At 38.9% G+C, this 71,482-nt stretch overlaps 4 protein-coding genes and 1 non-coding gene across 9 annotated transcripts in view; all 5 read right to left on the reverse strand.

Moving 5' to 3' along the window:
* Positions 1-1,416: 1,416 nt before the first annotated feature.
* On the reverse strand, positions 1,417-15,375 carry LOC106036374 (alpha-1-antitrypsin-like). Of its 4 annotated transcripts, none has more exons than XM_066998292.1 (6): positions 15,146-15,375; positions 7,410-7,456; positions 6,543-7,209; positions 4,882-5,152; positions 4,102-4,249; positions 1,417-3,298 (listed from the first exon to the last, which is right to left on the reverse strand). In XM_066998292.1, exons 3-6 carry the CDS (start codon positions 7,195-7,197, stop codon positions 3,107-3,109), a joined length of 1,266 nt encoding a protein of 421 aa, XP_066854393.1. In that variant the 5' UTR covers positions 7,198-7,209; positions 7,410-7,456; positions 15,146-15,375; the 3' UTR covers positions 1,417-3,106. The 4 variants fall into 4 exon arrangements, with proteins under 4 accessions (XP_066854393.1, XP_013037227.1, XP_013037254.1 ...); XM_013181773.3 differs by lacking the exon at positions 15,146-15,375 and adding an exon at positions 12,717-12,958; XM_013181800.3 differs by lacking the exon at positions 15,146-15,375 and adding an exon at positions 8,883-9,169.
* Positions 15,376-20,352: 4,977 nt separating this feature from the next.
* LOC106033756 (alpha-1-antitrypsin-like) lies at positions 20,353-34,935 on the reverse strand. 2 transcript variants are annotated; one of them, XM_013177473.3, is made up of 5 exons: positions 34,570-34,935; positions 33,122-33,810; positions 32,303-32,573; positions 31,434-31,581; positions 20,353-30,557 (listed from the first exon to the last, which is right to left on the reverse strand). In XM_013177473.3, the coding sequence occupies exons 2-5, from the start codon at positions 33,792-33,794 to the stop codon at positions 30,351-30,353; spliced, it is 1,299 nt and encodes a 432-aa protein (XP_013032927.2). In that variant the 5' UTR covers positions 33,795-33,810; positions 34,570-34,935; the 3' UTR covers positions 20,353-30,350. The 2 variants fall into 2 exon arrangements, with proteins under 2 accessions (XP_013032927.2, XP_066854392.1); XM_066998291.1 differs by having other exon boundaries at positions 33,122-34,935.
* On the reverse strand, positions 20,551-20,664 carry LOC125183553 (U5 spliceosomal RNA). The gene has a single exon (XR_007165768.1). It is a non-coding gene; the product is annotated as a U5 spliceosomal RNA (small nuclear RNA).
* An 8,474-nt stretch (positions 34,936-43,409) lies between the features above and the next one.
* LOC106036370 (alpha-1-antiproteinase-like) lies at positions 43,410-52,647 on the reverse strand. Its single transcript, XM_013181754.3, has 5 exons — positions 52,509-52,647; positions 49,020-49,682; positions 47,822-48,092; positions 47,009-47,156; positions 43,410-46,198 (listed from the first exon to the last, which is right to left on the reverse strand). The coding sequence occupies exons 2-5, from the start codon at positions 49,663-49,665 to the stop codon at positions 46,004-46,006; spliced, it is 1,260 nt and encodes a 419-aa protein (XP_013037208.1). The 5' UTR covers positions 49,666-49,682; positions 52,509-52,647; the 3' UTR covers positions 43,410-46,003.
* A 9,674-nt stretch (positions 52,648-62,321) lies between these two features.
* LOC106036355 (serpin A3-4-like) overlaps positions 62,322-71,482 on the reverse strand; it is a 14,724-nt gene continuing 5,563 nt past the window's right edge. Inside the window, exons 3-5 of the mRNA XM_013181725.3 lie at positions 68,762-69,032; positions 65,041-65,188; positions 62,322-63,888 (exon numbers count right to left, since the gene is read on the reverse strand). Coding sequence (XP_013037179.1) covers positions 63,700-63,888; positions 65,041-65,188; positions 68,762-69,032 — 608 coding nt within the window. The 3' untranslated portion in view covers positions 62,322-63,699. The remainder of the gene's footprint in view (positions 63,889-65,040; positions 65,189-68,761; positions 69,033-71,482) is intronic.

Here is a 71,482-nt window from a genome sequence, read left to right on the forward strand (position 1 = left end):
AGAAAGATTGAAAGACAGCCCTTCCGGTTCATAAAAAAGCTCTTTATTTTAAGATTTTTTTGGGGGGGGGAGGGGGGGGGGAGGGCAGGCAGTGGCTATGCATATTTTACACTGTATCTAAGTTCATCTACATTGCAACATAATAGAATTCAATTTACATATTTTCCACTTCATGAAAGTTTTTGCGTGCTCAGATGTGAGGTATTTCAGGTATTTGCGACTTCAAAGTATTGCTGTGTTATCTGAGGACCAGGACAAATCCTTGATGAGGAGCAGCCTTTTGAAAATATCCATGCACTTATTGTGACAGCAGACACAAAGCACCAGTCAGAAGAACCTCTCAAAACACATCCTTAGCAAATGCATGGGAGTCTCACTTGCTTTGGTTTTGAAGTGTTTCCTGAACTGCTTAGTTTGGTCCACAGAGGGGGAAGGATCTCTAGTTCCCTTGTATTTTGGGAAGTAGCTGGTGAAGGCCTTCCAGCATGACTAAGCAGCATTCAGAAAAGCTGTGCTAGAGCTTATAGAGCTGAATGACAGAGGGAGTTTCCCACTCCTGTTGATTATTCTGTCTCCATTTGTATTTTTATACTAGACAGCACCAGAGCACAGACCTTAAGCCTGCTATTACTCATTCTTGTATTTTTAGTACAGCTCCTGATACAGGTATTGTTCACGCCATCCTTCCAGACAAGTCTTATGCATGTTTTCAGGGTTAACCCAAGCCAGGAGTTATTTCCAATAGGCAGCCCTACTGTCTTGCAGGGTCAGAGTTAAGCAACATCAAAATGGGCTGTGATGAGACAGCTGAGCTCAGAACCAGAGAATAGACCTTGGAGTACTTTGTTAACAAGCACAGATGTAAACTCTGGAAATATAATTAATCTCAATACTTGTTTTACTACTTCCAGGTAATCATATCTTTCTGAACCATTACTTCTTGATGAAGCACAAGATTTAATCTATATTTAATCTATAATCTTGCAATGCAAGCACCTTTTGGGTGTCTGGACAACTAAACTATCCCCTAGGTCTGTTTTAGCCACTGCTTCCACATTAAGATGCTTGTGAAAGGTTTTTTACCTTAAAGGGGAACTTGAAGAAGACAACACAAAGTAGACAGCAGTGGACATTTATGCCATCAGCTATGAATGCTGTAAAGGAAGGAAGGCATGGGAAAGGACTCCTCCTTCCAAGGTCTGAAAGTGATTAACCCCCTCCATGATTTTAAGTGATGTCTCCCTTACCCTAGGAGCCCTTCCAATGTCACAAAATATCATTGCTTCATCCGTCACTCACTCACCACTCACTGGTGTGGTTTGCAGAGAGTTCATTAGGATTTATTTGCCAAATCCAACTTCAAACCATCCTCCACCCAGGGAGGAGTAGACATGGATTTCAATCTACCAGGAAAATATCTTTACCAGCACTCCAGGTCTAATGCTAACTCTCCTCTTGCAGGTTCAGCCTGACGAGGATGTTGGAGGTACGTGATTGTCTGCCTTCAGGAAAGGGAGGGGTGTGAACATGAGTATTCTTGAATACCCAGTATCTAAGGCAAACGCTCTAACTGCAAAGACTTGTCACTGGAGTGTATCCACCCCTCCCCCCCCCACACACACACGCTGTTGTTTTAGGAAGATTGGGCTCTACAAAAAAACTTGTTCACAGATACTAATTATAATTATCAAATCGACCTTATGACCTATTGACTAAAAGTTCTTAATTGTCCAGCCCAGTATATTTAAAGAAAATGAATGAGATACAGCACACTGAAAAGGGTCTATGCCATTCAGCACCTGACCAGTGCTAAATACATTCATCCTTCTTAAATAGTTACTGTTGAACCCAAGGGATGGAACAGTAAGTCAGGTTGATACCACAGAAGACCAGCTGTGTTTGTTAGCAGATCTCTCTTTTCTTGGTGCTGCAGACCCTCACCAGTGCCAAATCTTGACTCTGGATTTTAACACTACCTTGGATCAATAAGGCCACATTAAGAGATGTCAAACTGGCACAGACATCCTCAGAACGCTGAACAATCATTTTCTCATACAATGAAATTATTTTTTTCATTACTAGGCTGTAGAGGGAAGTGATTGTCCCCACTCTACTCTGTAGTGGTGCAGCCTCACCTCAAGTACTGTGTGCATTTTTGGATGCCACAATATAAGGGCATAAAAGTATTAAAGAGCATCCGAAGGATAGATACAAAGATGGTGAAGGGTCTAGAGAGAAAGATATATGAGAAGCATATATGAGAAACAGCTGAGGCCCATTGGTGGCCTGCAGCTCCCTCACAAGGGGAGTGGAGCAGCAGGTTCTGAGCTCTGCTCTCTGGGGACAGCAACAGGACCTGAGGGAAGGGCATGGAGCTGGGACAGGGGAGGGTCAGGCTGGGTGTTAAGGAAAAGTTCTTCACTCAGAGGTTGGTGGTGGAACAGGTTGCCTAGGGAAGTGGTCACAGCACCAAGCCTGCCAGAGTTCAAGAAGTAGTTGGACAGTGCACTCAGAGATATGGTTTAATTTTTGGATAGTCCAATGAGAAGACAGTAGTTTGACCCAATGATTGTTGTAGGTCTCTTCCAACTCATGATATTCTATGCTTCTATTCTATGTTTTTCCATCAAAGACATCCAGGTGGAAGAGAAAGCCTAAGACATCCCTAGGTGGACTGCATTTAAATGTTAATTTTTCACATCATCATCTCTCCAGGACCACACAAGAGCTGGAGGCAGCTGGAGAAAACATTAACATTTTCCTTGCTTCCTACTCACTATTCAGGAGCAGCCTGTTTTTTCATTCATTATTTACAGAAAAGGATTTAAACTATTTCTCTCAGATGGATACTTACCTTGTTTTTCAAAGATAGCATATATTGGCCATTAGAAGGCTAGTATATCATAATTCACTAATAAGTATATCTTGGTAGTTGCTTTCTACTGGAAAAGGGAGTAAGAGCTGCAGTTTTAAGACTGACCACATTATTGCCTCTATCATTTTTTGGAAAAAGAAAATGTTAGTAAGGGCTTTGATATGGTTTTAATTACAGACTACAAATGCATCAAGAATGCGATTGAAATCAATAAGACATGCCATGGACCAGTCATTTTTCATTAGGGTTTACAATTTTTCCTATGAAGAGGATGCTTTGAGTATATTGATCAACAATCAACAACAAAAATGGACGATTAAATTTTACAACAGGAGGAACAGAATGAGGAGCCAAGTCTGTGCCAGTGACTGCTGCAGCCTCTGTGCCATTTTCATGAATATTCAGCAGGGACTTGTGCGTAGCCTACAATAAAACACAGCAAGAATTAGCATACATACAGGATGGGTGTGGAATGAGTAAAATAAGCACTAAGTTAATTGAGCTACTGCCTTTCACAGAATTGCTGGTAGGTCATGAACAACACAACTGTAGCCCATGGAAGATGTTTAGTGTTTAACAATGTTGTCTTAATGAGCAAGTATTCTCCCATTCAGTATTCCTCACCACTGTTTCTACCACAGTAGAAAAATCAATCTTCATATCAAACTGTTGGTACTAAGCTTTGTTTCTCTAACCCCAAAATACTATGTTGTAATTACTGCTTTCATAATGGCTGTTATAATGTTAACATCTCTTCACATTATCTTTTTTCCCCCCAGGAAATGGGATGCTTTCCTCAAATCTGGTCCATCTTACGTGATTAGCACTTGTCATTGTCTTCTCTGGAAAAGGTTTTAAAATCCTTTAAATTACAGAATGCACATGTTATAAATAAGGGCTATTTTTCGTGCTAAATATGTTCATGCAAAATACCCCCAACAGGTATCCATGGAGGCTCCCTTCACATGCAGAAGCTAGGCTGTATTTTGTTCCTGGGACAAGAGATATACCCCTCCCAAGATTTGCCACAAGTCTCAGCCTGTCAGAAGGAAGACAGTAGCCTTATCTCCAGATCTTGTACAAGTCTGAGAGAATTTAAAGTTATTGTACTAGCTAAAGTGTTCTAGTTCACAAACTGCCAACCATTCCCAGTGATAAGAAATATTTCACAACATGACTTAAGGATAAATGGTTATCGAGACCATCATTTCTGTTGATAGACTTACTCTTGAAACCTTCAGATCAGGCTTTCCTGTGATTCCAGACAGATCAGCCCAGTCAGAAAACACATCTGTGACACCCAGATTCATGAACATTTTCTTTAAGTCATAGGTGCCAGAAATAGATAGCTTTGGAATATACACTTCTATCCTCCTGTTAATTCAAAAGAAAATTATGGTAGTTATTACAACCGAAGTATATCTTGAACTCTTCTCGACTTGCTGGTTATTCTTTTGTGCTAAAAAGCCAGTCTTCAGATTTATACAAGATAGCAACTAAAAGACATGAAGACAACAGTCTGGAGGATGGGAAAATGTGGTAGGAGAAATATGGGATTTTTTTTTAATCCCACAACCATCACTTGAATGGACAACAAGCAGCAGTGGTGCCAGCATATATGTGGATACATTTGCATTCATTTTCTAGCCCTGAACGTTTTTCTTTTGGAAATCACACCCCATTTCCCTGAGGGATCTTGTTGCTATGTTATAGCATTACTGCTATTAGCACATTGGATTTGAGAGAAAGGAAGTGGAGAAACTTAATATCAATTAAAAATGCATGAGAAGGTGAATTTCCCAGGTCACAGAGCTCTTCCTTCATCAAAAGGCTATGCTGATTCCAATTGTTGCTGAGAGTATCAAATCAAGTCATTTGACCTGTTCCTTTATACCTGTCCCATTACATAAGTCTTCAATGAGCACCAAAATTAATAACTGTAAAGCTTGATTATAGTATTTAGACTTCGGATTCTGACTACTGTGAGGCATCAAATTAGAACTTACCGTCTTTCAAGTAATTTTTCCCATTTAGACACAGTTTCTTTTGTCAAAGCATTCTCCAACCATTTCATTTTTCCTTCACTGGGCAGGACAAACAACGCTGCAACATCTCCCTTGTAAGGAATCTGCACCACCTTGCAAGACAGTGTCTTGTCAGAGTATGTTTTATAAAAGCTATCTCGAGTCATCATCTTCACTTCAACTGAGGTTTTTGCATTCACATAGAAATAATCCTTGCGAGTCCCCTTCACATTGAAAGGATTTTCCCAGTAGGCTTAAAACCAAGAAAGAAAGAATACAATTACATGCTTATTTTAAGTAGCATATATTAGTATAGTCCAGACTAACTTACAACAGATAAATCCATATATGAAGATTTACACTCATACTCAAAGATCAGAGGTATTCAAAATTCATTCAAGATCTTTGCTGTAATGTGTTCAAATAACAGTCAAATATCCCAAGTTAAAGTTCATATGGACTCACACAACATCTAAGTCAAATAAATTACATGTAGTAACTTCATCATATTATCTTACCTTTTATTTGAGAAAAGTGATGGCTGACCAGAAACTAATGAGTTTCTTTACAATAATTTTGTCTGTAAAGCAAGTTCCACAGCAGATGACTACCTTTTTCCTTTTTAAAAGGTAGTACATTAATCTCCTTCCATGTTTTTTCATCTGTTCTTCATCTTGTAGCACAAAGGAAAAGCTTACATGCAAGATGCAAGAACAACCTGAACTTTTGGGCCGGATCATAACTCCACTATAGTAAACAAAGTGAGTTTCCAGGACTTTAACCTTCAATGCAGGGATCACAATTTATCACAATTTGCCATTCTGTAGTTTTTTTTGTTTGCCTTTTTTTTTTTTTAAGTACTGAATAGAACTAAAATTCAAAAATAAGTAATAGAATGTAAATACTGCTATACTCTGGTTACTTTCTAAGTTTGATCTCTTGTCTGTCCCATCATAAAGAAAAACCTCAGACTGGTGCACTTGAGACTAGGGTACCTAGATTTAACAGAGTACTTGAAGTAAAATCCATTTTACTGAATGTTCTTTTATTTCCTAACATTGCCTTCTGGGTGGTAAATTCAATTTATGTCCTGCATGCTGCTACAAATTGATATAATGTTTAAGAGTAATTTAATCATTGACAAATCAGTACATTCTCAAGTATCTCTTGGTGTGTATGTGTATCTATAAATAAAATGGGATGACAAGCTGTCAAGCTGTAAAGCATTTAGATCCCAACTCCATAGGTATGTACCCATCAAACAGATATGGACTGTAAATTAAAGTGTTTAGCAATTTTTGATAATCTCCTCGGATTTTATTTTGCTACTTCATACAGCATGTAAAAATATTGCAGAATAGTTTTTGAAATAAGTAGAAAGTCTGATAGAAAAATTTACAATTGCGTAAATCTGTTGTCTTCTGGCAATTCCATAAGACTTGAAAATTGCAAAGTGAACTTGTGTCTGCAAGCTTAAAAAAACTAGGTTTAGAAAGAGTTTCAAAGAATAACTTTCAATGTTTCTTATAATAGCTTAATCTTAACACTGTCCTTTCTTTTAAAAAATAATTCAGAATTAATCTGGGATGTTTATTTCAGTCCAGGCCAAACTGAGATATTGCAATAACATCTGTATAACTTACCTTTGAAATAAATATAGTTAACAAGTACCATTAGAGAGTTTGGATCAAGGTCTGTAAGTATTTGATTTATCTTCCCATGGGTTTGGTTCTTTATGTGATCATTAATCACTTTTTTAGCTTCAGTTGAATTCTGGAAGTTACTAGAAATAATTTTTCCCTTGTACGTTTTTTGGATGTCCTTCAGAAACGTTTTTAGTGGCTTCAAGTGTTCATCCATGAACAGGGTGTTCCCCATGCTCAGTTGCACCTGGCTGCCAGGACGGTTCAGTAAGAAGAGGAGATGACGAAAGCCATCATGTATCTCCTCCTCCCGGGTGCTGGTGAGATTAAAGGCCAGCCCCTCCAGCACCTGAACCCGGCTTGCAGCTCTGGAGCCCAGGGCCAGCAGGGCAAAGGCAGCAGACACACTGACTGGGGAGAAGAAAATGTTCTTGCCAGGTGCCTGGGCAGATGCTTGCCTGTAAAACCTGAAGGCAAAGTCCGTGTTGCTGGGGACTATCCGTTGGCAGAACCCAAGAGGATCTCCCTCATGGGAATGCTGCTCCTGGAGGTGAGTTGCCTGGGGCTCGTCATCACGGTGGTCAGGCTGGACCACGCTGTGAACAGCAGGGTAAAGCACAGCAACCACCAAGGTGGTGAGGGTGGCCTTCATCATCCTTTGCAGTTACTGCAGGGACAAAGAAAGAAATGGTTTCAGGCCCTGTAGAACAGTCAGTCAACATCTCATCTTTTATTTCTCTCTGCTACTACCTTCAACAGCTATTTGGTAATCGTTGTTAATCTCCTGATCTTCGCCTTTTCTATGGCAGTGTTTTGAAATGCTGCCGCTTCTGACTGTAGATGTAATTCCTATCCAGTACTACCCACCTCAGTTCGGCTTTCCTCCAGCTGCAGGAGTCCTTTGTTACTGGAATCTTGTGGAGAGAAAAGCACGTGAGTATTAAAGAAAAATCAGAGGAAGAGAAATTAAAAGGTTGGTTGTTTTTTCATCTCCATTTTATGGTGAGGTACCACATTGGGAGCAACTCTTACTTCTTTTATGTTTACCTCAAGGAATTGACGATTATCATATTAGTGCCTGAATGATATTTATGTCAATCACCAAGCTATGTCAATGGAAAAAAAATACAAGATTGCCACAGCCAGAAGTCATGTGTCGTCTCTCCCCCACCCCCCAATCCTGCCTCACTTTAACATACAAAGTGAGTAATTACAAGGGAGCAAGTAACGTTTTTCTGCATCAATACCTGGTTACATCAGAATATGTTGCTTTATTTTAGTAATATTTTAAACCACTGCTTCACCGACGCATGCCTTTCAGATGGTTTCCTCTGTTTGTACAGCCCCAGCACAGCCAGAGGGTGAGGCCACTGCACTGGGATTGGCCCCTCCTGTCTCTCCAAACTTTGTATAGCAGGGAAGCCTGTTTCCATGAGGCACATAGTACCTCAGCTAGAGTCACTCGGGAAAGAGTCTGGGTTGTGGTATCTTTCTCATTTCTGAAAATTGTTTTCATTTTTTGTTTGCTGATGGCTTCTATTCTTACCTATTAGACTAAGAACCTGTAGGTATGCTTTGTAGTGTCCTTTGTAGTGTCTAGAATGCTGAACTTATCAAATAACAGGCGAGAGCTATTCCAGTTAAAATTTGTACTAAAGACTAGAAAAGCAACTCCAAACAGATTTCACCCAGTATCTTACTTAAAGTAGAATAGCTTTTGGGAAGAAGATTGCATGAGTTACCTGATCACCTTACAGCTGGTGGCTAAGGCATCCAGAGACACAGGCTCAGTAAAAGCAGGAGGGATTTTCCTTGGGATTTCAACTAACCTGCATCAGCATTCTGTCCACTCAGATTTGGGTGAAAAGAACACAGCTTGTCCTTCTGCAGATTTACTGTGAGATCTGAGTAAATCAGGACTTATGGGGAGCTTGGCATAGCAAAATTAGCTGTATGAATCCTGCCTGGACCACACTGGTGTAAATAAGACACCTCACGCACACCAGAGTTTTGGTTCATTGTAAGCTTTAAGGAGCCTCACTAAGGATAACAAACGAGACTGACAGTTGGGAAGAATATTTTCCCTCTTGTTAATGAAGCAGATTTATTCTAGATGTGAAAGAACTATTTTGGATAAATATTCAGAAAAGAGTTATACTTGTGGAACTTCTATAATATATCCCCACAAGTTGCTATTCAATATTTCTTGAAATTAAATTCTGCTGTTGAGTGCTTAGAAACCAGGTCTCACCCTTGAGAGCAGATGTGCTTCATGACTCACTAGCTAAATGCCATATAGCTGCATCAAAATATTTAAGATAAAGATATCTGGGTACTTACATTGTATTCAGAAGGGTCCTGCACTCATATGGGTTGTGCTGTTCCTGGCTGCTTTACTCATACTGCTGTTTTCCTCTGTTAAACATTACATGGCCTCAAATATAGATTATCTAGAAGGACAAAGCTGAATGCTGATGAAGCTAATTTTCTTGGCTATCATATTCATATGTCCACATCTCTACTCCAAACAGAGCAAAGACCATCAGACCAAGCCAGACAGTAAAGTGGAATGTTATGTCCCAAACAGTACGCAACACCTAAACAAATATTAATTAAAATGAGATTTGGTGCCAAAGACAGTCACTTTTTTCTATGTAGTACCTGAGACAGAAATTACCCTTCCTCTGGAGATGTCAATTCTGCCCAGCACTAAGCTCTGACAGGCAGGGGCAGGGCAAGGGAGCTTTGGGGAACACCTCTTGTTATCAGCCATGCTACCCAGCCTACTGGACTCTGCTTAAGGTAACTTCTTTGAGTATCTGATCATATAAACATCCTGTAAATGGCTCCTGGAACCACTGACAGTTGTCATGGGTCTCTCTCTTGAAGAACATTGTCCTTGTTTTCCCACCCTGTTACACATCCAACCCTTGATGTCGGCTGTTTAAGTTACAAGAAAAACTCTATTAGAATTAGGATATTTTCCTTTATGTTATTTCCTTACTAGATTATCTTTTTTGTTGTTGTTGTCATTGTATTAGAATGTTGTAGTCATATATTATTTGAGGAAATATATATAAGGCAAGCTACTTTCATAGTGACATAATCATCTTATGTTTCCTACCAAGTGCTGCCTGGACTCAATTTACATCCTCTAGATCTGTCTCTCTTTACTGGAGTAAAGAGTCTACTACTGTTATAAATCTCCTCTGTTAAATGCCTAGTCTCATCAGAAACTCATTTCTTAAGAAAAATACAGAAATTACATAGCTCTTTACAGGCCAAGTTTTTCAGGTAACAGGTTCTAATAATTTCCAAAGATAAACTTGTTTATCAGCATTTCCTTCTCTCAGCAGAAGAGTTTTAAATGTTTCTGTAGATCTTACCAATCCCAATATTTTTTAAGTGCGCCTACTGTGACCAAATAAACGTAATACATTATACAAGCACAAACCCATTGCCCTCTGCGTGCAAGCACTAATAGAAGTACACTAAATATATAAACAATCCAATATTCAGAGCACTGACTTTAAAGAGCACCAGTGCCCAACAACACATTTCTGATGAGATAGAATAAAGACCAGTTATAATGATAGTGAGGACTGTATAGTTTAGTATTCCTTATCACCCTTACATGCTGGACCACATTTGCAACAAGCTCACCAGAGCTCTTAAAGAAAAATGCCTGTAGAATTTCATTCAGTAGTTCCTATAACAGACCCTCACGTATTCTGAAATTAAACTAACACAGAATGACAGTCAATCTTGAAATAATATAACAGGCGAGCAAATGTCTTGTGGTATTCCTTCCTGTGTTTAATAAATCTTCACTAAAGATCAATCTGTAGGCCATATTTGAACGTCTCTAGATTCTAATTGCAGCTATGGCAGTGTGTTAAGAACTTAACATTCTGCCCTATAGGTTGAAAAACTTTCAGGTAGTACACTGCTTTATCTCTTCTGAACACATTAAAAGTCTCTGAAGTTCTTTCTGCTAAAGGAAAGGACTTTTACCTCAAACAGACTGTGCTCCTTCACTCTCCTCTTGTCTCCATGAGTTGTGCTACCCCTTCCCCCCAAATACGTTTGTTCATTTTTCTTAGGCATGCTGGTTTCACTATCATTTTTCCATTACAGAAACTGAAAGACAATGTCAAGATAGAGGTGATATTGTAATACTGTGTTTAACCTTGGTTATACAGCCAGAGATAAAGCTAGCACCTTCTTCTAGATCATATTCATTATCTTCATGAAACAAGTCTTCCCAGCATTTTGCCTTGTTAAATCACGTTCTTCCACCTAGTCATGTACTATACATTGGTTTCTACTTACGCTCATAAGCCAAGTTTGACACAAAGTCATAGCTTATTCAACATTTGTGCAAGCAATATATATACATAGTTCCGTCACACAGATACTTCCCTTGTTTCCCAAGGATAACATTTTTGTTGAAGCACAAAAAGAATGATTACTAACCCAGAGAGTACTGGAATTAACATGCCTATATCTTGAGCAGCATATCAGCAGAAGATGAAAAACACCAGTGTTGGGAGACGCAAACAATTATATTGCCATTCCATTGCTCTAGAAAACTCTAGAAAAGTATCTTATTTTTACTTTGAAAAGGTTGAAAAGGTCAGATTGCTGTTCAACTGTGGTTAAAAAAGCAAATTCAATACTAAGAATTACTTACAAATAGAGAAATACGGAACAAAACATGTATCAGTATGCCTCTGTACAGCTGCAGGATGTGTTTACATCCTGAAGATTGCGTGCAGTTCTTACTCAAAATTTCAGGAAGAATTTCATAGAATTGGAAGATTTACATAGAAGGATGGCAAGAAAGACCAAGGATTTGAAATTACTAAAAAACAACCGATGAGCAAAAATGAATAGCAGATGACTGATGAGCAAAAATGAATAGCGGATGACAAAGCACTATCTCTGAGCACAAATCTGAAAAGCATCTAATGAAACAAACATACCATGTTCAAAATAACCAGATCTTCATCCAGATGTTAAACAGTGGAGCTCTTTGCCAGAAGGCATTGCAAATACTAAAGGGTTGACACAGCTTCTATTAGCAACTGCATAAAGTCACAGAATAAAAACCCACTGAGTAAGTTACTTTTATTTATTTATTTATTTCAGATTGTCTTTAACCAACAAGTCTTTGGGAAAAACAAAAGTATCCTAGTTTACTGTGTTTAATGTTGTGTAGTTATTCTTTGGACAGCAGCTGTAAACCACTTTTGAAGAGAGGCATCTAGCACGCTTGAAACACTGGATCTGCTTGCATGCTAGCTCAGCCTCCAGTTACAGAGCAAGCTCAGCCATGTTTTCTATACACATATGCACTGATATATTGAGAGAATACATGCTGGCAAAGGTCTTATGTGTAGGGCTTCAGAATCCTACGTCAAAGTGAAGGAATGTGAAACCTCTTCCTAGTGATTGTTCACCAAACATTTAGAAAGGAAGGGAAAGGAAGTGCACACCCATGTTCCCCTCTCCCCCTCAAGATTTGAGGGAAGGACCATGATAAACTGTATCCTTTTCTTCAAGGGTGTGTCTTCAGATACAGACGCAAAGCGACATAGAATAAATCCTAAATCTCAGTGCTCTTGAAGTGTATGACAATAAAAAGCTATACAAAATTTTCACATAATCTGCGTATGAACAGATATGTTAGTTTACTTTGTGACTGATTAGACTGACTAGATTAGCTCTTTATTGTGTGCAAAATTTAGGTGACAATGAAGTACTACTTGTACCTGACATCATTTACTTTTCAACAATGGAAAACCAGAATATCTGGCAGTCCTCTGAGTCAGGCTAGGTCAAGAGCAGACAGAGACAATACTGAGAAGTGAGACAGAGGGAAGCTTAAGGTACCAAGAGGTGGGGGTAATAAAGAGGAATTTCATCTCTTTGAGAGATAGCAGAGTGAGATGCTGACTTACACACAGTATAGGCACTACATAGAGCAAAGGACACAGAACGCTTGTTGGATCTGAAGGAGAGCAGTAAAGGAGAGAAAGAAGTCCTTCTGGCCCACACAAAATTAAGTGGGAAAAAATATATGAGGAATAACAGTACTGCTTTAAAAGCAACCAGCTTGGTTGCTTTACTGGATACATTTCCCTGCCCCACAGCTGCTACCAGGACACTGACCTTTTCTGTAGGAGCTATCCTCCTGGCGTCAGAAATCATAAGAAGTCACAAGCCTCCACCACCCTTAGGAGTCCCCACTTCCCAGACTCCACCTGCCCCTCCAGCAGCATAGCTGGGAGCTTACAGTCTTGCATCAGTGCCATCTCAGCACTTCTATGGGCTCCACCCTACCACCTGCTGCAGGAGCTGCTGATCCTCCCTGATCAGTAGCCAGCTGGTATCCAAAGCTCAGAGCACCCCTGGATGAGAAGTAGCTGAGGGTGCTCTTCAGAAGTTGTGAGAGCCTGTGAGAAACCAACACCTCTTGTAACTGTGCTTTCCTGGCAGACACAAGCACCCTCAGCTTCCTCTCAGAGTTCCCAGTGATGCCCTCATGATCCTTTCAGAGATGGAGCTGGCTCACACGGACTCATCTTGGTGTCACACGTGCCGTCGGCCTGCTTTTAGGCAGCAACTGTTACAGAAAGCTCAATAACTTCTGTGAAGCTAGTTAATGAAGCAAATGTGTGTGACTAATTTTTCTAGTCAGTTGCTCTGCTCTCTTAAAAATGGGCATTTTACTTTTAATTCATATAGATTCAGCATCCATAGTATCGTTAACCAATATTGTCTGATGGATATAAGCTATCTTGTACAGGATATATTCTATGTAATTCTCAGAGGCTGAAATGATTTTTTTGTGTGTGTGTGTGTGTGTGTGTGTCTGTTTTCGGGGGGGGTGAGGGATTGTTTTTGTTTTCTAAAGAATGGGCCTCTTCTGAACAGGAATAATCATTACAGAAATGGCAAAAACAGTGACAATACTGCCAAACACAGTTTTCTATTTGCCTGTTACTAGAAAGAATGACTGCACTTTAATTATAGATACAGATAAAAACTATTGACAAACAGGGATTGGCAGTAGTGCAGGGATTCAGGAAGAAAACATCAGTATGGAAAGGTTTAATCTCCTAAAGGGAAAAACAAAAGAAAACAAAATAGTAAGGTTAGTCAGGTTAGTCAAGGGCTAGTCACCCAGGAATTGCTGGGTCATCACGTGAACTGACACTGTCATCTGTGTTGATGGAGCTGGCAGATGATGCTTTGCCACACCTGGGAGCTGCAGAAGCTGATCCTCTCCTGCCTGAATTTTGGTCAGCAAAGAATCTGGGAGTAGAATACTGGTGTTTGGCCTGAGAGCTTGCTAAATCTTAAATATATTTTGTCTGTTATAGCTAATAAATTGTTGCATCATACTTTTAAGTTGTGCATATCCTGCTTGCAGGATACCAGCTAAAAATACCCAGCTAAAAATGTCTCCAAACTGCCTCCTAAAAGAGCCTGTAACAATATCTTCTGTTTATTCTTTTCTCTGGCAAGTGGAGAAATAAGTGATAGTTTGCAGACCAGGAGTTATAACAGTCCAAATTAACTATTTTCCTGGATTTGTACATTACATTTTTGATGAAAATATCAGCACATGGAAATCTACCTATTATTAGGACTAGTGTTTAGAGCAGAAACGACCTCTGACTGTTTAGTCATCAACGGGATTTTTAGTTTTTTTGCATGAAGAGGATGCTGTGGGTATGCTGATCAACAATCAATGAGAGGAAAGAACTGATGAATTTAATGACAGAAGGAACAGAAGTGAGATCCTCTTTCACAAAAGTAACTTCTGTAGCAGGCTCTATGGGATGAAAAGTAACCATTTCCATTTCAGCAGGAGATAAAAGTCAATGATGCAAATAAATATTTAGAAATCCTGGCTCTCTCTCTCAAAACAAAACAAAACAAAAAATAAAATAAATTAAAAAAAAACACATGAACTACCCCCCAGAGAAAAGATTAATGAAAAGCCATTGATAAAATAATACATCCCTTTGAGTTTGTTAGGATCATTGCCTGTGGCTGAAAATATTGCACAGACAGATGACTGAGTTGCATGAATTAAACAGACAGGTCACTAATTCCACACAGAAGAAATCTGAAATCCACTATTTTTCACTACTACTCAAGCTGAAATTGGTCTGTGGTACAACTACACCTTGAAGAGTAAGTATACTATGGAATATTGAAACAATGTAGTCCTAATGGTGGTTTCTTCTCCATGGGGAAAGGATAAGGGGCTAGGGGGCTATATAGCTTTCCTAGCAGCTTCTAAAGCTGTTTAACGCAGCTTTAGTACTTGGAAGTCCTATAGGTAAGACCAAAGGTTAGTGTCCCTGGATGCTGGAAGTCTAATGAGACACATCAGCTTAATGAGAGAAGTGTCTCCAGCATAAACGTCTGATTTACCTCTTTATTCTTCAACCCAATCTTTTGAGTAGCAAAAGTGGTTAAAGGTAGTTTAAAAGCAACTTTGCTGACTATGGGGAGCCTTCTTAAACCTTTTCCTGGTCAAGGTTTTCATAGTCCATACTATCCCATTACTTTTTTAACAAACTTACTTTTGAAACCTTCAGTTTGTGCTTCTTTGTGATTTCTGGTGGATCAGCATGGTTGGAGAATAGCTCAGTAACACCCAGCCCCTGGAGGAATGTCTCTAGGATGTAGGTGCCAGCGAAGGACGTTCTTGGAAGATGTAGATGCATCCTCCTGTTGAGTCTATCAGGAAATGAAGGTGAGTCATTATACTGTGGCAACATCCTGGAGAACTTGCTAGAAGTCAGTGAATAAAGATCCTTGTGCACAGGAATTTACTTAATTTATTTGTGCAAGGGAATTTACCTAATTTCTTTGCTGTTTGGAGGGTAGCTCTATTGCAGCTTAAAAAAAAAAGAAGTCTGGTGAGGGAACAGGTGAGTTACTTTTACAGTGAGGCTGAACTGGGAGGGCCATGCACAGTGTGCACCACCTTTACAAAGGTTCTAAGACTGAGGAGTCTCACTCAGTGCAAATGTGCTTTACAGTAATGTATGGAAGACATCAATGCTCTTAGATGTGCAGTGTCCAGAATGAAATGGGTTGTGATACAGATCTTCACACCTCTTTGTGTTAAACTTAGAGTTTCCCAAGCAGGAAACCTGTGCAGCAGCACAGCCAACAGAAGAAAAAGATAACAGGAAAGAGACTCAGTGCTGTAAAGAAGAGTTGTATACAAGGGCTGGGAGTAATTCTGGGTTCCTTGTATGATCAAGGTGAACCCAAGCAAGCATCAGTACTGTGAGTAAACTGGCAGAGACACAAATGCAAACATTTTGCCTGTTCAGGCATTCATCTGTATTATTCTCTTGTTGAAAATCAACATGGATTGATTTTGAAACTTTCAAAATCTGCTTCTCTGCTTCAGTTACCACTGTTTTCATGAGATGCTGCTTGAAGTCTCTTGTACATGGAGGTCAGCAAGAGTTTTGCAAGCCAGCAGCTGCTCCACTACAGGGGCCTATGTGTGGTGAGAGTGAACCTGCAAAATGTGCCTACGAAGACACTTAGATTTATGTCTTAGTTCATTCCTGACCATATGACTGTATTCACATTCATGCCATTCACGCTCCAAGCAGCTCTAATACTAGCTACCTAGTTCCCTTCATCAGCAAAAGCCCAGCAAGCCTTGCAACCTCTGGCAGCCCAAGCTACGCCCTGCTGAATTCAACGTCCACCCCCAGAACCACTCTATATAAACATTTTCTCAGGCTGTTACACAATTCTCCTGTTATTTTGGACACTGAAAGAAAAGAAAAACAAACAAAAAAATGATGTCTCAAGGCAGCAGAATGTCATCCTTTACAAAGGAAGACTAGGAGTGAGGGCCTGTAGAGCAGATACAGCCACCCCACTCCAGAAGATCTATAACATTCATATCACATACCTGGTATGGATATGAGCCACTTTGCATCAGCTGGCTAAAGGGGTCAAGGCTGTCTTCATGTCCTGTCCACAAAGACAGTGTACACATTGTCATAGTTCACCATCACTTACCTCAACACCAAACTGGAGCTTTGCTGAAAGGATTCAGCCAATGTGGGGTTTCTGAGGGGGACCCTGGAGCAGGAGTCAGTGTTACATTGAAGAACCTACCTGGAGTATGTCTTGAGGACATACATGGTTGCAGTCAGATTTTTCCATGAATTTTGATTCTTAGAACAGAACTAAAAGATGTGCCTGCCCCTGTCCTTCAAGTCCACAGTCCCTCAGAAGGGAAGGAGAATGGAATATATACCACACTCAGCCTGGTGATGATTCATGTAAAAAATCTTTCCTGCTTTTCTTTTCCTAAAAATATTTGTCTTATCCGTGTTACCCTGTTTGATAGAGCCTGCATGCTCATTTACACTGTAGATGGAGATTAATGAGACCTCTAAGTCAGGAGATTGCTAATTGATGAGTCTTTAATATAATAACTTGCATAACTTGAATTTCAAAAACTGACTATAGGAATTACAGATTATGAATGTGATTGTCAAATTATCCAGAAGGAACTTATATCTATGATTCTTACTGTGTCCAGATAGAACTGGGACTTGTATGCCAATCAAGCATAATACAGCAGGAGTTCAGTTCCTGACTGCCCTTAAAATCATGTCTGCAGGATACTGAATTTCATATTTCATAGTTCTAAGATGCATTCAAGATTTACTTTAGTTTTCTCTTAATAGACACCTATCCAAAAAACTCTCAAACAGAGAAGCACACTGAGAAACCACTCTATTATAAAGAGATGAGCCAAAATGTTTTATTACAATTTTGACATTGCAAAGCTTCAGAGATAATACTTTGCCTCTAAAATCCCAGTAAGGAAGGTATATAATTTCATTTTATTTCATTCATTAAACCATGTATAGTATTTATGGATTCAAAGAAAAACTGCAGAATTTATATATTTTCTGGTTGTCTCTGTCATGTAGAAGGCAAAATTCTTATACTGGAATGGCTGGAAACAGAGTTTCTATATCTATGTTTATAAGCCAAAACAAAAATATCTTCATCTGTACTTCATGCTTAGACTTGGCAGATGCCTGAAAGAAGTGCTAAGGTGCTTGATATCGGCGGGCCAAGTCATGTTTTTAACCACAAACCCTGCCGTGGCTTAAAGTGTATGATTCTAAAAATCCAACTTTGAAAACTACAGTTACAATAGTGGAAAGTTCAACTACAGAAAGGTCTTATTGGTCCTAGGTATATGTAATTTCACCTTTTATTAGGGTAGTAATGATTGACTTAAAAAAGATTTTTTTTACAACAGCAGCCTAAATTCTTACATCAGGCATGCAAACACTGGCTCCATTTCTGCATGCACGAAAATGTATCATTGGCTTGCTTGCTCCGTTTTTCTCTTTAGCACATTTTCTGAAGAAATACTATTTGTCTCTTAGCTCTAATATAAACACAGCTTGCATGTTGCTCTTATCTGATGTATCATGTTTATACTTTGGGAGACAACCATGTTGAGTTTTGTAATTGATATTAGAGAAAACTCTAGTCTCATGTTTTTGTTTCATTAGGGCTGTAAGAACTGGCAAATTTCTGCAAACAATCACACAGTGGCCATTCAATGAGCCATGCCTAACAAAGTAATAAGGTTTAATTAGCCCCATCTAATTTGACAGTTTGCTGCTGGCACACTATCTGTTAGTACAGCTGGTTAGTGATGCATGTATGTGTATGAAATAAAGATCACTCCTTCTAAGTTTTCTTTGATTTTCAGGTATTACATTGATTGAATATTGCAATTTCAAACTGTTTTCCCATACAGACTTTGCCTCCGTTGACTGTCCAATTTAAAAACAGGTCTCAGTTAATAAGATGAAGATGTGCTTCATTTTGTACTTTTATAAAGGCTGTTTTAAAGCCAAACATTGGCAATGCCTATACCAAATCAATATTCTAGTTGCCTAGGTATGTGAAAAGTTTAGATCATCCAAGTAACCACAATCTGTATGGTCAAGACTATAATAACTCCAACACATATCATTGTGTCAGAGTAAAAAAAACCCTGAGCACAGCACAGAGCTAGGCTTCTCAAGACAATGTTAGGCCTGCACAGAGATAGTCACAGGTTTAAGTTTACAGTTTCTTCACTTGTAACTCAGAAATTATACTTTTGTTGTTGTTGTTGTTCACATGTCGATGTTTATCAACAAGATTAGGAAATTGCCTTACATGAAATTTCCAAACCCATATTTCTAAGCCAAGGTTTATCCATTTTTGGATACAGTTAGTTTAACCCACAATTACAATTAGTGAAGACATTTGAACAGAGAAAAGACAAATCACAGAATCACAGAATCGTCTAGGTTGGAAGAGACCTCCAAGATCATCTAGTCCAACCTCTGCCCTAACACTAACAAGTCCTCCACTAAACCATATCACTAAGGACTACATCTAAACATCTTTTAAAGACCTCCAGGGATGGCGACTCAACCACCTCCCTGGGCAGCCCATTCCAATGCCTAACAACCCTTTCAGTAAAGAAGTTCTTCCTAACATCCAACCTAAACCTCCCCTGGTGCAACTTTAGCCCATTCCCCCTCATCCTGTCACCAGGCACGTGGGAGAATAGACCAACCCCCACCTCTCTACAGCCTCCTTTAAGGTACCTATAGAGAGCGATGAGGTCTCCCCTGAGCCTCCTCTTCTCCAGGCTAAACAACCCCAGCTCCCTCAGCCGCTCCTCGTAAGACTTGTTCTCCAGACCCCTCACCAGCTTCGTTGCCCTTCTCTGGATTCTCTCGAGCACCTCCATGTCCTTCTTGTAGCGAGGGGCCCAAAACTGAACACAGTACTCAAGGTGCGGCCTCACCAGAGCCGAGTACAGGGGGACAATCACTTCCTTAGACCTGCTGGCCACACTGCTTCTTATGCAAGCCAGGATGCTGTTGGCCTTCTTGGCCACCTGGGCACACTGCTGGCTCATATTCAGCCGACTATCAACCAATACTCCCAGGTCCTTCTCTGCCAGGCAGCTTTCCAGCCACTCATCTCCCAGCCTGTAGCTCTGCTTGGGCTTGTTACGCCCCAGGTGCAGGACGCGGCACTTGGCCTTGTTGAACTTCATGCAGTTGACCTCAGCCCATCGGTCCAGCCTATCCAGATCCTCCTGCAGAGCCTTCCTTCCCTCGAACAGATCGACACACGCACCTAACTTGGTGTCATCTGCAAACTTACTGAGGGTGCACTCGATCCCCTCATCCAGGTCATCGATAAAGATATTAAAGAGGACCGGCCCCAGCACTGAGCCCTGGGGGACTCCACTAGTAACCGACCTCCAACTGGATTTGGCTCCATTCACCACAACTCTTTGGGCCCGGCCATCCAGCCAGTTTTTAACCCAACAAAGCGTACGCCAGTCCAAGCCACGAGCAGCCAGTTTCTCGAGGAGAATGTTGTGGGAAACGGTGTCAAAAGCCTTACTGAAGTCAAGGTAGACCACATCCACAGCCTTTCTCCTCATCCACCAAGCGCGTCACTTGGTCATAGAAGGAGATCAGGTTCGTCAAGCAGGACCTACCTTTCATAAACCCATGCTGACTGGGCCTGATCGCCTGGTTGCCCTGCAAGTGCCGCATGATGACACTCAAGATAATCTGCTCCATGAGCTTCCCTGGCACTGAGGTCAAACTAACAGGCCTATAGTTCCCCGGGTCTACCCTCCGACCCTTCTTGTAGATGGGCGTCACGTTTGCTAGCCGCCAGTCGACTGGAACCTCCCCTGATAGCCAGGACTGCCGATAAATAATGGAAAGCGGCTTGGCCAGCTCCTCCGCCAGTTCGCTCAGTACCCTCGGGTGGATCCCATCCGGCCCCATCGACTTGCGTACATCCAAGTGTCGTAGCAGGTCGCCAACCATTTCCTCATGGATAGTGAGGGCCACATCCTGCTCCCCATCCCCTTCCACCAGCAAAAAAAAATTATTTTCTGCCGAAGCAGAGCCTCAGAAAATTCCACGACACTCGTGCTTGTTCCTCTCCACGGAAATCTTTAGTAAAAGACGAAAGATTTATACGATCTGAAGAGAAACCAGAGTATAAAAACTAGTGTATATATATATATATATATATATACCAGAGTATAAAAACTAAACCTATATTCAGTAATCCTGGCTAGTGCAGCCTATCTGTGCTTCCCAGCAAAATTCAGATGAGCTTTGTGAACATCATGCAAAAAAGTGGGCAAATTTCATAGAAACAGGAGTCAGAAGTCAGAGGTGTGAAGTGAGATCCCTGATGGAGTGATTCCATGGAGCAATTGCATGGGGGGAAGCTCAGCCATGGGGCTGGAAAAAGACCTAGCGTAGAGCAGAGAGATAGAACTGCCAGAAAAATACTGAAGTAGAAAAGAAAGAGATATGAGTGTTGTGCTCTTCTAACACACATGCATCCAATCAGTAATAAAAGATCAAGATTTGTCCAGCTGTGTTGGCAAATAGTTTCTTCCAGCAACATTTAATCCAGTCAAAATGGCAAAGAAATATTAAAACCTGAGGATCTTAATCAGATATTAAGATGTGATATTTCTGGAATTATGTCTCTCTGAACAAATATTTTACTTTTAAACATAGTCAACAAGTGTGTAAGTGTTTTTTTTTCCCACATTTTTACCTCTATGAAATAGAATCTTAGAATCAAAGTCTAGTTTGTAAGGAACATCCACAGGGCACTTAATATAACCCTCTTCTCAAAACATGCCTAATTAGATAAGGTTCCCTGAGGACTTGCCTCCAAGGATGGAGATTTTACAACCTTTTTGGGCACCCTCTTCTGGCATCTAACTCATGGTTTAAAAAAAAATAAAAAATAAAAAATGTTCCTAATTAGAATTTTCCATATTCAAACTGATCATTGATTTTCTCTTCAGTTTCTGCCCACTTCAGCATCATGCTTCTCTTTGGCATTGTCCTGAAACTTCTGGATTGTCATTTATAGCCAGTACATTGCCTTTATTCATCTGGACCTTGCGTAGCAGGAATTAAAGGAAAACCTCCATGGCTCTCCTGCTCCTCTGTCTCTGTCAGGTTTTAGGTGAGAGCTTTGTGCAGCAAAGTGCACATGGACGCTTTGGCCCCAGAAGAGCATTGCAAAGGCAGTGGAGAAGCTCAAAAGAGAGAATAAGTTGTTCTTGCCACCTGCCTCTGTTGTAAAACCTAATGACCTCCTTGTAAAACCTAATGCAAAGTCAGTACTGCTGGTGGATACCTTGAGATGAGCCAGCCTTCAACTACATTGCTGCTTTCCAGGGAGATGCCGAAGTAACTTACAGCTTTCAAGCTGTGCTAATCCCTGGTGTTATCAGTGAGTATGTGGGAGTGAAGCCTAATCACATAGAGGACCTGTTGTTTACTGGTTGCCATTTAAAAGGTAATGAGGAATGGAACCGACAGCTTGGTAAGAAAACATCATGAGAATTACACATCACTTCATAGAACGTCATCAATATTTTGTTATGGAGGTTAATTTTATGGTAGTTCAGATGTATGACTGAGCTCAAAGATCAGCATGCAAACAATAAGAGAAAAAGGTTTTAATTAATGTCTTTGAAGTGTTTTCTAAAGAAAGACTGGAACACCCATTAAATCCACAGAGTGCCAAAAATAATTCTTCATTTTTGCCCACAGAAATGAGATACAAGACTTAGGTCTCAGTGGTTAGTTCAATGTTGCCAAACTCCATGAATACTGGAGTGTTTAGCAAGGCTGTTTTCCCCTTAAACTTCTCTTGACCTTTCATCGTCTTTCTCCACCCAAAGTCCACCTCCATCCAAAGCATACATGTCAAATCCAACTGTAGTGCTTTGGAAAGAAAACAGAGCTGGAATTCTTGGGGGATCATGGGAAGAACCATTTTTGGAATAAATGTCAGTAAAAAAGAAACTAAACAAACATAGTCTTATAGTTAAAAAATGGAAAGATGGGACACATCAGATCCTTCCTACTGCCTCTGAACTAATTTGCATTTTGCTGTGCTGAGTTAAATGAAGATTTTTATCTGTGATGCTTTAGTTTGTACAGAACAACTATAGAAAGGAATGTTTTTAGAAGAGAAGCAAGTATTAAAACTTTGTGTGTTTACCCAATTGTGTTTTTGTCCTCCTATTTTTCTTCATTTCTTTTTAGTGCAGAAAGTGAATTATTGCTGTAAGCAGCCTCCACATGTTATACTACCCAAAAACTGGCCAAAATGTGAGTCATCTGAGATTGGAATAGCTCTGAGTTTCATTTATAATTCATAGGACTTCACTGAATGAGTTGGATGCAAATGGGTCTAAATTAAACACTGTGTCTAACTCCACTGTACCAGATCTACTAAGTCAAAGAGAGGCAACCACCACCTCCTCAAGCCTGGCAGAGAACAGGCCTTTGGCAGATGCTGAGGTGGCAATTGCTGGTGGGTAGAACAGCTATAAGTATGTCTCAGAAGAGAAACTTCATTTGCTGCAGTGCTCTATAACTGCAGCACAACTTGGTGCAGGAGACACACCCCACACCCTCACCCCACACAGTGCACTCCTCCCCTTAATTCCAAAATAAGGAAGAAGGAGCAAGAAGCAATTATGACACATCAGCTGCCAGTTCCTATTCATGAGCTTGCCTTGGAGAAAGAAGTTCAGGAAGCTTGCCCCAAAGACTCAAGGATATACAAAAGCTAGACTAAAACCTCTTAAAACCAAAACCTTAAATATGCCATAGAGTACATAAATAAAAGACAATGCAAACAAAATTGTCATATAAAAATGACACAGAATTAGAAATCCTAGAAAGTTAACAGAAGGGTCAGAATCTTTATTTTGAACATTTCCAAGCTGTAATGCATTAAAGACCTTGTATATTTAGCATGAGGGTCAAACCCAAGCCAACTTTTGTAATCTAAGCAGTAGAGAAGCAACAGCACCACTGCACTTGCAAGTGAGAGTCTCAGCCAGAGCAAGCTTGTGTCAAGAAGCATCATCTCATGGCGCTCTCCTTGTCCCTGTGTAATTGCTGGGCAGGAGCCTGGGTCAGTATGAATATGGCAGGCTGAATATGGCACCTATGTTACTTGGGGATCAAACAGGAGGCAACTGATCTGAACATGTACCGTGTGACTAAATAACATCTAACTGGTTGGGGTGAAAAGTGCAATGTTAAATATTTTCCCCGGCAATCATTTCCTTTGGTTCCTTTTTCTTTGGCATCATTTTTTGTCTTATTTATGCCAAAAGCTCTAACATTTACAAATTAAGTTCCAATCAAGCATTACAAAACTCAGTCTATGTTGCACACTGGCCTGCCCAGGCAGATGAGCTAATTAGCTCTGGCGTACTGCTGGCTGCTCTTGCTTCCCTACCTCACAGGAGCTGCTAGAGGAACCTCAACTTGTGCCTCTGCTGCTCACAGCACCATATGGACATCTTGGACAACATGGTAATCCCCCTTTCCCTCCTATGTGCTCCCTTGTACTGCTGTAAACCAGGAAAACATCCCAAAAGTAAACACATAGACTTCATCCTTTTTTCATGTAAGAGCTGTGCTCTTCAAGACATGACATGCTTCTTCACAGAAACTCGAAGAGCATGTCTATTTACTAACAATTCCAAAAGAGCAGATAGTTTCCTGGTCCATGTTCTGCAGAAAGGTTATTTTCCTTAACACCATTGTCAAAACCACCCTTCTACAGAGGGGAAACAGGAAACTATTAGGAAACTGTACCCCAAGTAACACAGGTAACAGGGGCTCTAGCACAATTGTTATGTCCTCTTCTACTCTTTGTTGTCTTGCTTGAACTCCATACAGTACAGGAAGGCAAAAAGAATCCTGGAGATTGTATATCAGCTTCTGAGAAAACTCTCCCTTTTTCTATTTATTTTTTATTTTTTTTAATGCAGGCATCTAGTGGTTTGCATGCTGTTGAAGATACTGTGATAATAGTCTGTGACATATTTTTCACTTAACTCATAACACGAAATTTCAGGTCCGCTTAAACTGGAGAAATCTCATAATAAATGTCAAAGCCAGCTATCCAGAGAGAATAAGAGATGTGAGGAATGTGATGGAAAGCCAACAGCCTCAGCTGAAACATGATTTGTTCATGGAGCCATGCATTTCTGATGGACAGTATAAACCTTCTTTTCTGCAGACTGAATTGATTTGTGATGGAAATTGTTTCTGACATAAAATGGTTTCCGGTTTACAGTGATCTCAGATTTTTGGACATTGAAGCATGTTGCTATTCCTGGAAAGGTGAAGTAGGAAGAGCTGAAAGCTCTGTAACCAGCCTCAGAGGACATAATCAAGAAGTAATTCATGGAAATCAAACTGATCTTCAGGAAAACATCCTGTGAATCTTTGTTTGGCAGAAAGTAGCAGACAGCATTGGACCAGGTAAACTTCAGAATGCACAGGAGGGAAGAAGTTTCAAACGAGATTTTAGGAGTGAAACACAACAGTACTTCAAGTGATTGTCTGTGTGCATCAACATATAATTATCATAATACTCTACTATCTTCATATGCAGAGAAAAAATATCATGAAATAAGTAAGACAAAAAAGACTAAAACGTTGTATTTGAAGAAGAGACATACAACTCTTTGCCAAGGATTTGCAGGAGTCAAATAACCACAGACCTTCCATCCTGTCCTACAGATATTTTTTCTCCTGGCCAGATGACAGAATATAAGCCAAGAATCTAATGTATAGCAGAATTACTGAGTTAACATTATGAATCTCCATTCAAAGGGGTTGGAAACATTTCTGTGAAGTGCATCATTTGTTTTGTTCTGGCTTTTGCCGTTTCTTAGCAGCCACTGATTTTTCAGCAGTGAAAAATCACCAGGTTGTTTGAGAGCTGAGAAATTCACATAATATTGCCTAGGAATGACTGTTAGTTACTAACTGAATGACAGTTGCTAGACTCTCTGAATATATAATGCAATATGTGATATCTGACTTTGAGAAGTCAGACACCCCCAAGAGATGAGGCTGGGACATGACTGGTACCAACCAATTATTTTTTCGCAGGGATGATTTTTTTCCCAAAAAGAAGATGCTATGGATGTGCTGATCAATGATCAACACCAGGAAAGACATGCTGGCATTAAGCAAAGACTCCTACCCCACCATCCCTGAAGCATCATGGGGTCCATTCATGCCAGAACTTCATAAACCTTGCTAATTTTTTACTTTGTCATTGTGTCTTGAGAATGACATGCAGAAAGAACAGTACCATGCTGTACAGGAATATAATATTCAGGATCAAAACAACACTAACAAGATGTGACTGTTACAACTACAAAGGTGATTAACTTGTAAAGGACCTTAACTGTGGTATGATTCTGCGATATCTCCTGTCTGATGAGGATACACTGACATCGGAACAATACACCTCAGCTTTGACAGGAATTTCTTTAAGCAGTCTCTGCCTTCTATCCTTATCAAAATATGGGTTCCTATTTGTGCTTACATTTACCAGAGCATTAGTCAGTCGTTCCAGTAGAATATGCAATTTGCTTTTCAGACCCTGACCTTTAAGGTTGTTGGCTATGTTACATGCCTTTAGTTTCTTCCTAGCTGATGCCACACAGCACTGGGAACAAAGAGAGACCTGCACATTGGCACTAACCACTGACTGGTTGAAATATGTTATTTTCCTCAATTTACTTCAAGTATATTATTACCCTCTCTGCCCCCACACTTTGCTTCTAGTTGCTTTTTTCTTCTTTTATGACCTTTAGCACTACTCACAATTTCTGTTGGTTTTCTTCCAAATGCCTTTAATTTTAATGTATTTTGTGTGTAAGGGTTAAACGCATCTCCGCCATGGATTAATTCTGTTTTTTGAGCTCCTTATTTATCTTTTTATATTTTTCTTCACTTTTATAGGTAACTCTTTACTAGTTATGACAAAACAACAAATACACTCTTTATTGCTATTCCCACAGTGCTTTCTTTCCTCTTATTTCAGAGAGCCATTCAGTGTGTGCTGCACCAAGGCTTCTTCTGTGGACTGGCATTCTTCTATGACTGTTAACCCAAAATAGACTTTAGAGGAGACTACAAAGTCATACAATCGCAGTTTTCTCTGAGAGTCCACATACACATCACTGAGGCTGAGGCTCTGGCACACACATGGTTGTGCGTGCTCCCACGTCAGATTTGTGTGCAGGCTTCAGAGCAAGCTGGGTTAGAGGATGTCCCTTGCACTTTGTCCCTCAGGTGGTCCATTAGGCCAGCTCCATCCTCTAGGAATGTCATGGCATTTAAGTGATATGAAGCTGCACTTGCACAGAACAGCAGAAATTCTTATGTAGCTCAAAGAAAAGTCCTTCCCCTCTTGCACTGAGACTTCTTGATCATGATATCCAGTCAGCAGACAAATCAACAACAACAACAACAAAATCCATAAAAGAAGAAAAAAAGAAATAGCTGATTGAAAGAAGAATCACTTTCCTGAACAAAACATGACTACATTAAATTTGTAACAACCTCAAGGCTGACAGCTTTGGGGGCTTTTATTCAATTCTTCTATACTCATTATTTAACACTCAAATATGCCATCTGCTGCATATTTCCAGTAAAAGTAATTTCCTCATCTTTGACAAAACAAACAGGGAACCAAGGAATACACCTGTATACAGCTCGTACTCCTATCTGAAGATGGTTTGCTACCAACAGCAATTTCATGATATTTTTTGGTTATCCAGTTAATCAGTGATAATTTAGTATTGCAGAGAGTTCTAATGATAGACAGTCTAAAATTCACAAGGTCTCATTTAATTTTTTAGACAAGGTTTCCCAAGTATAAAGCATGATCAAGGCATGCTTTTGTTCAGAACTTGGATCCTGGCTACATTTTATCTGATCTTGAAATAATACTAACCTAATACTTGACCTAATACTTCTAGAAAGCTAGGGACTAAACTCAGAGTATAAATAAGATAATCCAGTGCATGTGGACAGAAGGTGTTTTAAATTGCCTTAAGGATTCTAAGAAAAGGATAAGTAGCTCATAAATATTAAATAGTTTTGAAGTGGAAAACACACTGCTTGGACATACTGGAGAGCTGTAAGTATTAAAGACATTATATGAAATTGTCAGAACATTCTGGTCTTTTACATTCAAGGAAGGTACATTATAGCTGGAACAGGTGTAAAAAGATGATATTAGGAACATGCAGACAATGAGAAGATGAAAAAGAGCCAGGACTGGTAAAAAGCATGGGCTGAGGGAAGATAAAAATGAAATCTGTACATACAGAGAAGGTAACATCTGCAAAAGAAGAGGTATTTCAGCTGACAAATAAGAGTGGAATAAGAAACGGAAGGGTTTAAATCGTCCAGAAGCAAACTATAGTTAGAAAGTAAAGGAAGGTTTATAACAATGAGAATAGCAGGGATGAAAACACAAATACCCTTACCTCCAGCCCCTATATTTTAAAGCAAAATTTAATCAGTTAGTGAAAGATATGACATAGTGAATGGCATACGATTGTTTAAGAACTGTGGGGTTTTTTTGTTTGTTTGTTTTTGAAAAATAGGTTATGCATATTTCAAGATTGCACTTTTATTGGAGGAGGGGAATTTAACAGTTTTCTGAATTCAATAAAATATAAAATTTATGTTATATAAGCATAGTTCTATGCAAATTCAAATTAAGCATCCTACTCATTCTGTATGCTTCTTTTGGGAAAATAATGTAGGGAAAGGTCCCACTCTATTAGAGTTTCACAATATACCTTGTAGTGTCTTTTAATACCTAAATGGCAAAGAAAAATTTGGCTCATTCTCCCAAGTGCAGCTTGAGTTTTCCCCATTCACTTTTAAATAGGTTAAGAATCAAGACTGCTTCTCAAAGAAAATCTGATTGGCAAAATATCATTTTGATATATTTTTTTTCCATGCTAGCAAATAGATACTATTGATCTGGGGTCCACAAGGAACAACAAACACAGTGTCTCTTGGTATTTGCCTATGGAGTTATTTGTCATTGCAAAGCTGGACTTCAGCATGTTGTCCTGAATTAGCCCTAAGATTTGCCAAGAACTTTTAAGTGATCTTCTCTAGAATCTGTTTATGTGTGTTATACCAAGATTAAGTACTTATATACGTCTAGTAGTCTGAAGCCAACAGCTTTTACTAAGTATTGAATAGACCAAATACAGCTATCAGAAAGAAAGCTTTATCACTTTTTACATGATTTTGAAAAGAATTTTGAGTGTGAACATCAAGTGTTGCTTGGCTGACATGGAAAAGACTCTTCTACTCCTTATCAGTATACCTACACCTACAAATTACTAACATTGATAGCATTAATTTAATGTCAGAGAAAATAAAGATCTTCAACCAGGATAACTGTGTTTTAGAAATATTATCATTTTTATTTTTGTCACAGACATTTTAAGAGACTAAAGTCTAAAAAGTTGCCATTTGTATTTTACTTTTTTTTTTTTAATTTATTATTATCTTTACAAGTTTGAGTTATTCTATAGCAAAAGATCTAATCAATCTGTAATTTAAGTGCTTCTGTTGGCTTTCTATATTTTAATAGGATGTGTTAAGGATGCTAATTTTAAAAAGTAAAGAATAAAATAATTTAAATATTTACTGATTTGTGTTTCCTTCATTTCATAATACCACAACTACCTGGCATATCTGGTATGTTAAAATTCTATTGACCAAGAATCACTATAAAGCAACACAATACAATAGCAATAAATTAGGCTGATGCATCTTTGAATGAAAAATGACAAATTTCAAGTAACCGTATGTCTTTATTCTATAACAGTAATCCACTGTTAATGCTTAGAAAGTGACTTATCAAATATTACCTGCATTTTGCATGTGTGTCTATGATAGCTTTCTGAGCTTAATGCAGGTTAACAGAACCTAGGAAAGCTTTGCTCTTCCCAGTGAGAAAATAAAATTTTTCTGTAGTTATAATTATTCATTCCTCCTCTTCTCTACCATAGTCTGCCATGTCTAGCTGGAAAGTGTGGCAGTGAAGGCGGCATCAGTAGGAGAAATGAGAAATGACAATAACAATAAATCCATAAAAAGAAAACTAGTGCTATGACATGGACTGCCCCACCATTTATTTTATCTCAGGGTACTGGCAATACCTCAGTAAAGCAAACCAACTTTCTTGTCTGCATGAGGAAGGCTTCCACAAAGGAGACAAGGAAGCAAGCTAAAACAACCACGCTGATCAACCCTTTGCATCGTAGTGTATTCCAATGTCCCAGTCAGTAACCTTGCAACTTCATTCCATAAAAAAAAAAAAAAAAAAAAAAAAAAGGAAATTCACACCAATATTGAGGAAATCTGCATTTAAATCAGTTATCAAAGGTTGGTGGATTAAGCCGACAGGACTTACACCTCCCATTTCCTTTCCCCCATTTCCCTTCTCCTGCCCTCCCACACACACAATCTGAGTGTACAGCAATAGCTACATCATCCAAGGGACTGCAGCCCACCTCACATACCCCACTGCAGCATGTCAGGAAGGGCTTCTTACAAAAAAGGTGGAAAGGTGACTTGTACTTCATCAATACTACAAGCTATATGCAGTGGTAGACGGGAGAAATACCAATGTCTTTTGGACAAGGAAAAAATAGTTTTTGTCTCTTAAGGGATTAGAAATGTACATAATGATAATTGTAAAACAAGCACTAGTACACAGTGGTGTACAGAAATGTTTTACTGCATCACAGGAATTAGCCAGCAACGTGCAGAGGTGCATGTCCAATCAGTTATTTTTCAGAGGGTTTACAATTTTCCCTATGAAGAGGACGGTGCGGGTATACTTATCCACAACTGTCAGGAGAAAGGGCCTATTGAATTTGATTCGAGGTGGACGGGGAAAATCGCCAGATCTCCAGGTGATCTCCTTCACTGTGGCTCCCGCTGCTTCAGTGCCATTCTCATGAACATTTAGCACAGCTCTGTGGATCACCTGCAAGGACACAGAGCAAAACAAGCTCCAGCTGACAGGCTGGCAAGAGGAGAGGAACTCCTCTGATGACCTGGGCCAGCTCCCCAGACATGCACGTGGCAGCTGAGACCCACCCTGGACACCGTGGGATGGAGGAAGGGAAGCCCCACCAGGGCCAGGGTGGGGGTTAGGGTTGGGAATGGCAGCAGAAGGGAAGCCAGGCCGCCGCCCTCTTTGGTCTTGCCAGAGAACCCTGCCTGGGTTGAAACGCAGCAGCACCAGCCTGGGGAAGCCCATCACCCAGCCTCCCCTTCCCACCACAGCACCATCAACCACAATACCACCCCTGGCAGCCTCCGTTAGCTGTGTGTGCAGAGAACAACCCTCGAGCAGCGGACAGCCAAAGAGCACTCAAGATGACTGATGACAAGAAGTTTGGGTAGTAAAGAAACCTGGTAATTTAGCCTAGACTTTGTTTTGCGTTTGGCAGCTTCACGTGTTATCAGGAATCTACCCTGTCATCTAGTTGAAAAAAAATAACTTTTTGGGAGCACAAGAAGGGCAGGAATAATGGCTTTTTACCCTCTCTAAGGGGAGTTAGAGGATATTTTACCAAAGTTAATGTGCTACCTTTAGATAATTTTTTTCGGTAGCCAAAAGAACATCTAATGATATGTGTCTTCTTCCTCATCCTTGAGCCATGTGTGTGTAACCCCTTCTGTGCAAGTGTGGCTTCAGTTTTAGGAATGGTATGTTTTCCCTTGCCTCCAGACTGGTAGCTGTTGATGACTGAATTTTGCTTCAGAGAAACTGGGATAAGCTTTTCATATAATATTAATGACAGATTCCCAGGAACAGACAAATCATGTGGTCCCTATGTTTCATGTGCTGACTTACTTTTGAAAGCATCAGTCCAGGCTCCTCAGTAATTCCTGACAGATCAGCGTGTTCGGTGAATAGATCAATCATACCCATTTGTTTGACTATCTTTTTCACATCATAGGTACCAGAAATAGAAAATTTTGGTATGTGTAGATGTATTTTTCTGTAAAAAATAACATAAATAGGGACAAATTTTCAACTAGGTAATGCTCTTCAATGGCTTCACTTTAGTGACAATTCTCATTTATTTTTCTAAATGTTATAAGTTAAACTGAAAGCAGTTTCAGGGTTCAAATAACACTTCTGGACAGTATATCCATGTAATGTAGAGTGTTGGAGCAGTATGAGCCCATCTTAACCTCTACCTTCACAGTGGGTTTCAAAGAGTTGCCCAGTGGGATACTGTCCCATCAATTCTGCTGCAAACAGAGCCTCACTACGAAGCAGGTGTTCCTCAAAAGATTATAGTTAGTTGTCCTAAGGCTGTTTGAATACAGAACAGGGCCTAGGCCACCACAGAAACAGCTTCAGTAATGGTGAATGATTAAAATTTCCTTTTATACACAATACTGCAGATACCATCTGGCTCTCAACACCCTAATGCCCACTTCAGAAATAAAAAAAAACAAAATTCCATTTTAGTTTCACATTGCCCATATGGGATAAGTGCCTATTAACTTAGTCAACTTGGTGCTAAGCAACTTGTTTTTCACTACCCAGAACTGCTTTTCATTTTTCAACTAAGAAAAAGGAAGTCATGCAGAGAGGGACCAATAAGTGAACAGAGTTCAGGAAAATAACCTGTCCTTTAATGTTTTGTCTTGGTGAGACAAACATTGCTAATTTATAACATGGTCACATCTCACCCTAGCAAAATCTCTTACCTATCTTGGAGGAACTTTACCCATTTGGACATGGTCCTTTTCAAGAGAGCATCTTCCACCTGTTTCATCTTCCCTTCATCAGGCAAAACAAATAATGCTGCAACATTTCCATTGTAAGGTATCTGAACCAGCCAACAGGACAGCTCTTCATCAAAGTAATTTCTGTAGTAACCCTTCCGATACATCATGTCAACTTTTACAGTTGTTTTCTCATCCACAAAAAAATCCTCTTGTTGTGTATATAAAGCACTGAAGGGTTTCTCCCAATGGGCTTTGACAAAAAGAAAAATAATTTGGTGAAATACAAAGAGGAATGGTCACTATGAATAAGACAGGATCTAGTCTCACAGTCTTCCTTTGGTTAGAGCAAACTTTTTTTTTTTTTTTTTTTTCATGTTACTGCACACTTACGTGTTCCAGTATCACAGCTTTTATTTCCTAGGTGCTTGAAAAGAATTATGGATAATACTGAAAACACCGTATTTCATTAGAGCATGAGTCTATCATAACATTAAAGAATTTACCAAGCACAACAAATATATTTGTTAAAAAAATCCAGTCTTTTACTCAACCAGGTGAGGACACAGACATTCATGCTGACTACACATGTACATGATTTTATAGGAATAATTTCCAGATAGTGAACATGGGTTCTTTCAACTAAAAAACAAAACAAAACAAACAAAAAACAAACAAAAACAAAACAAAAACCCCCACCCTTTTACTAGAAACTACAGTTTCTTTCTCTTTGATTTTCATTCCCTGTAATAAACAGTAAGCATCTAAGTTACAACTTTAGCACCCTTTGATATTTCTTACCTTTAAAGAAGACATAGTTAACAAGAACCATTGCAGTGAGAGGATCAAGATTTTCCACTAATTTAACAATTTTCCCATTTGTCTTTTCCTCAATATAACTGTTGATCTGATTCTCAGCACTAGAGGAGTTGTTAAAGTCAGTAGAAAACACTTCAGACTCATAAAAGCTTTTGACATCATCCAAGAACTTCTGTAGTGGTTTTAACATCTCTTCTATAAAAAGGGCATTGCCCAGGCTCAGCTGGAGATCGCCATCTGAACGGTTCAGCATGTGGAGAAGCTGGCAAAAACCTTCATGTATTTCCTGCTCCTGAGTCTTTTTCAGGTTGAAGGCAAGCCCTTCCAGAATCTGCGTCAGCGTTGCTGACTTGGCACCCAGAGCCAGCATTGCAAAGGAAGCAGAGATGCTTATGGGTGAAAAGAAAATATTTTGATCAGTTGCCTCGGATGAAACCAGCTTGTAAAATGAAAATGCAAAATCAGCATTGCTGGGAGCTAGTTTGACAAAAGTTCTGTTTTTATCTGGATAAGCTCCTTCCCCATGAGAACTGTGACCTGGGTAATATGCTCCTTTAGGATCATCCTGCTTACTGCGGTAGCGAGGGTGCTGATGACACTGGGCAGCAGCACACAAACCAGCCAGCAATAAACACAAGGAGAAGGTGGGCTTCATTTCCTTTTAACCCCTCCTGGAAAAGAGATAGACACACTAAATATGGCACGGAAACTAATTTCTTCATCCTTGTGTGCTCCAGCCATGTAAAATGAGACTCTCAGAACACACCTGTTCTCAAAAATCTCTCACTTTTGTTTCACTTTCCTGATGCCAGTGATCCCCAGAAAGAATGTGTGGTAACTATGTGCATAACTGAGTACTCTCTCAAAAGACGCAATGTTGTTCATAATAACAAGTTAAAAAAAATAGTGTAAAACTGTTTTTTGGCTTGCTGCTTTGTTAGTTTTAAATTGCAAATAACTGGTAGTTTTTGACCTTTTCCCCAGAGAAAATGGTGGAAGCTGGTTTTATTCTTGATACTGCAGGATGGCTATTGCAGCACTACTAGTCTTTCTCTCTTCATCAAATAAATAGATAATTAAATATATGTTAAACAAAAATCTGATATAAACACAGATCATACTTTCTAGGAGAAAAATTACAAAATGCTTACACAGTTTTCTCAAAGATAAAGTTGGGTCACTGTGGCAGCAAAATATCTTTATAGATATCTGTTTTTTCCAGAACTTTTTTTTCCCTTTTTTTTTTTTTTTTTTTTTTTGAGTAGTTAAAGTGTCTTCTTTGTTAGCAGGAAGTTCTTGCTGTTTTGAATTTTTGCATAACAGATACACCAGTCTGTTTACATGTGAAAAGTTTCCCTTCCTGGGCAACAACATAATCCCCCAAACTGATGTGTCCAAGTGATCCAAGAGAAAGCTGAAAGGGTACTTACAGTGCTACAAAGAGGACCCTGATGTGTTCCTCTGATCTTGTCTGCTCCTTGCTCCCTTCAGTACCATTAAACAGGCTTAAGCAGAGTGCCCCCGTTAATCATTAATTACTTCAAATAAAAATTACCAGTGAGGATGCACAGCAAGTAGTAATGACATAGGTATTATGGACAGTTTGTTGAGACTAATTGTCCAAGCCAATATTGCTGGATGGTGGGGTTCTGGAAGAGAGGGAACACATCTCCTGCTGTTCCCATGCTTGTGGATTCCCATGAGAAGCCTTCTGCGTGGGTCTGGTGGGAGAGCTGTGCCCGTTGTGGCTGGAGCCGAACATGGTGAATTCACGTGAAGGCCACCCACAGCCTGGGTCTGGCTCCTGGGGACAAAGGTCCCAGCGCAGCTCCCCAAGAAGCGCAGCCTGCCTGCCCGACCGCCTTTCCCAGCCTGGTCTCAGGGGGACAGCAAACAGGACAGGGGTGCTGCCAGACACGTAACTCCTCTTGTCAGGATTTCAAAACAGGGTTCAAAAAAAAAAAATTTATAAAGCCTTATAAAGCTTATTCTGCCTTACCATACTCCCTTTTTGACTCCACATTTACTGATGTGGGGGCTTCTCTTCAGGGGAGCAGACTGTAACTGGTGATAGTCTCTAGGTTTCTTTAGTGGATAACAACAGCTGGCAATGTGTCTTTACCACCCTTGGGAGACATCGCCGGTCAGTGCAGCTGCTGCCCCATTACTGCTGGACATCACCTGTGACTGAGTATTGGTGTGGTTGGTGAAGTTCTCTCCAGCCTTTTAGAAACAAAACCAATAAGAACACCACAAACAAAACAAAATCAAACCAAAACAACAACAGGACAGCAAGAGCACAGACAGAAAAAAAATGTGGAAGGAAAAGGGACTTGGTAGAAAACTCTCTTTCATCAGCTCTGTTTTGTGAAAGGCCTGGGACAGCTGGAGCTCTAGCTCCAGGGGAGACATGGGTGCCTGGCCAGCTGCACAGCAAATCGATGCTAATTTCTTTGGAGCAACAATGGATAAGCTAACAATTCCATCCTGGGAACACAGACATGTTTAAGAGAGCAGTTAAGTATGTGCCAGACAAAAATGTACAGACTATGCATACCTGATTGCATTGACACCTCCCAAAATACACTCAAGTTCCTTATGGTTTAATGAGTGACAGTGCTGTGGTGGGAATACCTACTTGGTACTTCCTGCTAAATGCCTGGGGAAGGCAATGAGGAGGAAAGGTACCTTCTGATGCTATCTAAGAACACAAAACAGGAAAGAATGTTTATGTTGCTTTCAATAGAAAAACAAAACAAAACAAAATAAAACAAACAAAAACAGATATATTGTGGTTTCTAGCCATTATGGGATCAAGGAATAGTTAATTCAGTGATGTCATGTTGCCTAGCAAGTATCTAAGCCATTCAGAGAGAAGACTTCATTTTCTAGGTTTCACTATGCCAAAAAACTAAATCTATAAAAGATAATGCACATAATTCCTTCCTTACCACCAAAGACAGGCTAGACTTTTCTTTTCTATAGTCAAACAGCCGAAGAGGGCAGGGCACAACATTTTCTTATTGACATCAGCAACACTAATCTTATGTTTGCTGACCAAGTGACTGGAGCACTTGGTCATTTGATCTGGATACAAGACCCTCAAATCTTATGAACAGTTCAACCTGAGAAAATCAGACCCAAACCACCCATTCTGCAGGGGAATAGCTAATCCTCAGGCTGCAAGAGACTGACAAGAAAGTGGAAGGAAAACAATTCCCGGCCTTCATTCTTAGGATGTTCTTCCTAAAACTAAAATGAAATTTAAAAAATACTTAAATGAGTTGTGCAGATAATTGTTTGGATTTTTCTGCTTATGAAAGGCACACAATATGTATGTACAGAAATACAGATAGATCTATAGGTATTCATATGACTGAGGAAAGATCAACTAGCATGACGTGTTAACCTAATAATGCAGGCACAAGCCTGGGAGACAGAAAACTTAGATTTCTATCCAAGAACTATCCAAGCATGTTGTTGAATGCACATAAGAAGAAACAATGCCCCTAGGAATTGTTTTTGAATGTGATACCTTATCACACAAGATGTGCGTTACTAATTCTAACCATATGAGTATTGTATGAGGAGTTCTGCTAAAGATAATCATTATTGTTGCTAAATCAGAACCTGTGGCAAAAATTAATGCATTGTGACTCAAATTGGACAAAAACTGAAGAAATTTTGTCTCTAATTGTGAGGTTTTATTAACAGAACTATATCTACAAAAGACCTTTTCTTCAAGTACTTGAAAAACTGCACACTTTGTGGATTTTATATGATGAAATTCCCATTCTTTAAACCAATTTTTGCTAATAGTAAAAATATTTTTCCTACCATTTTATGAAGTGATGTAAAAATATTTTAAGCTTAATCATTAGGATTTTGTTGAAAGACTTGAAAATCACATCAAATGTAAATGAAAGGAATAAAAAACAGAATATATTAAAAATGAGGCAAGGAGTTAAGTTGATTAGGCTGTAAATACCCAGGCTGAGAGACCTTAACTCTTTCAGAGAAGTCATCATCATCAGAATGAAATAAACCATTAGATATGGCTATTTTATATTTTAGTTAAATGTAGACTCCTTCCAGCAAGCTGTGGTGAGGTAGAAGCACCTGTCTTTACCTGATCTCATAGTTTTATGTTAGTTTAGTATCCAGCTCCTCATTTTAGGCAAACCATCCCTCTGTCATCAACTTCAGTAGCGTCCAGCCAATAAACTAGCCCAAAGACATTAATGAGATTAAAATTCTGAGTTTATCCCTCTGTTCTGTTCTAATGAAGATTAAGAGCACAACGTCAGTGCATGGTACTGATTCACATCACATTAAATTTTCATAGTACAAACGTTCATGTACGTTTTTCTCCCCACAAACTGCACTCCTAGGCTGGGGATCCGTGCCATGTGCTCATGGCTGGCTGCTGCCAGCAAAATTTACAGCAGCTGAGACCTGCCTGCCATCCCCACAGCAGGTACAAACTTGGATATCACTGATTTTCACATGGTAGTATAATGTTTTTTCAATTTCCTACTTCTCTGGTAAGCCTGACTGATATTTGGCAATGAACTGCAGTGTTATGAAGGGTAGCTAAGAGAAGGCCAGTGGCTACAAACATGAAAATCTGAGGCTGTTTCCTTTGGAAACCAAGCTGTTTGTTTTGTTTTCTTTGCATTTGAGGTTAAGAGTCACACTTTCTCAGCTTACACAGTTCATGTGACTCAATTTCTCATTATCTGTCATGAATATTTTCATCATCCTTATATTTACTTATGAAAAAAAACCAAGATATTATATATATTACCTTTCAATAATGATGTCACTCCATTTTTATAACTAGCTTTACTTATATGTGTTCTCCAAGAAGCTTATATTTTAATTCAGTTTCTGTGGCATTTGTTGATAGATACTTTGGAAGCAGGGAATTTTAAAAATCAATTCCTAAATGCCTAACACTCCTGAATCTCAGATTTACTCTAGCTACCTGAAAAATCTTATTGAAGAACTGTAATAAAATTGGTTTGAGTGAATATTCAGTTAGCAAATGCAAAAATTCTTGGTAAAAACATGGTACATAAAACACAGTTGCTTAGATGAATAGTGACTGAAAAGCATCATTATGAAGAATCCACCTTGGAAAAGCAAACAGACTATAACTCCATATATAACCAATCTGGAGCAAATCAGCCCAGAAACCCTTCAAATTTAAATTGTTTCTAAGAGACTTTCAGCTTTAAACTAGACTCCTGCGGAAGCACTTTGGAAAAGCTTTTCCAAGTGTGGACAGTGAATTACAGAACTGGAAAATGATGAAATGATGCGTCTTTGAACTGTTGTTCATTGTATGCTTTGGACTGAAAGTTATTTGCTTACCAAAGAAATGCAGTTGACCTAAGTTTCCACTGAATTACTCTCAGTATAAAAACTAGAGTCATGGATATGCAGCACTAAACATTCACTTTCTCCAGACAAATATGTTTTTAAGCTAGAAGGCACCTGCTTACAAGTTAGATTTATCTAGCGCCAGTGCTATGTAATGGGAGAAGGACAGCATGCTGGTTACTTCAGCCTGTAGTAGAGAGTTTGTACAATGCACCTGGGTAAATATGGGTCTTTTCTGACCTTTTCCTATTCCGTTTGTTCATATCCTCTCTCAACAAGAAAAGTTTGAGGTTTGCAGTGCAAAAGATGGTTGAGAGCTTAAGAACTTCCATTCAGTCTCATCGTCCTGGGTCTGAGCACTCTCCCCCAAAAATGCTCTTAGTCTAGATCTGTTGTGCAGTGGAGCACTGGGGGAGGTGCATGAGGAATATATACAGGACTGGTAGACCTTTGGGACTGCAGGATCATCCTGCAATGTCCACTCTACATACACCACTGGCTGTGTGCAGAACCATCTCCTTTTGTTGTCTTTGAACCTGTCTCCTCCATGTTCTGTATGAAGGTCCCTAGCTTCTGCATTAGATGTACTGTAAACTTTCAGTCTTCATCCATGTAATCTGCTCCACAATGCACAAATAATTTTGTAGATGCCTTTTATATTCCCCTTAAGATATTTTTTCCCTAGCTAAAGATCTCTCATATCAAACAGGAGCTATTTCAGAACTTTGATTAACCTTAGTACACTTTTCTAAAGATGTTTCAATTCTCATATATTATTTTTGTTATTACAGGAGCAGAACTACCTGCTCTAATAGATGTGTAGATGATCCATATAATTAAACAGTGGCACAATATTCCTGTCTGATTTGCTCTTTTTTTTTTTCTCTAATAATTCCTAATCTTTAATTTGACTCCTACCCCACTACAGAACTGTACAGTACATAAACTACTTACCATAATACTGAGGATGTATCCCTGAGTAGCTAGTCAGTTCAAGTATAGTATTCACCAATCCTGCATGTAAAACTTAAAAAGAAAATCAAAATCCCTACTGACACAGCAACAGTAAGCCAGAAAGATATTGCTCTTTCAGGCTTCAAGACATGACAAAATTTGTCATGTTCATTCCTTGATTTTACCAGAAGATGGTGGCACAGGGCTCCATTTCCCATAATCTCCAGAACATGAGGCTCTGTATCTGTGGATGTACCTGCACAAAACAGGTTAGCAAATTCATACTATAAGCTTGGCTTCTTGCAGAGGTCTTACCAGTCATAACTGGCATACTGAAATGAGAACTTTTTACCAGCAGAGTTTGCCCCACACACTTTATTATCCTGGTGTAAAGGAACCTTTCTCATGCAGGCAATTATAGAATGACAATTTCAACAGGGAATAAAAGTTCTCATTTTGGAATGAAGTTGTCTACACAGAGAAACCTCTTGGCATTACTATTTAAATTTAAATTTAAATTTATATCTCACATTATTTAAATTTCTGGTGCAGACGTGACTTCAAACAAGAAGTAACCAAATCCTTTATGGAGATATCTTGGAATTACACTTGAAGATTTTTGCTTCCAGAGCCAGGTAGAAAGTATTAGGACTAAGCTTTGCAAAATGTAGTCATTTGTTATTATTGAATAGATTAATACTGTCAGCCATAAAGAAGAATCAGAAGTTAAAGCAGCTAGCTCTGAATAAAAAAATATTCAATTAAATGAAGTTTATGATATGATTCCATTGTTCCATTTTCTTAAACAATTCTTTGACACTGTAAACTTTTGGGATGTTCTGACATATCCCTGAGATGGTTTAATGTGACAGTTCTCTTCCTTGTTTCAACAGATGAAAAAGAAAAGATGGTGTGTTTGCCCTTAGCTTCTACAATTCATATTCTGTCAGGTTAGCAAAACCCCATTTCCATTAGGGACTCACATTAACATGCCACCATAAAACACTTTGGTACTGGGGTTGTACCTACGTGGTACAGCCATGTCATGACCACAGCACCATCTTCTCCACCCTGCCCATCTAGATGCACCTAGGACTGGAGTGTATTTGCCTCTATTTGATGGCTCTTCTGAATCACCCTTGCTACAACTCTGAGTATGTCAAGACTATGACACACAGCATAATGTCCCGCATTGACACAAGGCAGTAATCTCTGTCAGAGGCTGGTGGGTCCCAAGATGTCTTAAAATTTCTTCCATAAGATTTGCCTGAAGGACAGAACTCAGACCTGAAAAATAAAAGATACAGGAACAGAAAAAAAAAAAATCAAATTTCACTGTATCTATTTCTTGAACATGTGAGGTGTGGTATGGCTTTTTTAATGGCTAAAGGAAAATCTGTGTGAGTAGCATATCTAAATGACGTCTAGGCGTATGCTCTCTTTTGCATTCATATGCATTTTAAGACCCACATTTTGTTACATCTTTCATCACAACCATGCACAGATGTTTTCTCTTGCTCTGAGATTCTTTCCTGGCTGCATCCAAAGTTCTTATGACGAGTGCAACACTTAGTGAATTATCTTTTTCTGTGCTCTTTTTCCCTTTCACACATTTTCCTTCAGTGGAGCATCTTTCACCTGGTCCATATTTCCCACATGAGAAAGGATAAACAATGTAACAACTTTTCCTTAATAAGATTTTTGCACAAGTCAGGCAAAGTCCAGTGTTCATCAGACCTTCCATGAGAGCATCATATTGATGTTAACAGAAGTTTTCCAGCCGCAAAGGATATGTTCTTGTTTAGTAAAGTAATAAATCATAAGGATTTTGCTTCCAGATGGCTTATGGAAAAGAAACTGAAAGCAATTCAATATAAGAGAAATAAATAAGACTCATTTGTATAAATCAGGTTAATTCACTTGTGATAAATTCATCTCTAGGGGTAGGACTGAACTGAAAAGCTAGTTTCATCATGGAAATTCTCTTTTGAAAGAATCCAGCGAAGTCATTTGCATCAACATCTGTGCTGAGCTGAGTTTGTGCAACTAGGTTATTAATCACAGTCAAGGACATCTACATGAAATGAATGAATTACATTGTTTTCTTTAAAACTGTTAGTCTAAGGAAAGTACAAATACCATGTTATTTAAAAATGGATTCTCTATAAAACCTGGAACTGGGAAAATACAAAGGTTATTTCCAGATCAGTCACTGCTGGCTAACTCTTTACGGGGAATGGGTGATATCACCAAAGCAACCCCCCCCTGTGAGTAAGGGCAGAGGTGCACTACAAAATGGACTGCTAGGTGGTTGGGTAAAATTTGGAGACATCTCACAGGACCTGGAATTACATAGCCCATGGTGGTCTTCATGCTCTTTTCCCTCTTGAGAATTTGCATGCAATTAAACTCTCACTGCAGTGAATATTTGGAGTTTTCAGTGAAATATTTGCTCACATTTCTCTTGCACTTTTGTTTTCTTTTGGGAAACTTTGGTGATTGTATGCTTTGGAGACAAGACTTCAGTGCTGGATTAGGGAGTAACACTGCTATAAGCTTTCTTTATATCTCCAAAAGCTACAAGACTCATGTCAAAGATGAGTTGGGCTGTGAGGCACTGGCTGCCCTGCAGCTGCCATACAGGTATGCCTGGTTCTCAGAATCCACAGTCCAAAACCACCCTGACCAGGAACTATCAAAGTCAACTGATTTTTAAGACCTTAATGATTCTCAGCTTGCTGGTTAAAAACAAAACAAAACAAAAAAGCCTGCTGGTTTTGTTCTACTGAATCTACTGAAACAATTAGAATTGGGTTGGCTTGTGTCTGGACAAATTCCCATTTCCTCAAACCAGTAACAGCAGTCAAGGGCTGAACTGATGATGCAGCTGGAGGAAGTGGGCTGGTATGCTCGTTCAAGGGAGAGCTCTCTGGAGAACAAGGTTAAGGCTCAAATTGCTTAGCTGGGTCAGGCTGGATGGCACCTTGACCAACCTGATCTAGTGGAAGGTGTCCCTGCCCATGGCAGGGAGGTTGGAAATGGATGGTTTTTAAAGGTCTGTTCCAACCCAAGGCATCCTATGATTCTATGATTCTGTGAAGAAATGAAAGTACAAAGTACTTGTAGCATCTCATTAGCAGGGTTTATTGGATCAACTGGTGTTTCTGTGATTAGATCATTGCTTTGTGCCTTTTGGCATTGAGTCAGCTCCTTTTCTTACTGATGAAAGGTAAAAAATGCATTGGACACATACTGAGACCTAAAATTGCACTGCTTCATGGTTTGTGACAACATATTTCATAGATCCTGCCATGGGGAAATACAAACAGAGTTTTACTGACAGAAACTATCCCATCAACAAACAGTCCCAGTGGACCATAAACAAGGTCAGGCAGAACAAACTTGCTGTCCCTCACATGGCTCAGAGACTGCCAGGAGAAGCTTGGCTGCTTGGACACAGCTAAGCTGCTTTTCAGAGACCCAGCCCGGTGGGTCCATCATCCTTTGCAGGGACTCACAGCTGAGATAAGCTCTCCTTAGTTAAGTCCTTTTTCTTTGAGCTTCCTGTAAGTATGTCAGAAAAGGGCTAATGGACTCACAGCAGATCATCTGCCTTGGACGGTTATTGTAGGGAGGGAGGTCGCATACTCCACTATAAGCTGTACTTCCTCTTCTGCTGCCTGTCATTGCAGGAAGTCAAGTGGACGACACTTTGTAGGACATCAAGAAGTTCTAGGTATCATTAGGTAGCATTCAGGGCTTAGTCTGGGTCCAGCTGTTGCATAGACTGAGGGAATGTATGTATGAGATTCATCTGTTCTAATTAGATTTTTTTAATTTTTTTTTTTTTTTTTTGTAGTGGAAGATTAAAATTACCTACACATGAATGAAAGACTCCATAAAATACCACAGACAAAATAAAGACACGATCTCTAAATGAAAATTTTAGTTTATAAGAATCCCATTTCCTTCTCTACCATAAATTTAATTAGATGACATGAAGAAGATTGTTCCCTATCACCCATTAAGACAGACAAAAGCAGTAAGGACAAATGATGCAGGGAAGATCAATGTGGTCAGATTTTTCTGGAATTAGGATGAAAGGACCCCTCTCCGGAACTTGACAGAATTGTTTCTGTTCTTAAAGAAGGTCATCAAGACTATGCTAAGTGTAACATCAGCCAGGTTTGTTAAGTACCCGGTCTCTGTGGATCGCTACACTGTGAGCTACAGGCATTTTTGTTCCTTCCACATATGGATGGCACACGACTAGTTTGTTACCCATCCTCCTCATATCCTTCCCTGGCGGGGAGATTTGGGAAAATCCCTCTTCCTGCTCCAGGACCCTGTTACTCCTCAGGTTAACCTGCTGTTCTGGTTGTGAAACACCTCCACTGGAAGACAACTGTGATGACGCCCCACATGCTGGTAAGATTCCTTCAAAACCCTTCATTCAAAGCCTCCTTGTGGGAAGACAGACTTGCCAGGGGCAGGCTAGCACCCTATTCCTCTTGCTACCATGTGAAAACTCCCATTGTGGCTTTCCTCCTGTAGCTCCTTGTTTCCATTCTAAAAAGCAAAGGCCTGGGAGGCAGATGGGGCAGGAAGATGGGGCAGGAAGTTGCTCCACGTGTTATTTCCTAAAGCCTCTGCTCTGTCCTAGCAACTGTGAGATTTTTCCTAACCTCTTTCCCTTTAGCAATAGGCCTGGAACCTGTTTGTCTGCCACCCTGCTCTGATAAAAATCTCACCATCCTACCTTGTAATCAGTACTGGTGCACCGATTTATCGGGGTGGGATCTCACTGGAACTGCTCCCAGCTCTTGTTGAGTTCAAACAGCTACCACAGAGCAGGCTGCCTCCACCACAGCAAGTTATCATTGATCTCAACTCTGTAAAAGCCGCTGCTTCACACAGAGGCTGGTATCTCCCGATCCACTGAGTGATGGTATCTTGCCTTGGCAGAAGCAATAGCTCAGGGCTTCCACTGAATTCTCACTGCTTGGAGCAAAGGGACTCCTCTTCCCAAACAAGACAGCAGTCTCCAAGTCTTCTGAGTCAGAAGCATAGCCACCCCACAAACACACACACCCCAAACCCATGCTACAGCCACAGATGGGTCCCAATAAAGCAGGTTGGAACAAGTTTGGGGGAATAAGTCTGAGGGCCAGAGCGATGTTAGGGGTGCTGAGTTCTTTGTTGATTTGGGACTTGCATTGCCTTCTCAGTGCTTACAACACATTGCCAGAACCACTGTGGAAATGAGCAATGTACATTCCAGAACACCATCTTCCAAGGGACAGGGACTAAACCCTGCTTGCAAAACATTTATCCAGGGTCACTGTGCAATGGCATGAATCAAAGGGTGTAGTGCAGTGGGAGAGCAGCTGTCAAAGCAGGAGTCAGCCTCTCCTTGAGACTGCAACTGCACAATAAAGGGTTTGCTATACAGGTCAGCAAGGCTGAGCACCAGGCCCCAGTGCACCTCTGCAGTAAGAGTGGGAGATCTGCAGACCTGCAATGGCAGTAGGGTGCTTATGTGTCTCTTGAAAATAGGTTTTACTCAAGAAAGCACATAAGGAGAGAGTACAAAGAATTGCTGTCTCCATATGAGAAAATATGGATTCACTTAACAGCATTTAAAACATATTTTACAGACAGTCTGCTATGTTAATAAGAGTGACTGAAAGCTTTCGTTGATTTTAAAAGATTTATAGCAAGATACCAGAGACATTGAAAGTCAGTCTGTAAGTGATAGATTTAAACGATAATGCTAATCTTATTCATTAGCCATAGCAGTAATTGATAAAGGATATTGTAGCAGGACAATTCTTTAACACTTCATGTTTAATGTCGTTGTCTTTCACTATTTTTTACTGACCTTTTGGGCTGCAGAAAGACACTTTTTGCTAAAGCAGAATGAATCTGTTGTCTCAGAAATTTTATATTTTTGTCAAAGTTTTTAAAAAGACTTTAGGCAAAGATTTGGCATGTGAGAAAGGAGAACAGGTAGCTTGAGGATTAACAACAATGGACTAGGCAGCAAAGAGATATGTAAGGGAGAAAGGATTCTGTAGGGGCTGGCCCAGGTGAGCACTGATCATCAGCAAGTCCCAGAGTAGGGGTAACAGAATGACAAGAGGCTTGTTACCCATTGGGAAAAAGCTTTTGTTGAGTAACACAGAACTTTAAACAGGCTGGGCAAAACTGCTTAGCAGAGAGAAATCACTTACAAAAACAACAGAACTCTCTTCCAAGGAAAATTTGGAAAATCTATTAATAACTTGAATTACTCAACTGTGATAATGTTACATTTTTAAACTGTCTGTTGGTTGTGGGTTTTTGTTTTTTTTTTTTTATTTATTTATTTTTCTTACTAATTTGATAATGAAATTCTACATTTAACTCTGAATATCCCTTAATTACAGAGCAGTTATAAGAGCACTGACCAGCCCACATGTGCAAACACGGCTGCCATTATAAACCATGCCAAATACATGCCCAGCAAGCCCAATAACTCAGCAATTACTTCTTAGTAGGATCAACAATTTTCCCCATGAAAAGTGTGGTGCTGGTTGCTTTGTCACAAATCAACACAATGAAAGGCCTGTTGAATTTGATTGTAACTGAAGGATGGAAAACTTTGGTAAGGATTATGGCTGTGGCTCCTGCAGCCTCAGTTCCAGTCTCATCCACTTCCAACAGAGCCTTGTGAATTGCCTGTGGGGAAAAGGAGCAAAAGTAGTTGCTATATGTGGCAGCAAGAAGGAGGTAAAGATAAACTCTCATCTTATGGAATATTTAGGAGAGGAAAGAAGTGATAAAATCCAGCGGACAAAACTCTTGTATGGTAAATCTCCAACAACTTGCAAGGAGTGTTTTCTATTCCAGGACTAAATGGACAAAAATAAAAATAGACACACAGCAGATTCAGACTCACCAGTCCTGAGCAGAGAGGGGATAACAACTGTCTGGTTTATTTTCTTATATGGTTTAGACTTCTACTAGCAACACTTTCTCTGTTGTTCCAAAGTTTACGGAAGCCTGCTATTTAAATGCTAATTTAGGAGCAGTCTTTGCCTTCTCTATGACTTTAGATAGTAGCTTAAGCTGACATGCTGAAATTCTGCTACTGTAAATTAGAAGTTTCCTGGAAACTGAAAATATTTTTTAAAAATGAGGTATTTATCAACACAAATATCATAACACACATCTCATTTGTAGTTTTAATGACAAAACTGCATGTAAACTATTGTATTACAGTGCCAAAAAAGCATTCAAATCTTGTCCAAATTTTCCATGCACTTAATATCCAGCCTATTAATCATGATATTAAAATAATTCAAAGGTGGGACATCAGACCCTCTCTGCAGAAAAACACAATTATTAAGTAAGCCTGTGGCCACCATCACAAGTTTTGTTTATAACTTCAGTAAGACAAGGAGGGAAAACAAGTCATTAAAAATCCCAAATGTAATTGATCAGAAAAACTAACAACCACCCCATCACTAGCTCTGTCCATCCACTTACTTGTGAAACTCGAAGATCCCGGCTGCCGCTAATTCCAGACAGATCAGCATTACTAGAGAATACATCAGTAATGCCCATTTCCTTGAACAAACTTTTCACATCATAAGACCCACTAATAGAAATCTTTGGCAAGTGCAGATCTGCTCTTCTGTTGAACAGAGAAAACAAAACAGCAGTGAAAAAAGGCAGTCTTGTTTCAGCCAGCAGGCTGGATAGTATGCAATTCAATGATATTTGTCTGTATTCTTCTGATTGCTAATCTGCTTATTGGCAGCATTTGTATTTGGGCATCCAGAGAGATGCCCAAATCCATCTTCTTGTACATACACTCTTTCAATAGATTTATTTACCCTGGAAAAAACAAACAAACAAACAAACAAAAATCTTCATTGCTACTCTTTCATCCCAGTGTCAAGACATGCATACCCAGCAGGATTTTGTAGCGAGAAGGTTACAGAGAGTAAACAGACCAGTTGTGGAAAGCATAAAAGAAGGGTAAAGGAAGATAAAATCTAGGATACAGTGAAGCAAATGAATTAGGTTAGCTACGTGAAAAAAAGAGGTATGGTGTCCAAAAGGTAGCCAGCCAAGATTTGAGGTAGTTCTTGCAATGTCATGTCCATTTCTGTCAGGTCAGAAAGCCTGTAGTTGCTTATCAATAATGTTTTTCTCTAGCTTATCTTGGGAATCATTTAAAACCCTGCTTTATGAAATCACTACATGAAATCCAGGAGAAGGATATCTGAAATTAATGCTTTCTCTTAAAAATAATTTTGTTTCTGAAATTATAGTAATTCACCTACGTAGATTTACCTGGTTTCAAGTTTGCTATCCCATTTACAAACAGCTTCCTTGGAGAGAGCATCTTCTACTTGTTTCATCTTCCCATCATCAGGCAGAATGAGCAATGCTCGTGCAGTGCCCTGGTAAGGCAGCTCTACCACCTCACAAGAGAGATCCTGGTCATAATAACTGTTATAGTCACTGTCACGCTGCATCATGTTGACTTTAACGGGTGTATTTGTGTTCACAAAAAAATCATCCTCATATGTATGTGTAGGATCAAAAGACTTTTCCCAGGCAGCTAGTGGGGGGAAGGAGACAAAGTTTCATTTGAATATATGAAGATCATAAAAATGGCTGATACAAATCAGACCAACTTAAATGTTAGGATGCTGGAGCACTGTTTATGGGAAAGGATTACTAGATCACTTCAACTTCCTGCATAACACACAATGAAGCATTTTAGCTGTGTGGTGAGTTTAACAAAGTTATTTTGACTAAGTCATGTCTTGCTGAAAAGCAACCAAAGTTTGATGAGGACTAACTGAGAGAGAGTCATGCTTCTGTTATAGCCATATGTTCCCATCACTCTCTTGTGCCTTTTATGTTATCTAAATTAATCTACTTTGATTTTGCCACAGGATCTTGCTATGCCTTTCCTGCCCTTCTATTTTCCCGTGTTAGGGGATGCCCCATACCAGATGCAGACTGACTGCCCTCAGTCCGATGAGGAATTCTTCAACAGAATAAAAGATCCTAGCATCCAAGCAGGGCTCCAGATGCACAGACCCTCAAAATGCTAGGTCTTAAATTTTTACACAGCATATCTAGTAGATATACCTTAATACTGGGGACCCTGGAAGTGCAAGCATGTAATTCCTCCACAAGTTCACTGGCATAGCATAGAGATTTCTGAAACATCTTTAGTCGTTATGTCCCAGACTACTGAGTCTGCATGCTATGAAACATTCCTGTCTATTAGGCAACCTACCAGACTGGGACTTCTCTGTCCATAACTTTTGGGCAAATTAGGCCACAATCAAGCAATCAGTAGTTCTTAACAATCAGATACTTTGCTTCTGGCCACATCTAATCTTTATGTTGAAAGTCCTCCACAGATTAGCTCTTTCTTAAGTTGTCACAGTGCTAATAAAGCATCTCGAGTTTGCTACAATTTCTTTGTTTTGCATCAAAATTATCCATTGTAATATTATGTTATGTGTCTTACCTTTAAAATAAATGTAGTTAACAAGAACCAGTATAGTATTTGGATCAAGATGACCAATTAATTCAGGTATTTTCCCCTGGGTTTTCTCCTTTACATAATTATTGATTTGTGTCTTAGCTTCTGTTGGTTCATGGAAATTGCTAGTAATAAATTCTGCATCATAAAACTGTTTGGTATTTTGTAAAAATGTCTCCTGAGGTTCATACCCAATAGCAGTGAAAAGGGCATTTCCTATATTTAAAGTGATGTTAACATCAGTACAGTTCAGTACTGCTAAAACTTTATGAAAACTTTCATGTATATCATTTACCCGTGTCTCAGTCAGATGGTCAAAGCCCAGTCCTTCAAAAATCTGAGTCAGGGTGCTGGACTTAGCACCAAGAGCCAACATGGCAAAGGCAGTGGAGATACTTATAGGAGAAAAGAAAATGTTTTTATCAATTTCTTTTGATATAGCCTGCTTGTAAAATTTAAATACAAAGTCTGCATAGCTGGAGCCTTGCTCTTGACAGTTGTGCTTTAATAAATTCTCTGTTCCATCATGTAGATTTGTGTTATTGACTTCATGGCAAACATCTCTGCGATGGCATTGTGTTATGGCACAAAGATCAGCAAGGAGTAAACACAGGTACAGGAGACACTTCATCCTCTTTTCAAATTATTCTGTCACAAAATAAACAATCATTAGTTGAACAGAAGGTAATGATGAGCTTGGCAGTAAGAAACAATGAATAGTTTGTTATGATAAATAGTATGTATGGCAACTGTAAATAACTAATATACATAGAACATTTAAAGTAGCCATGCAAACAATATCATGTCTCCAATAAATTCAACCAAATTATTAATTAAAACATCAGACAATGAAATTAGAATATTCCACTGTAACTTTCATGAAAAGGCAATTCTCTTCCTCTTTGACAAAGAAAATATAAAGTCAAAGTCCATAATAATCTTTATTAAAAATGACTTTTGCTCCCCTGGATCATATAGGCTACAGCTAAACCAAAAATTTACCATAAGGTAAGAAAGGGTGGGAGTGTCAAAGACATTGAATACTCCATGGTACCTGCCCAAGTGAAGTTTGGAAAATGTGAGGAATCTCAAGGCAGCTCACTTCTCACTGAAAGTGGTATGAATTCACTCACTTCCATAGTGGTAGCACACACAGACAAACAGCTGTCATGGACTATCCAGTAGTGGTGGTTTTACTCAGCTGGGCAGGTGCTCTCCACCACAGGGAGCCACCTCTGCAGCCCCCCACTACCAAAACCTTGCCACGTAAACCCACTACACCAGTGCACCTGACATTTACAGTTCTGTTTACTTCGTGGTTTACTACTCATGTGGCCATCCGATAACCACAGCTGATAAGTGATGGATGAAAGCCATTTACATAAGCTTCAAGACAAAATTCAAGGCAAAGGCCAGGAAGCAACCTGTGCCATGGCAGCATGGCACTCAGAAGTGGGCATAAAGATGTGGGAACCAGAAGGTTTGCACTAGATGATGAGGGACTTGTTTGGAACAAAGAGAGCCCCCATTTTGTGGGCTGCACCAAATGCTTGTAGCGTGTTACATGGTGCAATGCCCTTCACCATGGGTTAACCTGCTAATACAGCCACAGGTGGATGGAATGTGTGGCTCCCTCTAGAGCAGGAGAAAGGACCTGGGTCCAAAAGGAAAAGAGGAGCACAGATCCCATTTGGCAATCAAACGATGCTCTAGATTAATCCCTTATGGGGGCTTCTTCTTCTAATACTGATAGTGTATGCTTCACACAAGCCTCCTGCCCTCCATAGGAGCTGGAACAAGTCTCTGTTGAATTTAGTTCCCTGTGGAGACATCTCACATAAGCCTGCTTCACAAGTGAGCATACCAGGAAAATGAGATTTTTGCCCTCAGAGCTTCTACATAAAAACTTTTCTAGATTTTTTCTACTGGTATATGGTTATTCTTCCATATTCCAGCAAACACAGCCTGTCTTTATTCTTCTCTTCTGGGAAAGTATTTTCACAAGTCTTGATAAGGTGAAGTTCTTTTTGTCTCTTGTTCATTCACGGATATGAAAGGTCATTGCACCTACTATCTAAATAAAATCTAAGTAGAGTTTCTGCTTTTAGCCCAAATTCCAGGATTCTTGGTCATAAACCAGATGATTTATTCCTTTATCTGTATAGTCGTCTCTCATTTTTTTTGTTTGTTATGAATATAGTAGCCCTGTGATCTCATGTTTGACATGATCTGAGTATGCTGAGTATGTGTGGGAGCAGACAGTAACTGTTGTGACCTTAGTAAGAAGAGAAAATACTAAATCTTAATGTCCCTAAACTAAAAGATGGAGTCTGGCCCTAGATGGAAATATGAATCAACTACTTGAATTTATTTTAAGCAGAACTCTCCCTCTGCCTTCCAGAAAATAATAACAATAATAATAAATCCTTATGTACTCCAGATAAATGAAACAACAAAGTAGTGCAGAGGGTGTTGCAAAAGTATTTGTTGTTTAACGTCTCATAGACTATTTTTCTTTAGCTATTTAAGATATTACACTCTTAAGTGAAAAACAGAAGGATTTTTCTCTGTCCATGACCAGTTCCTATGTCCAAACAGAACTTAACCTAAATTTTAAAGCATTTTTGAAGCAAAGAATATGGTTTTCCTGAAATAAGCTTATGTTAGGCATGGCTCTGTTCTTAAATTCTACTAGTAACAGGTCAGTTCAAAACCTTCTCTTAGCATTACAGATCTATAGAAATATAAGAGAAGTACTTCTACCATAAATTGGACAACACTGAAATATTGTCATCAAGTTTTCCCTGCACATTTTTCTCTTTAGAGATGTTAACCACACTAACTTTAATATTTTAAAATTAGAAAATTCCAGCCACCAAATTTTTTTGGTTAATATGTCAAAGCCAAAGTAACCATAAAAGCTTTATTATATCTGAGATATATGTATAGGCAAATTTGAAATTCAGAAATTAATTCTGTGCCAAACCACAGATCAGATTGTCTATGAGAATAATAGGTGCAATTAAATTTAAATCCATCCACCCCCTACACTCACACCAGTCCTAATTAGAGAGCTTGGCCTCAGCAATTCAATAGTTGTTTTACACATTAAGTCACCAGAAGAGTTTATAAATTGAATGTGGTTGTTCAGTCACTCCTGGGATTATGTTAATTTTGAGTCACATCGAAGGCTATTTTCAACGTGAAAGGTGATTTCATCAGTGTTCTTCTTTACAAACATCTTTAAAAGTCCCCATGACTTCAATGGTTGTTTGATTCCAATTTGAGACTAACCATATTCCCCCAGAACAGCATATCTCACTGGTCCTTGCATATTAATTAATATTTCACATCAACATCCCCACACAACAAATTTACAAGTGCACAAGTGAAATAAACTTAACACGACAATTCCACAGAGCACAGAAAGCATCACTTTCAAGTCTCTAAGAAAAGTGCCCCTGCAGTACTTACAAAATCAGAAGCCCTTCAGTGTTCAACTGACCATGCTGTTCTCCACACTGTTACTTATAAGGCTAAATCATCTTCTGCTTAATTTCCACTGTTAAATATTAAACAGACCTGATAAAGCATAGAGCCAAACCAAGAAAAAAAATAAAGGGGAAATAAAGGGGGGGAGGTGAGGCAGGAGGGGAGGGTAGAACAAACATTGATTAAATATGTTTTCTGAAGATAATGTCAGCCAACGGAGCTGACAAACTTTGACTTTCTGAATTGTAGCTGTGCCTTTCTGTCTGTTGCTTCTGACCATGTGGGGGAGCTTAGTGCAAATATTGTGTAATTAGGACCCTACTGGAAACCATGAGTTTGTGCCTGGAACCACTGGAAACAGATGTTAATACTTGGTGCCAACAGGCAGCAAAAGCCCGTCTTGTGCCGGAGCACACACAGAGCTGTCAGCTACACATCATAGCAGCTTGGCACTCTTCCAAAGTCTGACCAGAGCCAAATTTTCCTCCTGATCACCAACCTGAACATAGACTCCAAATTGCCTGTACCTTCTCAATCTGACTCCAGCTGTATGCCATTGAGAGGATGTATGTTAAATAAGTTTCCTTGATGGATTTCTTTCTCTGGCTGAGGTGGGCCCTGCATATCTCTGTTCTGTGTGCTTCTGAGTTACTGCTCCAGGAAGATGGTGGGAATACAAGTAGCAAACTGTTACCTTTGCTCCTGCACATGCAGTATGTGCACACCCACTTCTTGCCCCTCTTGCACAAACTGAAATTACTGGAATGGAAAAAAGTCATGCTTGTTACTATTAACTTTTTTTTTCTTTTTTTTCCAATAAGAATAAAATGCTAGTGGATTAAGCAGACAACATTTTTCCAGCTAACAAGAAAGACCTTGATTGAGCAGTGACATGAAATATGTTTCCCCATTTGTGATGTCTTTTTCTCTTATACTTGTTTACTGACATGCGTAATTTTGTCATTATAAACATAGATAAACATAGAGACAGGACATAGATAAACCTTGCCTTGACACGCCCCTTCTTTGTTTTCCTTTTTGCTCCCCTCCCCCCCCCCCCTTTTTTTTTAATGTACTTGTTCCTTCTAATTCTGTCTGTAAAAGGTCACAAGCACAGAGATTATTTTACTCATCAAAGCCTAGATAAATGAAAGGTCATGGTGGTCAAGGTCAAACTGTGCTACAAAGTGGTTATATGCCTCTCGTTTTCTTTTTGTTTGTAAGTCTTTGTAATTACTGTTTTGTTTATAATTATGTTAGGCTACACTTCAACAAGGCATTTCCTTAGCATTTCATTATGGCAGTAGAAATAAGGTGCAACACCAGCTTTAAACTAAAATGATGAACATATGCATGGGTGACAGATGTGCCACACACTGCCATGAGCCAAATACAGTCCCATCTTTCTGCTGATCACAGTTTCAGCTCTCAAATTATGTCATGAAACCATATTAACCACATTCATACTGGTCATTCATCTACTGAACTAGATCTTGCTTCTCTAATAATTATTTTTAACAGGAATTAAAGTCCAGAATACTGAAACAACCAATCAAATGCGGTTTATTACTTCTGTTGATTAAGATGATAATCTACCAGTCATGAACTCTACATAACCCAAGTCTATGCTATTGCTGGGTACTTCATGTAGATCAGTGTATATTCCATAGTTCATCTCACACTTTGACTTCTTTACAAGAAATTTAATCACATAATATTTCATGTATTTACCAACATTTTGCTGACAGCTTCTTGCTAGTAAATTTTTTTTTGAAGAAATCATTCCAAAGCAAGTTTAAAGAAATCTTAAACAAAGGCTGGTATAAAAGCTTGTTCAACAACAACAGAATCATGCACTTTGTCTAGTGTTTTTGTTATGTTTCTGCAAGGTAGGTCAGAAAATTACAGTTCTGACATTAATTTAGCAACAATAATAACTGTTCTGTGATTATGACTCACAGACAGACAAGTTACTTCCACTATCAAAAAGTCTTTTTCACTATGGGTCTATTACATCATAAGTAACACAAGGTTTTGTAAATGTAAAGTGCATAGCCCACAAATATTTTGACATAGCAGCAAAGTGAAGGAAACTGAGAGTGGAATTAGGAAGGGAAATGAACATGCATTTCCCCTTCTTTTCCCCTGATAGTTTTGAGTTATACTAGTCTCTGGGAAGGATCAGGCAGTCAAAGTTGTGGGAAAATTAAGACCAAAGATGTATGCATGTCTGGTAAACTATGGTTCTTCTAGCCTGGATAACATATATAATGAAGAAGAAAGACTCAATCTTCACTCAGCGACCATACCATATCCTTAGTACTTCCTGGAGAACTTCCTCCACTGTCCTGCCAGGAAGGCAAAATGGGCATCTGGGGCAATGGGAAATGGGGATGAAATACAGTCTGTATACAGTGACAAGGCTGTTCACTGGAAAAGCAAAGTTCTGCTCAGAGAGCTTCATTTCATTTGAATTGGTATCACTAATTATTTGTAAGAACTATGTAGACAGCAGGGACTAGAATTTAATATATTCATATACTATACCAATGATGATCAATATTTACAGTAATCCTCATTTTTAAGTTACAAGACCAATACTAGTTACAAATTGCCTACTTAAACATAACAGGTGTCTTACATGTGTGGTATACGAGTAACAACTATAACTCCTACTGCTGCTTCAATTATGCAGGTTGGCAGATATGACACAGGAATTACAGACAACAGGAGCCCTCCTGAAAAAAGAGCAGAAGACTAGGCAATACGTTCTAACATTAGAAACCTTTATTTAGACTCCAGGTTATTTCAAAAGATGGCCAGTTTTTCATTATTTCTGCATGTAACAGCTTCCCTGTGGAGATTCTTTTCAGACTGGAGAGTTTAGTAACAAACAAATATTAGTAACAAAATAGTCTTCTGAGATTTTCATATTCAAATGATTTCCAAGACAGGGAGAAACAAAAAACAAAACAAAACAACAACAACAAAAACAGTTGACAAAATAAACATGCTGAAATCATCAATATGCTGAAATCTTACTGAGTATAAGGAGCTCCAGGAACTGTTTCCATTGCCCAAATATTGTTGAGAATACTGGAATGACTTCAGAATGGAATGGACTGCCTGATGCGTGAAGAACTGGTTTGAAAATTTAAGATATATTGCCAGCTCTGTTGAGCAGCTCAGCTTTGACCTTGGGAACATCACTAACATTGTCTGTTGGACTTCAGTTTTTTCATCTGTAAAATAAAAACAGCACATTAGTTTCCTCATTGATATAGGACGGAATACAATGTGAAAATACAATGTTACCCTCAATGGACTTGAGCACCATTTTAGTTCTTTACTACTGAGTTTAATGAAGACAGGTTTATCTTTTAATCTGTTTCAGACCATGGAACCTCCCTTGGTATCAATGACACAGTTTGAAAATCTGTGGTCTGCAGGACTACAGCTTCATTTATATAGATTCAAAGTGAAGCTAGAAATGCTCTTGAGTTGCAAATTTCCATAAATAGTGCTCTGAACAGAAAGGGGAATATTCTGATGCGCTTAGTACCTGCATCCAAGAGGTGCTAGCTACATTATAGCACGAGAAGAGGAGATTAAGCACACATAAATTGCAAGTATTAATAATTTGTATGCATCACACAACACTGCCTGAGCCAATGTTTTTACCAGATTTTTTTTCTTTCATGACCAGAAAATGTTAAATATATGTTGCCAGTTCATAAAGCACAAGTATCTTACATGAGAAAATAAAGATGGATATGACTGTTGTGTTCACTAAAAAGTTACTTTTCACCTTCCAGTTTGACACAAATACCTTGAAAGCTGGGATCATTTCACCTGAACCTCTTCATCTACTGCCAGTCTTGTGTAGGTTTTGTGCTTTTAAAATCATATTATTTATCTGTGTTTAGGCATTGGAATCCTCTGCTGACTGTTTAAACAAAGAATGAAAGGACTGCCACCCTCTGCTGATAGCTATATGCAGACAGGAAGCTAAGTTTATATGAACTGAATCAGTGGCAGAGCTGGGAAGGGAAGCAGAAATTTCAAAGTCCCAACCCAATGCTGTAACCACTGGCCCATCCTTCTTTCTTAATAATGTTCTTGCGTTAAAGAAAGAAAGAAATTAATCAATTAATTATGGGTTTCAAACAGTAATATAGCACTTAAAATTGTAATAAATGTGTGTCTATACAACATGAAAATATAGTTAACAAGAACCATCCCAATGAGTAATTCAAGGCTTAAGCAACTTAAATTATTTTGAAAGCCTTCATTAAAAAGTTCTTCTTCATCTTCCCATTTGTTCTACTGACCCTACTATCTGGGACCATCTCAGCTGAACTGCTTCCTATACCTCCTCTGTACCTCTGAGCAATACCAAATCAAGTGCCTACGTTTAACCATGCAGCTGATCAAGTATAGCTGATCAAAGTAGATTGAAGTAAACTGTAATGACATTATTGTGTGACTCAGAAGCACAGCTGCCTAAGCACATAATATGGATTTTGGCTAATGTTCAAAGAAAAGTCCCAGAAAGTGGTCTTGCAAACCATGGAGGCAATTTGCCTTGCTTATTACTCCCTGTCAGTCTCTCTATTCATACGTAACAGCTTAGTTGGAAATATAGGGACAAAACCAAGAGTCTACCAAGTAACAAACACAGAAAGTAAACAGGTCTCAATTTTATTTTGAATAGATACAGCATAGAGTATGCTTTGTTCTGATTGCTACATTCAACTATGTAGAAAGAAGACTTAGGCCAACACCACATGGCTTATAAAAAAATCCTACTCCAGGTCTATGCACAAACAGGTAACAAGAGCCATTTTTTCATGAATTGAATCATTACACAAGCATCTCAGATTGGTTAATTGTAAAAGAAAACTCATTGAATTGTGACTACTCCGGTACAGATACCAAATTTCCCTACACAAAACTAGTCAATACCCTATCTGGTGCTGGTTCTTACATATTGATATCTGTTCTGACATTCTTTTTCTGCCTTTCTCACATCATCCAGAGTCACTCTGATCAGCAAACCACTCTCATCTTCTTGGCACACCAGGCCTCTCTTCTCCATTCCCTCCAACACCTTAGACAGAAATGGCGAATAGAGCCAGTTGAAGAATCAAAACAGGAAGCATTCCCAAAGGAATCACAACAAGATCCTTCATCAAAAGCAAACCTTTGGGGACCAGGAAAAGCCCAGAATGATTTTCACCAAAACAAAACAAAACAAAACAAGTATCATCTTCCACAGAGAAACAGAACATTACAGCAGTCTTAGGGCTGGTGTAAGCAAGAATGGGGCCCAGCCATAAAGAGCAAAAAGGTTAATCAGGTCACAAGAACTAGGTGACAATGTCCTGCTCTGAGGTTCATTGATCAGGCAGTGAGAGTTTTGCCTTGATTTTTTTTTTTTTTCCTGGATGATGCAATTCTTTTAAATTAATGCCTTTGGTTGAGCTTAGGTGGGTGGGGATTATGGAAACCAGTTTGAACTGGTCTCCAGCCTTTGTGAATGCTCCAGCTCTCCTACTAATGATGATTGAATTAATCTCTTAACAAACACGTTTGTTTTTCTAATTCGCCTCCACACTCATAATTACTATAACTTCAAACCCAACACCCAAATATTACAGCACAGATGACACTTGGCATCCCTTGCTCTTCAGAGATCTCTGAACTATTGAGATTCCTGCTGAGGTAACTTGTGAAGCACAACAGCTAGGATCTGCTTATCAGAAACCGAATCCTGGAAACCAGGAATAAACCTTAGAGGATTCGCTGTCTCCAAAGGAGGCAAATTTTACTGGTATGTTCTAAACACACTTCCCTTCATAGTTTACTATAAAACCAGTTATTTCTACTATTAATCTATGGGGGCACAGTGCAAAGTCAAAGCTAACAAGTCCATCAGTCCTGGGGATACTGGTCCCTCCTTGTTTATGGTAGTAGGCTTATAACTGAGGTACAAATTTATGATCTTAAAATTACTCACTGAATACAAAATGTGTCACAAACTTCAACTTCTTCTGCATCTGAGATACTTTCAGGGATTATGCAAGTACACAGAGTCTTCAGTGTGCCTGTAGCCCTTATTGCCCATTATAGTTCCTTTAATAGTCCTTTCTCAGAAAAAAATTGGAAGTTGTCTGAGGGAGCAATGCAATGTTTATTTAAGAAAGCAGACTCGGAGAAGTCAGAACATTTTCAGGAATGTGTTGGCTTTGTCAGCATTTTCAAACAGAGATTATGAAAATGTTCCTCACCGACTTATTTGGTAAGATGCTACTGAGTAAAAAACCTTTCTACCACTTATCAAAAAAATGGAAGAAGACAGTTTCAAAACAATTTTTAGGAGAATTGTCGAGACTTCAAATTTTTGCCCCATCTTTGGAAAAATTAACATGTCGGAATATCTCTTGGGCTAGAAACATTGTTTATTAGAAGTAAATATAATACAAACATGGGACTATGGTCATTATCCATACACTGCTGTAGAAAAAAAACTGACTGGAGAGACAGCCATTGTTCTTAGTACAGTTTAGATCAAGAATTTATTTCAAGTCAGGATTGAAAATCTTCTGCAACAGTTATAGTGGACCTGAACAATGAGGAAGACATCATTTTGGCACTCAACATTTTATTTTCATTTGCCTTTTTAAAATGACTTAAATGTAGATCTGTCATATACTGTAAAAACAAGGGTGTAGAGGGAAAAGTTTAGAACTAGTATATTGACAGTTAATTCACATTAAAAATCATTTTTAAACAAGGAAATTTGGAGTGAATCTGAGGGGGCAGGCTGGTAATGAAATCTTCCCATCAAAAAAATAATAATTTTTGATAGATAAATAAAAGAATTAAACCCAGAAAGATTAAGAGATGTGATGGACTGGTTAGACTCTCTTTGTGAGCATACATTGGTAAATAGCAAGGCCATCATTCATGGGATTGTAAGGAGCCAATGGTTGTAAAAAGACAAAAATAACAAAACAACATACAAATGAAAGTTCACCTACTTCAATCATTCAACAAAAGTGATGAAAAGACCCATGTAAACTACCAAAAATTCTGCAGTCATGTAAGTCAGCTTTGATTTTTATTTCCTACTGAATCACGGATCTGATTAGAAGTGTTGCTGTTGTCTTGGACACCCTCAGGCACAGCAAAATGAAATAAACACTTAGTCTTGGCTCTGAGTTGAGTACATACAATATGTGGCAATGCCTAATTTAAGAGACCACCATGCCATATAAAACAGGGGCTTATTTCCTCATTTTCTTTCTTTCTATTTATTGACAGCCATTTTCCACTGCCATTGTATCAGTCAGTCACTTAGTACAGTGAGGTCCTTACACACAGTTCATTTTTTAAAACCCATGAACAAGGTGGGACTATCAGAAAAATATATGACCTCACAATACATTACATTCCCAAATCATCTGAATTCTCTGAAGGATACATGCCTGAATTTATTGCTTATAAACCCATCTAAAGGGTTTCCCTCTTCCGTTAGTTTGTGTGTTTTTTAAAGATCCTTCATGGAAGATTTCTTGTCTTTTTTTTTTTGTTGTTGTTGTTGTTGCTTGTTTGCTTTTTCTCTGTGTTATATATGAATCAAATTTTAATCCTCTCACACACTCCACAGCACTTTCAAGGAATTCTTCAGCAAAGCTATATTAGTTCTTGAATATTTTGTCATGTGTATCCATATGACTAAAAATTCTACAGTTTCCAAAATTCCAAGGTTGGACTAAGTGATTTTCAATTCATTGCATGATTACTTGCATCTTCTTTTTTTTTTTTTAGTTGTGTCACATTTGTAACTTCTTATTACTCTAATACAGTGACCAGTCTAAGTGATGCATCAGAGTGAAAGGTTTAACGTTTTTCTTCTTGAGACAGCTCAGAGCTCTTGCTTGAATACTAAACAGTCCTGATGCTTCGTTGTTTCTTGATCTGACCTTTTTTTTTTTTCCTACAATCTCTTCTACTGTTACTTCAACTTGAAATAGTCCCTCAGGCTCAACTACTGCAAAAGAAGTACTTGTGCAATGGATTGAGCTTTTTCACTCTGGAGTTACTCCCCCTGAGCACTCCTTTTACACTTTGAACATCAGTTGACCCCTCAGGCTCTCTGGCAGGTTTCTGATGTCTTTGAAAATGAATGTATTATTTAGCTCCTATGGCAGCTAATAAACTTATGCAGTTTATTTTTTTTTCTCAAAGTAGTCTTTGTCCTGTCTTACTGCAGCTTTCTATTTAATGATTTGGTATTCCATTTTCTGAAGTTTTTCTTCATAATTTTCATTTACTTTGTCATGTGAACATGCCAAAATTTTCTTTTTTCTTTTTTTTTTCCCTTTTTTTGCCATTCATTTTTAAGTCAGATTTTTTGGATGTACATCCATTCCTACTACACATTTTTAAGGAAAGAAAGATGGAAGATCTGGTTATGTCAGAACACTGTGACCTGGTCTGCAGTGTCTGTAGATAAATACAGAATCACAGAATGGTTTGGGTTGGAAGGGACCTTAAGGACCATCTAGTTTCAACTCCCCTGCCATGGGCAGGGACACATTCCACCAGACCAGACTGCTCAAAGCCCCATTCAACCTGTCTTTGAACACTTCCAGGGATGGGCAACCTCTTCCAGTGTCTCACCACCCTCATAGTGAGGAATTTCTTCAAATATCCAATCTAAATCTATCCTTTTTTAGTTTAAAACCATTACTTCTTGTCTTATCACTACACTCCCTGACAAAGAGTACCTCTTCTGCTTCCTTGTAGGCAGTTTCCTTGTTCCTTGTTTAGGAACTGAAAGACTGCAATGAGTTCTCCCCAGAGCCTTCTCTTCTTTGTATTCTATATTAGAATATAAATATTATGAGATTAGAATACAAAATTAGAATAATATTTTACATTAGAATACAAATTTCAGAATTAGAATATTTTATATTAGAATACAAAGGTTTGCAAGAGACTGTAGAAAAATGTCCTCTGTTAAGGTTTGCTGTAGATGCAGTGATATAGTCAAAGACAAATGAAAACAAGTTGATTATATCTAACTTTTAATTTGTGAGATAATGAGCTTATTCTTCCTTATTGCCCAATTTAAATGTCACACAGATGAGTTTTTCTTCTCTGTTGTATACCTGTGACATTATTTGGAAATAAGTTCCTTTACAAAAAGCTCATAGATTCTACGTATTTCTGTCATTTTTCTGTCATAATCTATTAAAGAAAAAAAAAAAGAGTATGATCTAGGTGGCTGACTGAATATCACTCTATCACTCAGTATAGAATTTAGGAGCAAACATTTTGTTTATGGAATGAAGTAGCTGAAGGAAGAAGAACTGCAGCACAAAACACACGTCAAGACTGGTAACATAACAATCAGACAGAGTCAAGTGAGACCTTTTCAGAACAGAGATGACGAGGGACACATATAAATCTATACATTAAATAAAGTAGAAGCAATATGTTGTGTATAGCCTTTCAAATAAACACTGATGTGTCAAAGAAATGCCCAACCTTCCCAGTAACTGTTCCTCTTAACAGAAATAACCTGCTATGTGCTGAATGAGATTTAGTGCTCAGGCCAAAGAGAGAGGACTTTCTGAAGTTTGTTACTGGCATTATCATGCTGAGCAATATATGCTGGCATATGAGCAATATATAAATGTTTGTTGATACTGGTGAAAAAAAATGCTGGAACCGTACTTCTTAATTCTTAACTCTGAATTACAGGAATAAAATAGCAAAATTAGAAACTTTTAATGTAATATTTATTCATTGTTGTTCTTCTACCATAGTACATTTGACTGTGTATTTCAAGACTGTACAAAGACTGTTGTTAATGCTTAACACCCATTAACAGACTAACCCATTTTAGTCAATAATTTACCCCTCCTGCAACCAGAAATCAGATATATACCTTGAACATGAGCACAGAAATAAAATACTGATAGATGTTCTGAAACAAGAAGTAAAAATAGATAGGAAAGTAAACTTAAGAAAAAATAAATAAGCTTGTGCATTATGAATGTGGCTTTTGGTATTGCGTATCCTAATAGTGAAAACAGATCCTATAATATTGCTGCTATACTAACTATGAAGTAGATGATAAATAGAATACCAATGTTGTGTTACTGGACAGTCCGGGAACAGAAGGGGTTATATCAAGACATGGTAAAAGTCACCAATGGGGTATAAGGTGCTACTGGTAGGGTGCTCAGTCCTACAAACAATACTGCAATGGTGCTTACTACCATGGGTAATCTCCCAGGGCCAGATGGTAATGCTACAGGCACTGGCACCACAAGGAGATGGCTTATGTTTCCTCTAGTAGCTGGTTTAGGCGCAGGCACAGGCCAGAAGATACTCTGGCTGCTCTAAGCTGTATATCAGATTTACAAAGGTCTGATCCAGGAAGCTGTAGAGATTTGATCTATGTCTTCTTTTCTTAGACCCAAGTCTGACACATCTGCTCTGGGATGAGTTTGGATTGGGAACTCTTACAGAAACAGTGGATAGACAAGTATATATCTGCAAGGGAAAAACACACCTTCTCTGTGACCCCCCTTTGCAGCAGCTTAGATGCCAGAACAGCTGAAAGGCAAGGAGCTAACAGACTCACTGAACAATGGTATTATGCAAGGTAGTAAGCACTATGTATGTTAAAATCTATTCTAAATTTGAACTTCATGTTGGTAGGAAAATGGGGACAAGTAGTAAAGTGCGATAACTTGCACTTATTTGTCAGTTAATGAAAAAAAAAAAAAAAAAGAAGTGGTGAGAAGGCAGCCATGAGGGAAGAAGCAGGCTTACACAATCCTCTCCACCCACACGCTCATATGCTCCTCATCTTCCCTGCTAGAAAATGTATATATGCTGTCGGTATTACACAGGCCTACTTTGTTCCAGATCTAATGACAGTTTTGCCTGAATGTAACCTTCTTTAAAAAAAAAAAAAAAAAGGCCCAAACAAACATGCAACTATGACAAATTGTTGAAGTGTCTCATCTACAAAAAAACAGTGAATAACATAGTTAAGAGGTGGAGAGCCCTCTGTAGCCATGCTATGCTCATCAGGTGAAACGTTGGATTTAACAGTGTTGATAACTGCGTACCTAATATGTACATCAATTTAATCTTTTTTCAGAGGGTTCACAATTTTTCCCATGAAAAGTATATTGTTCTCCAAAGTTATGACCATTAGGAAGGGCCTGTTCAATTTAATAGTAACTGGAACAGACATAGGCACTATTTCCATGCCTGTGGCAGCTGCTGCTTCGGTGCCAGTCTCATCCACCTTCACCACAGCCTGATGTATAGCCTGTGAAGAAACATACATGTTACAAGTCAGTGGGGTACAAAACTAGTTACCTAAACAAGAACTTGAGCTAAAAGTCTGTGAAGATGTTAGTAAGAAATTATCATCAGAAAGCATGGTTTTCTTAGCCCTAAAGAGAAAAAGCTCAACTCCGAGGTAAGAACATCTCTCTGCTCATAAAAACTTTTGCTTTGTTTCTTTTCCTGTTTCTTGCTGTCTCTAATGCAGATCCTTGGAGCTAGAATAAAGGTTAAAAGAGAGCAGAATCACATTTAATTGTCTTTGACAAGTTTGTATAGTTGAAGAATTAACATGCAGTATAACACAATGAATAGCACCCTGAAATTATTTTTTTTCCATGTTCCTTAATGTCTTTGAAAAAAAAATGGGAATAAAGGAGGGGGCTAGAAATGGAAGACAATGAATTAGAATCTCTGAATGTCTTGATTTTGCAAATTGAAACTTATGGAGAAATGTTTAAGTTTTAGTTTCCAAAATCAAGGCATTCACAAATCCTAATTCATTGACTTCCACCTGCAGTTTGTTGTTTTTCTCATATTAGACAATGAAATTGGCACTGCCTGTTAGCACTGATTGTCATCTTTAAACTGCCTGTATCTTGAAGTATAACTTATCTGCAGCTTTTGCCTGAGACTGACACTAATGGAACTCATTGCTCACAGGCTTGAAGCCAATTGTTTTCAGGAACTGCATTTTCCTTTCTCCCAAAATGTTTAAAAGCAAGCATTGTTTTTCCTCTCCCCTTCCTACCATAAAACACAAGCAATGATACACCCTACAGTCCCTTTTTACCCACAGACAGGCAAAAGAAGGTAGACATAGAACCATAACAACACAGTGCATGAGGGCACCAAGATGTGGGGAGATGATAACTTGGTCTTGTCTGTTTTATAAGGTGGTACCAGCAGAACAAAAATGACTCCCGGATTAAAAAGTTATGGACTTGTTACCTGCTCCATTGCAATGTGAATGACAGCCCAAGTAACATGGGTGAAATACTCCGTATGTCAAATTCTGCCTTTTCATGTGAAGTGAATCCTTCTTATGTGAGTTTTGCATCATGGGTGTTTAAAAAGAAAGTGATGTGAGCATCAGTAACCGTGGGCCCATAAAACAAAAAGCAGTATGACTTACCTGGGAAATTCTGTGCTGGGGCTGTCCAGTGATCCCAGAGAGATCAGCCTTATCAGTGAATACGTCCATGATGCCCATTCTATATAGCATATTTTTTAGGTTATACCTCCCATAAAGAGTGAATTTCGGAAGATAAAAATTTGCTGAGCTGCCAGAAAAGAAGCACAAGAATATGATGAAGCTTTTGGTCAGATATCATGGTTTAACAGAGTCCTGAGACACAACTCATTTTGCTTGCAGGCTTTCTCTAGCCTAGGTGGGAGATTACAGAACCATAGAATGGTTTGGGTTAGAAGGGATCTTAAAGATTACCTAGTTCCAACCCCCCTACCATGGGCAAGGACACCTCCCACCAGACCAAGTTCCCAAAGCCCCATCCAACCTGCTGATGAACATCTAGGGATGGGGCATCCACAACTTCTCTAGACAACATGTTCCACCCTTATAGTAAACAATTTCTTCTTAATATATAATCTAAATCTACCCTCTTTTAGTTTAAATCCATTCCCTCTTGTCCTATCACTACATGCCCTGACAAAAGCTTCCCCCCCCTCCATCTACCCTCCCCCCTCCCACTTTCCTGTAGCCCCCTTTAGGTACTGGAAGGCCACTTCCATAAGGTCTCCCTGGAGCCCTCTCTTCTCTCCAGGGCTGAACAACCCCAACTCCCTCAGCTTGTCTTCATAGATGAGGTGCTCCAGACCCTTGATCATCTTTGTGGCTCTCCTCTAGATTCATTCTAATACTTCTATGTCCTTCTTGTGCTGGGTGCCCCAGAGCTGAATGCAGCACTCCAGGTGGGGCACATGAGCACAGAGTAGAGGGGGAGAATCACCTCTCTTGACATGCTGGCCATGCTACTTTTGATGCAGCCTATGATATGGTTGGCTTTCTGTGCTGCAGGTGCACATTGCTGGCTCATGTCAAGCTTCTCGTCAACCAACACCCCCAGGTCCCTCTCCACAGGGCTTCTCAATCCACTTATCATCCAGCCTGTATTCATGTTTGGGATTGCCTTGACCCAGGTGCAGAGCCTGGCATTTGACCATATTGAACATCATGAGGTCATGAGTGACATTAATTAGGGGAGAAGAAAAAGTTTATAACAGTGTTGCAAGACTAGTTGAGAGGCTAAGGTCTCTAGTCTGCAGAGTGAGCCAACACAACAGTACATATGTACCTCTTTAATGTTCTTCATCTGTCATTTTCAAAAGTTAGTGATGCATTGTGCATTCTGCTGGAAAGATCTTAAACATGCCCCATTACTGGAGGATGCAGAGGTTTCACCTTGTGAAAAAGATATTCTTTCAGGTGTCCCAGGCTGGACACAGAAAATCCAGCACATCGAAGTTCACTGATCACTTTTGAAAGAAACGTTGGCCTTGTAAGTTTATCATATAAAATCAAGGACAGAGAAGATATAGCAGAGAAGGACAATATCTGGCTGTGATTGTACAGATGACAAAATAACAAACAAAAGCACTTTGACAGAGTCCAGCTACTAAATAGATAATTATTTATCTGTGTCAAGTCTGCTGTCTGAGTTACTCAATGTTATTTTATTTTATTTTGGAAAGTGACTAGTTTGATGCTTTCAATAAATTAATAAGAACCCCATATTTCTGACTAATTTCTTCCTTGATCTTTCAGTAAGGATCTAACAATTTATTTTCTAAGGTTAAAAGGAACATCTACAGCTAGAAGCAGCACTTGAGTTAGAGACAGTGATGACAATGTTGATTGTAGGTACTGTTTTCTGGTCAGAAACCAGGAAAACTGTTCAGGATTTCAGGGCAAGGAGAATGTGGAGCACTTAATGATATTTGCCAAAGAGCAAATCATCCAGTGGGCAGGTGGAAAGTGAAGGGCTCATACTTTCACAGCACAGCATCTCCATAAATCTAATGCAAAGTCTGGCTGGTAGCCAAAAATGAGAGTGCTAGTGGATTGATAACGGCTTGCTGATCTCTTCTGCTTAATTTGTGATGGCACTGATTGCTGTCTCAAGTGAGGACGCAGCAATCATTGCATCATCTGTCTATCTATTACATAAAGGCACTCATTTACAAGCCCCCACTTGCTTTCAACATGCAGGAAAGGGAAAGCTGTAGGCATATTGCAATAATGTGACCGGACAGGAAGCACTGGGATAGACTTTCCAGAAGAGAAAGGGATATTTTCTCCACAGTTCAACCATTAAATAGATCTAAGCTGTCTGTACTCAGCTGTGTCAATACCTTGGCATATTTGGAACTCAACAATAATGAACAATGCTCCTCACAATACTTTTGCAAATTGTGTCAACGTCAGTTTGCAGGTAGAGAAACAGGGACAAAAATAACTTGCCACAAACTGTTACATCATTCCCCATCCTACCATCAAACCCATTTATTGAGACATCCCATAGACTCCAAAGGATAGAAAAAATGCCATCAGTTGCTTTGAAAACTACAGGAAAAAGGAGAAGTCTGTCTCATTATTTTGCGGGAGAGAGCTATCATGATGAAAAATGGGGACCCGTGTGAAAGAAGCTCAAGGTCTTTGGTAGAGTTGCCTTTTTTATAATATAAGTTGTGCGCCTATTCATCTATTTCAGTTGAGGGTGGGGGGGGAAGGACTGGGAGAGGAAACATAAAAACTCTCATTTGTATTTAGCAAATTTTTTGCTGGTTTTAAAAGCAAATTGTGTTTCTTTGGCAGAAATGATTCATAAGTAACTTGATTCAGCTTCTGATATGTCTTATAGTGATTTTAGTGAAGCTGCACTGAGAATCGGACATTCTTCTTCTGTCCTTTTTTTTTTTTTTTTTTTTGTCTTTTTTCCCCCTCTGGAAAATAGTTCAGAATTCTTCGAAAAGTTTTGACTGTGAATCAGGGTAAAGAGCATGACACAGTTTGACATATTAGGATGTCATTTGCAACTTGAAAACTGATAATTTAAAACACCATTTTCAAATGTGAATGTGTGAAGGTCTCTTACATGACATATTCATAAATCTGAGGAACACAGTGGCTTAATTTTGTAAAAGTTTTGCCTACACTTGTACACATATTTTGTCCTATCAAAGGCTACTCCTACTTGTGAAACTAATGAAGCAGGAATCTAAATTTTACATATATATATATTTAAAGCATATGAACTTTCTGTCTTCTACTCTCAAAGTTACCTTGAAACAAATATGTATTAATACAATATCACCTTCCTATGTCTTCAGAGAGCATGAATACATTGGCTCTGCAAAGTCAGATGCTCTATACACTTATCACTTAGTTTTATCCCCACAGTGGGCAAATGGAAGGTGCCATTTCAGCATTTAATGTGTGATTACCAAAAAATATACAGAGAGAAAGGAAGAAAAAGCCAATAAAAAAGCTGAAGGAAAATGGTAGTAGTTTAGCTGTAAACAGAAGACAGAAGATGATGACAGGAGAGAAAAAAAAAAAAAGCTAGAAGAGGTATTAAGACAGAGAATTGGGGGCTATAGTTGAAAATAGGAAATAAAATGCAGGATCAGAAAAGTCCCATAGCAGTGAAAGTTTCCACTTCATGCAGTACTAAATTTAAAACCACAGGAGCAGCAGAGAGCCAAATTTCAGCTTTGGTCAGTGGGAATTCTTCCACAGATTAAAATAAAATTAAAAATAATATCCTGTTCTGTATCATAGCCCAACTGATGGGCTTCCTTGCCTACTCTCTGACCCAAGAACTGCAGAATTTTACCTTTTTGAGACTAATGTCCTCCATCTTGCCATACGTTCACAAGACAATTTTTTCTCCAGCTTCCTCATTCTTCCTTGATCAGGCAGAACAAAAAATGCTGAAGCACCTCCTTTATAATCCATTTGCACAACTGTGGAAGACAGCTGTTCATCATAGCCATGCTTGAACAGGCCCATTCCAAACATCATTGGGACTTCAACAGCCTTGTTCCCATCCACAAAGAATTTATCCTTTTTAGTATACTTTGGGTCAAATGGTTTTTCCCATTCAGCTTGAAATATAAGAGACAGAGTTATAGGATATTTTGAGCACACTAAACCATAGGACACATTCATAGAGGTAGAAACTGTTACACCTGGATCAGCTTGAAAGATAAACCAGTTTGCAACAAGCACTTGGTCTTACTGAATACTCATAATAGTTCAATAGCAAGGAGACTGTGATGTACAAAACCCCCTCATTTCTTTCAGCAGGATGGAATGTACTTAATTTAAATTTGTCACCAAATATTCTAATATATAAAGGGATGTGTGCACTTTTCCTTCAAAACAACAGTTTTAAGGTGCCTATAAAGCCCTCATATGATGCAGCCTTTAAACAGGAGCTAAGAAGAAAGATTCTCCCTTTTGTTTGTTCCCACCAAAGGGACTTGTGAAGGGAGAAATGAGGGTTAAATTCTCTAGAGAAATAAAGAGATTCAGGTTACTTCCAGAATGAAGGGTTTCATATGGCACTTTACCTGATTGCCATTAAAATCACGAAGAACCTAATCATATGAAACTGCTGGGGTAAAAAAAAAATAAAAAATAAATAAATAAACTAAAAACATTAAATTTCCAAATGCTCTTCACTTAGTCATAGTGAAACAAACTGTCTACGTTGAAACTCTGAAGGATTATTACTGGGGAGAAATTTCTAAACTGAATTCTAGATACCCACCTCATCCATTTCAGAGGCTGAGCTAGATATAAAAAAGGAGGAAGAAGGTTTTTGTTTTTTTATGGTGCTTGTTTGGTTTGTTTGTTTGCTTGCTTTTTGTTTCATTTTTAAAGAAAGAGGCATTTCTCTGTAGTAAATTTTGCTTTGAATAACAAAGGTCACCTTTGATCAAGTTTAGTGGGTAAAAGCAGAACCACAATATTAAATCAAGTGCCATCAAGAAAATCATGAAACAAGATGCTATTATTTTTGATTTGTGTTTGAACAATGATTACTAGGCAGCTTAGTATAAATGAACTTATCACCTGCTGTCTCTACCATCTGTGGAATAGACATGAACAGCACTTATATCTTACTTTGAAAAAGTGAAATGAGATTTAATTAGTGCATGTCTTGGGCTACAAAAATATAAATTGACAACCATCATTACTCTTAAGACAAGACAATTTACTGCTTTCATGTTTCTTCATTAGTAGTGACCACAATAACATAGTTCTGAAGTTATTGGCTGACTTGCTCTGAAAATTTCCCCCCAAAATGAAGACTTCTTTCATCAAACATATAACAGGCAGGACTTCTGCCTTGATAAGGTTTAAGGAAAGAAAAAAAAAAAAAGAAAGAATCAAAGAAACTTGAATGACACAAGTCCTGAAACACTCCAACAACCTTTACGCAATGCTCAACTTAGGGAAAACACCCACTGATTTCAAAAAGAGCGTTGCTTGATTAAAAACTGGGTAGAATGTTAGAATTCAACACACAGGTTTGAGAGAGACGATATTCAGTAATCCACTCCTCCTCTTTCATAGGAACTCTCATTCCTTACACTCTCCTCTTTCTTATGAGGTTACCTTCTAGGATGGCATCTTTCTCAAATGCTTTACAGAGTTCAAGTGGAAAAATTAACCTCACTGTATGATACTTCATGGTGATCAGCTCAACTAGGGAATGATAAGGGACTGGTGTACTGTGGTAGAATAGCATGTCCACTGGCTGAGAACCAGGAAAACATTTCCAGACTTCTGTCCTTAGGGAAGGACTTCTAAACTAAGTTATACCACAAAAAACAGAGAGGACAGTCACCAGTACTGTGCAAGGAAAGCTGTAATGTATACAGAGAGAACAAGACTCCAGAAGAACATTCATAATATGAAGTTTCTCTGTCCCCCATTGTGTATTAAGTTTTCCCTCTTAGAACATTTGAGGTTTTACTAAATCTATTGCTCTGTCTGCAAACACCTTTCAGAGGAAAAAATTGTCTTTTTTTTTTTTTCCCTAGTTTTGAAAGACGTGACATATGGTACTTAAAAACCTCTCTTGAAAACATTATTTCAGACAAATTAGTATGTATTCAAGAGAATTAAGAAACACTAGTCATCTGGATTCTAAACAGCTTCATTTAACTCTGGCCAAACCTTCAGAGATTAACACAAGGAACAGGGGCACAGACGAAAAATAAAAAAATAAAAATCTGATTATGAGTTACTTTGGGGGAAATCGTCATACTGAGGACAGAAATGGAAACACCTAAGTTAATAGTTTTAAAAGAATATAATTTCTAATGCATGCCTTCTCCATTTCAGTTTAAAAGCTTAACAATATTTTAAACAGATAAATTGCATAATATTATTTTTCTGAGTGTAATTGCTTTGTTTTCAGAATGTGATAAAATGAGTAAGAGAGAGGTTTGAAAGAATGAGAGTAGAATTAGAATAGTTCAGTTGGAAAGGACATGTAAAGATTGTCAAGTCTAATTTCCTGACTACTTCAGGGCTAACCAAA

Source organism: Anser cygnoides, chromosome 5 (assembly GCF_040182565.1).
Source record: "Anser cygnoides isolate HZ-2024a breed goose chromosome 5, Taihu_goose_T2T_genome, whole genome shotgun sequence".
Classification (NCBI taxonomy): domain Eukaryota; kingdom Metazoa; phylum Chordata; class Aves; order Anseriformes; family Anatidae; genus Anser; species Anser cygnoides.

Excerpts from the sequence above, each read along its gene's own strand:
- LOC106036374 (XM_066998292.1), bottom strand. The coding sequence starts at position 7,197 with ATGATGAAGGCCACCCTCACCACCTTGGTGGTTGCTGTGCTTTACCCT. Across the intron at positions 5,153-6,542 it reads TAACTATATTTATTTCAAAG|CCTACTGGGAAAATCCTTTC; the intron begins GTAAGTTATACA and ends CTTGGTTTTAAG. Across the intron at positions 3,299-4,101 it reads CTGATCTGAAGGTTTCAAGA|GCTACGCACAAGTCCCTGCT; the intron begins GTAAGTCTATCA and ends GTTTTATTGTAG.
- LOC106033756 (XM_013177473.3), bottom strand. The coding sequence starts at position 33,794 with ATGAAGCCCACCTTCTCCTTGTGTTTATTGCTGGCTGGTTTGTGTGCT. Across the intron at positions 32,574-33,121 it reads TAACTATGTCTTCTTTAAAG|CCCATTGGGAGAAACCCTTC; the intron begins GTAAGAAATATC and ends TTTTTGTCAAAG. Across the intron at positions 31,582-32,302 it reads GTAAAGTTCCTCCAAGATAG|AAAAATACATCTACACATAC; the intron begins GTAAGAGATTTT and ends TATTTTTTACAG.
- LOC106036370 (XM_013181754.3), bottom strand. The coding sequence starts at position 49,665 with ATGAAGTGTCTCCTGTACCTGTGTTTACTCCTTGCTGATCTTTGTGCC. Across the intron at positions 48,093-49,019 it reads TAACTACATTTATTTTAAAG|CTGCCTGGGAAAAGTCTTTT; the intron begins GTAAGACACATA and ends TCCCCCCACTAG. Across the intron at positions 46,199-47,008 it reads GGGATCTTCGAGTTTCACAA|GCAATTCACAAGGCTCTGTT; the intron begins GTAAGTGGATGG and ends TTTTCCCCACAG.